Source organism: Oncorhynchus tshawytscha, linkage group LG30 (genome assembly GCF_018296145.1).
Source record: "Oncorhynchus tshawytscha isolate Ot180627B linkage group LG30, Otsh_v2.0, whole genome shotgun sequence".
NCBI lineage: Eukaryota > Metazoa > Chordata > Actinopteri > Salmoniformes > Salmonidae > Oncorhynchus > Oncorhynchus tshawytscha.
Window position 1 is genome coordinate 5,135,358 of NC_056458.1, and position 52,664 is coordinate 5,188,021.

Sequence of the window (52,664 nt, forward strand, 5' to 3'; positions counted from 1 at the left end):
CCATGTATCGCGAGATCTTGGCCAACAACCTCCTCCCCTCAGTAAGAGCATTGAAGATGGGTCGTGGCTGGGTCTTCCAGCATAACACGACCCGAAACACACAGCCAGGGCAACTAAGGAGTGGCTCCGTAAGAAGCATCTCAAGGTCCTGGAGTGGCCTAGCCAGTCTCCAGACCTGAACCCAATAGAAGTTCTTTGGAGGGAGCTGAAAGTCTGTATTGCCCAGCGACAGCCCCAAAACCTGAAGGATCTGGAGAAGGTCTGTATGGAGGAGTGGGCCAAAATCCCTGCTGCAGTGTGTGCAAACCTGGTCAAGAACTACAGGAAACATATGATCTCTAATTGCAAACACAGGTTTCTGTACCAAATATTAAGTTCAATAAAATGCAAATGAATTACTTGATCATACAATGTGATTTTCTGGATTTTTGTTTTAGATTCCGTCTCTCACAGTTGAAGTGTACCTATGATAAAAATGACAGACCTCTACATGCTTTGTAAGTAGGAAAACCTGCAAAATCGGCAGTGTTTCAAACTTGTTCTCCCCACTGTATGTATATGTATGTGTGTGTATATATATTATATATATATATATATATATATATTAGTACACGTACCATATAAAAATACTTGCTTAGCAACCACAAGCTTTGGATGCAGACAAGTCTGCAAATATTCTAGATTTCTGAAGTGTTTTAGTGTTTATTTCAATGACAACCCATGCTATGCACACATTCACAAGCATTTGGAGGTTCTCACACACGTGCGCACACAAACAAAAACACACTTGCAAAAGTAACAGTAACTCACAGAAAAATACTAAAAGCGAAAACAGGTCCACAACACATTTCTGTAAATAAGAATCAATTGATATTACTTTCACCAAACTGACTTAACTTTTTTTTATTTTTATGCACAGAGTAACACCACTGAGGGAAATTCTATCAATATCAATGACCACTGAAATTTGCTTCACATAATACTGCTTGGGAAAAAAAAGTACAACACAGCCACAAGAACAGCTGGAGTTAACCTTGCCAATCCACTGAAAGAAGAGCCAAAGCATATGAACGAGGAAATGCATCTCAAAAAAGGCAAACAAGTTATTTTGTTGCTTGAACCCACCTTAGAAAATAGGAACATGGCAAGCATTCAAATCTATGGCCTCAATCCATTAGCGCTGTCAATCCATGTCATCATGTAACAACTCTCCTTAATCATTGGCTTTTAAGTCCATTGTAGACTGCTCAGCAAGGTTATTATAGTAAAGTGAAATAAATAATTAACAAACATGTTTGAAAAACTAAAACGATATTTGACTATTTGACAGAAATCATCAAATAATGTTCAGTTTGAGTTTTTTTAAATCTAAACTTTGGACAACAATCAAATGAGGGTTTTCAAGCTTCTGAACTTGGCAGGTCAGTAATGCCTGGAGATAGTGAGGTTTCGAATAGGCCTAGCTTGTTTATCACTAACTACCAAGGAAGAAATCTGGTACTTTCTGTCCCTAACACTAAAACTGAAAATAAATATAAAAAATGAAAATATTTTTTATAAAACTCAAACTAAACAAAAACTAGTAAATCTGGTCTGAAAACTAGCAAACTGAACTTCAAACAAAAATAAAAAAACGAATAGAAAAACACAACTATAATAATAACCTTGGTGCCCAGGAAGCATAGAGTGAGGGACCATGTCTGGGTTGGCCTCTAGGTGGCAGTCTTGTTGTAGCCAAACAGCCCCACTGGCAGGTACTTCACATGGGTGGGCCACTGGGCAGCCAGCTGGAAGAACTTCACATCAGTCCACTCCACGCCGTCCACAGACACTGAAAAATATCCAATAGTTTCATGACTCCCATCTACAAACACCTAAAAATAAAATAAAAAGCATGTTGAATCAGGTTCAGTCCCACTGGGCACAAACTGGTTGAATCAACATGGTTTCAAATTCATTTGTCAACGTATTGTGACGTGGAAAATACATTGGATTTGAAAAACTGTTGTTTTGAGGGGGAAATGTCAACTACAAGATTGTCATCATGGTAACCAATTTAACATAAACAAACCTGGGCCGCACCTCCTACTGGAGAGTTGAGCTATCTACAACTTTCCATTTGGCCAACTCACCAAGGGTTTTAAGCATGCCCGGCCCTGCTTAGCGTTGATATTTGTCAAATGACTTCTACCAATGTGCTTTCGTGAGTAGCACCTTAGTACCTGCTGCCCTATATACATAGACTTGAAATCAATGGACACTTTCATAATGGAACACTGGTCACTTTAATAATGTTGCATTACACATCAATTATGTATCTACTGTATCTTAGTCTATGCTGCTTCAACATTGCTCGTCCAACTATTTATATATTCTTAATAACATTCCTTTACTTTAGATTTGTGTGTATTGTTGTGAAATTGCTAGATACTTCTTTGTTGGAGCTAGAAACACAAGCATTTTGCTACACCTGCAACATCTGCTAAACACGTATGTGACCGATTTGATTATTGAGGGATCTTTTAACTAAATAGATTCACTGTTGCTATCCAAGTCATTCCAAAGGGTAGGTTTAAGAGAACAAATGAAATGTTACCATACTTTATAAGTCCTATATCATCAATGATACTATTTAGGCCTACAGTATATCTAGTATTTGCGAAGTCAACAGCTATTGTTTCAATTCAACCCAGGGTTCAACTTAAAATAGACCTTTTTATTTTTTACATTTTATTTCACCTTTATTTAACCAGGTAGGCAAGTTGAGAACAAGTTCTCATTTACAATTGCGACCTGGCCAAGATAAAGCAAAGCAGTTCGACACATACAACAACACACGTTGAGTAAAACAAACATACAGTAGAAAAATAAGTCTATATACAATGTGAGCTAGTGAGGTGAGATAAGGGAGGTAAAGGCAAAAAAAGGCCATGGTGGCAAAGTAAATACAATATAGCAAGTAAAACACTGGAATGGTTGATTTGCAGTAAGAATGTGCAAAGTAGAGATATAAATAATGGGGTGCAAAGGAGCAAAATAAATACAGTAGGGAAAGAGGTAGTTGTTTGGGCTAAATTATAGATGGGCTATGTACAGGTGCAGTAATCTGTGAGCTGCTCTGACAGCTGGTGCTTAAAGCTAGTTAGGGAGATAAGTGTTTCCAGTTTCAGAGGTTTTTGTACTTCGTTCCAGTCATTGGCAGCAGAGAACTGGAAGGAGGGCCAAAGGAAGAATTGGTTTTGGGGGTGACCAGAGAGATATACCTGCTGGAGCACGTGCTACAGGTGGGTGCTGCTATGGTGACCAGCGAGCTGAGATAAGGGGGGACTTTACCTAGCAGTGTCTTGTAGGTGACCTGGAGCCAGTGGGTTTGGCGACGAGTATGAAGCGAGGGCCAGCCAACGAGAGCGTACAGGTCGCAGTGGTGGGTAGTATATGGGGCTTTGGTGACGAAACGGATGGCACTGTGATAGACTACATCCAATTTATTGAGTAGGGTATTGGAGGCTATTTTGTAAATGACATCGCCAAAGTCGAGGATTGGTAGGATGGTCAGTTTTACAAGGATATGTTTGGCAGCATGAGTGAAGGATGCTTTGTTGCAAAATGGGAAGCCAATTCTAGATTTAACTTTGGATTGGAGATGTTTGATGTGAGTCTGGAAGGAGAGTTCACAGTCTAACCAGACACCTAGGTATTTGTAGTTGTCCACACATTCTAAGTCAGAGCCGCCCAGAGTAGTGATGTTGGACAGGCGGGCAGGTGCAGGCAGCGATCATTTGAAGAGCATGCATTTAGTTTTACTTGTATTTAAGAGCAATTGGAGGCCACGGAAGGAGAGTTGTATGGCATTGAAGCTCGCCTGGAGGGTTGTTAACAAAGAAGGGCCAGACGTATACAGAATGGTGTCTGCGTAGAAGTGGACTCACCAGCAGCAAGAGCGACATCATTGATGTATACAGAGAAGAGTCGGTCCAAGAATTGAACCCTGTGGCACCCCCATTGAGACTGCCAGAGGCCCGGACAACAGACCCTCCGATTTGACCCACTGAACTCTATCAGAGAAGTAGTTGGTGAACCAGGCGAGGCAATCATTTGAGAAACCAAGGCTGTCGAGTCTGCCGATGAGGATGTGGTGATTGACAGAGTCGAAAGCCTTGGCCAGGTCAGTGAATACGGCTGCAAAGTATTGTTTCTTATCGATGGCGGTTAAGATATCGTTTAGGACCTTGAGCGTGGCTGAGGTGCACCCATGACCAGCTCTGAAACCAGAGTGCATAGCGGAGAAGGTATGGTGGGATTCGAATGGTGGGATTCGGTAATCTGTTTGTTGACTTGGCTTTCGAAGACCTTAGAAAGGCATGGTAGGATAGATATAGTTCTGTAACAGTTTGGTTCAAGAGCGTCCCCCCCTTTGAAGAGGGGGATGACCGCAGCTGCTTTCCAATCTTTGGGAATCTCAGACGACACGAAAGAGGTTGAACAGGGTAGTAATAGGGGTGGCAACAATTTCGGCAGATCATTTTAGAAAGAAAGGGTCCAGATTGTCTAGCCCGGCTGATTTGTAGGGGTCCAGATTTTGCAGCTCTTTCAGAACATCAGTTGACTGGATTTGGGAGAAGGAGAAATGGGGAAGGCTTGGGCGAGTAGCTGTGGGGGGTACAGAGTGCTGTTGACCGGGGTAAGGGTAGCCAGGTGGAAAGCATGGCCAGCCGCAGAAATATGCTTATTGAAATTCTCAATTATAGTGGATTTATCGGTGGTGACAGTGTTTCCTATCTTCAGTGCAGTGGGCAGCTGGGAGGAGGTGTTCTTATTCTCCATGGACTTTACAGTGTCCCAGAGCTTTTTTGAGTTTGTGTTGCAGGAAGCAAATTTCTGGTTGAAAAAGTTAGCCTTGGCTTTTCTAACTTCCTGTGTATGCTGGTTTCTAGCTTCCCTGAAAAGTTGCATATCACGGGGGCTGTTTGATGCTAATGCAGAACGCCATAGGATGTTTTTGTGTTGGTTAAGGGCAGTCAGGTCTGGAGAGAACCAAGGGCTATATCTGTTCCTGGTTCTAAATTTCTTGAATGGGGCATGCTTATTTAAGATGGTGATGAAGGCATTTAAAAAAAATAACCAGGCATCCTCTACTGAAGCGATGTGATCAATATCCTTCCAGGATACCCCGGCCAGGTCGATTAGAAAGGCCTGCTCACTGAAGTGTTTGACAGTGATGAGTGAAGGTCGTTTGACCGCTGACCCATTACGGATGCAGGCAATGATCGCTGAGATCTTGGTTGAAAACAGCAGAGGTGTTAGAGGGCAAGTTGGTTAGGATGATATCTATGAGGGTGCCCGTGTTTACGGCTTTGGGGTGGTACCTGGTAGGTTTATTGAACAATTGTGTGAGATTGAGGGCATCAAGCTTAGATTGTAGGATGGCTGGGGTGTTAAGCATGTTCCAGCTTAGGTCGCCTAGCAGCACGAGCTCTGAAGATAGATGGGGGAGCAATCAGTTCACATATGGTGTCCAGAGCAGTGTCCAGAGCACAGCTGAGGGCAGAGGGTGGTCTATAGCAGGCGGCAACGGTGAGAGACTTGTTTTTAAGAGGTGGATTTTTAAAAGTAGAAGTTCAAATTGTTTGGGTACAGACCTGGATAGTAGGACAGAACTCTGCAGGCTATCTTTGCAGTAGATTGAAACACCGCCCCCTTTGGCCGTTCTATCTTGTCTGAAAATGTTGTAGTTAGGGATGAAAATTTCAGAATTTTTGGTGTTCTTCCTGAACCAGGATTCAGACACGGCTAGAACATCCGGGTTGGCAGAGTGTGCTAAAGCAGTGAATAAAACAAACTTAGGGAGGAGACTTCTAATGTTAACATGCATGAAACCAAGGCTATTACGGTTACAGAAGTCACCAAAAGAGAGCGCCTGGGGAATAGGAGTGGAGCTAGGCACTGCAGGGCCTGGATTCACCTCTACATCACCAGAGGAACAGAGTAGGATAAGGATAAAGCTAAAAGCTATGAGAATTGGTCATCTAGAACGTCTGGAACAGAGAGTTAAAGGAGGTTTCTGGGGGCTAAAATAGTGTCAAGGTATAATGTATAGACAAAGGTATGGTAGGATGTGAATACAGTGGAGGTAAACCTAGGTATTGAGTGATGATGAGAGCGATATTGTCTCTAGAAACATCATTGAAACCAGGTGATGTCATCGCATGTGTGGGTGGTGGAACTGAAAGGTTGGATAAGGTATCTAGCAAGGCTAGAGGCTCTACAGTGAAATAAGCCAAAAACACTAACCAGAACAGCAATGGACAAGGCATATTGACATTAAGGAGAGGCATGCTTAGTCGAGTGATCATAAGGGTCCAGTGAGTAGTGAGTTTGGTCGCCGGGCCATCAGTAGCAAGCTTGCATAGGATGGAGGTCTGTTTTTAGCCACCCCGTGCGTTTCCGTCTGTAAATTAGTGGGGTTCCGTGTGGTAGAGGGGATCAATCAATTTAGCAAAATAGATATAGTTATAGTGACCCAAGAAAAATGGTCAGATAGGTCTATTCAGATAGCAGCCGATAAGACAGCTAACGATTAGCGGACCGCAGATGGGCGTTCAGGTAATGTCGCGATGGAGGGGCCAGTTGGATAACTCCCTCGGGCAGATAACGTCGGTAGCCCAGTTGTGAAGGCCCGGTGCGGCTCCGCATTGGCAGTAAAACGGGTCCGGATAGGTGATTGTAGCCCAGGAGTGGCTAATGGAACTCTTTAGCTGGCTAGCTCCGGAATAATTGATATTTGCTCCCGGATCGACATAAGCCAATAGTCACACGGATAGCAGCTAGCTAGCTGCGAGATCCAGGTGTAAATGTCCAGAGCTTGCGGTTGAAATCCGGGGATATGGAGAGATGGATATCAATAAAAAATGTAATACACTTTAAATAAAGTTTGATTTGATTTAGTCCTATTCTTGCATTTAAAATTTGATTTGATTTTCATCCTATTCTTTAACTTAGATTTTTGCTTCAGATGGAGACATGAATTCAACATATTAATTATCAATTTGTAGACAAACTGGAATTGAAGCCAGACTAAATCAGTGGCACAAAAGATAAAACTCCTTTAAATGTTGATATTTGATCGTGTCGACAACCAAAACACAATTCAATAACACTTTTGCAATAGAGTAAAAAACCCATCTTTAGAAACTAATGTAACAGTATTTAATCAACCTTAAAATCCATGGCCACATGGAGGCTATTGTAACTATAAATGTATTCTGTAATCGTAGAAAGCGTGCATGGTCAAGATAGCATGCAACGGTCGCAGGTCGGTGGAGATCTTCACAATTGCTATTATAAATCTGCACAGCATCTCTTAACAGCATTGATTACTTGCACTATGCGCTAACAATGTAATCCCAACTGCAATCCAGGTTATGTGGTTGTGCTATTAGACAAAGCACAGTGATAACTCATTAGGTTGAAGAATAAATAAATATCTGACATTGTATTCCCATTTGTGCTTTTAGATTGTTGATAACACAGTTGGGAAATCAACAAACTTCTAGCTCTCTTTTTTGAGTGTGTGAATATAAAAAAATGTTGAAATCTCATTGATCAACAGCTCAACCAAATATGACCCACATGTCCACGTTGAAATGACGTGGTGTACCTTTTAGGCTGGTTTGCTGCTGCTTGGTAGAACAGATGAGTCTGGTGATGCCCTCAACCACCTGGCTTTTAGAGTCCACATCCCTCTCTTTGGGCTTCTTCCCCAGGAATATGGTGGAGACTGTGGACACGCAGGAGATGAGCACACAGAGGGGTGTTCAAACCAAAACACTTAACAGCATGCATCCATTGCATACTTCTTCCTTTCAGTTAGTACATTTACTTAGTTATTATCTACCCCAAATTAGTTGATTGACAAACTGCATGTGCTGGACAGTCCACTATCTTCCCACCCTCCTCCTCACCTTTCTTGTTCTTCTCCTTGGTGACCACAGTCATAGCCATGGTGTTTGCCTGGGGCTGGTTCTCAGTGGAGCCCCCTCCTGGCAGCCTGCTGACCTGCAGGGAACGGAAGGCACTCTTCAGGGTGTTCTTGGAGCCCTTGTCACACCGCTCCCCATCCTTCTTCCGCTCTGAGCATGTCGCTACCCAATAATCCACCGTCAGCCCAATGGTGTCCACCCCATGGGACATATTAGGGCTCCTGGGAGAGAGGTAGAGAGTGTGGCAGACAGTGTACGAAAAACAACTTTTGCTCAACAATGTACTCAAAAACGTGTTTAACTGCAGGGATGGGAATTAACTTCTCATGTTAGACTGTTGTACACTGTGGTTGTCATACCCCAGACCGCTACTCAGGGAGGGAGACGGAGGTGGGGTGACAGCCTCTCTGGTCATCCCTGTGGGAGATCCATGGGCGGGTGGGGAGGTGGAGGGAACAGCCAAGCTAACACTAACAGCCTCCTCAGAGTCTCCACCTGTAGGCCCAAATCAACACGGTCCTTAACACTGCTCAGGGACAGACTGGAGAGAGAAAGGTAAACATTAACAGACAATAGGTACTCCAGAAATATGAACCCACCTGAATACGCCGGATTCGGTTCAATCAACCCTACTTTCACCACCTGTTTCACACACAGGGATCAGTTAATTAGTATCAGCATTACACTCCAGGGTTGTACTTGGGAATCGTTTGGATATCCATCGTCTGTCGGTTTGCATTGAGGCAATAATTATGATAGAGGCATCATTTGCCAAATTGACTGCCTCAATGTTAGTATTGATGGAAACCATCAGTACTGATTTACTTACCCCAACAAAGGGAACAAATTTCTGGTAAGAGTCTTCGTCATATCTGGTAAGGTGGAAATAATGAGTGGCCAATAAAATATTTGTCTTCCTAAAACATACCTGATTAACATCATATAAACTGAGTGTACAAAACATTAAGAGCACACCCCCTTCAATTCGTCGGGGCATGGACTCTACGAGGTGTCAAAAGTGTTCCACAGGGATGCTGGCCCATGTTGATTCCAATGCTTCCCACAGTTGTGTCAAGTTCACTGGATGTCCTTTGGGTGGTGGACCATTATTGATGCACACAGGAAGATATTGAGTATGAAAAACCCAGCAGCGTTGCAATTCTTGACACAAACCGGTGCGCCTGGCACCTACTACCATACCCTGTTCAAAGGCACTTCAATCTTTTGTCTTGTCCATTCACCATCTGAACGGCACAAACACACAATTCATCTCTCAAGGCTTAAAAACCCTTTTTCAACCGGTCTCTTCCCCTTCATCTACATGGATTGGAGTAGGTTTTAACAAGTGACATCAATAAGGGATCATAGCTTCCTGTCGTGTGCTCTTAATGTTTAGTACACGCAGCGTAAATCAGCCACGCAGGCCACTCCACTCACGTCTTGTACTTGCAGGTGAGCATGGCCTCAGCGATAGGCAACTGGTGTGTGACAGAGACACTGCTGATGTACTGGCTGATCCTCCCAGCCACATCCACACCGTCTGCAGCTGGAGCCGCTGGGAGGGAAGGGAACAGACAGTCAGTCTGTAAGGAGCGCCAGGCTGTGACCAGATCTGAACTGACTAACCCTAGTAACTAAGGAAGAGATGGGGCAGCTTGCAGAGAGCGCGTCCTCCAGTCAAATACCATTAATATGCTGATCAAGGCAGATTAAGTTCCCAAAGACACACGCTCGACTGCTTTCCAGCTCAGTGGAACTGTTTGTAAAACAAAGCATATTGATTTATAAACTGAAATGAAATAGTCCTTCAGTCTGTGTTGCTGCTTAATAGCACAAAACGAAAAGCGCCCTTGTGAGCGAGAGAGAGAGAGAGAGCGAGAGAGAGAGAGAGAACGAGAGCAAGAGGGAGAGAGAGGTGTGGTGTTTACTAGAGTGAGGGGGCTCCAGGCGACTGAACAGGTCTCTCCAGGCATTGTCCAGGAACACAGAGCTGTAGCGAGGGTCCAGGGAGGCTAGGTGCTTAGCGACAGGGTGACAGCCTGGAGGCAGAGTAGAGGCAGCCACAATGAGTCACACACCCAACCCACTCAGTACTGCAGCTCTGAGCAGAGCAGCTGTACCATACTGCGCTTCAGCTATATGTGACATAATGACTGGAGCAACTCATTGTCAGGAGGAGGTATCAGAACATGAGAGTGGGTGTTTTTGTAAATCTTTGTTTATGCTACAGCTGAAGAGGCGTATTTATAAATAAATAAATAAATAAATAAATAAATATTTATTTTTATATATATATATATATATATATATATATATATATATATATATATATATATATATATATATATAATAAGCATTACATAACCATGCTAGATATGTACCATACTATCCCACTGGGCACAAACTGGTTGAGTCAAGGTTGTTTCCACGTAGTTTGTCAACATACTGTAATGTGGAATCTACGTGATTTTTGGTTGAGATGGAGACGTGAATATAACGTCTCAATTCTTAATTTTTAGACAAACTGGAATTAACGCCAGACTTAAGTCACAGATTGAACTATCCAAGCAGAAGATTCATCTCCTTCAAATGAGGATATTGGGTTGTGTTGACAACCAACCACAATTCAATAGGACTTTTGTTATCCAGTAAATAGCCTAAAGTCAAGGCTATCTTACAAACTAATGTAACGTTCAACCTTAAAATGAGTAACACATCCATGGCCTTATTTTGAGATGACTGTAAATATAAATGTCTTCTTATGTAATCAGATAATGTGGCATGCATATAGGTGGTCGCAGGTCTGTGGAGATCTTCACAATTGCTGTCATAAATCTGTGCAGAATCTCAAACGGCATTGATCACACCATGTACTTTTAATGTAATCTCAACTGCAATCTTGGTCAATTGGATGTGCTATTAGATGAAGCACAGAGTGGTAACACATTCATCTCTTGTAATAAGCAAACAAAATATCTGACATTGTATTCCCATTTGAACTTGGCTGTGCTTTTAAAAATGGTTGAAAGCGAAGTGAAGGATCTTTGGGTGACAAGTAAACAACAACAAAAAAATCGGACATTGTTTTTTCATTGGAATGTGGTTGTGCTTTTAGATGGTTGAAATCATAGTGATGACACGTTGGAAATTGAACTAACTTTCGGATGTCTTTTTGAGTCGGTGAATATAGGTTGTAATCTCATTGAGCGTCGTCTCAACCAAATATTACCCACTTTTCTACGTTGAAATGACATGGTGTGCCCAGTGGGAAACATCTTACAGCAGTCACATTGTATAATAGTGATCTTTTAGACCCAAGCACTGTGTTAAATGGTATATAACATATTTATATTACTGTCCTCAGGACCTGAACCGGTCTCTCTCTCACCCAGGGGGACCACCAGGAAGCGGATTAGGCTGAGCCAATCAGATGTTTTGTTGGCCAGCTGAGTGACAAAGAAGTGCAGGATGGCCCCCAGGTAGCTCTGTCCCCCTGCCACCACCACCTTGACCGGCGGCGGCGTGGACGAGTTACAGTTACAGCTGCGGGGAGAGGAGGGCGGGTTAGTGGACCACAATATAATAGGTTACCTTCATTACCACACGATACATTGAACCAGCGAGTATTGATTCATTGGCTACTCACAACTTTTGGATGCGTGTGAGAAGGGTGGTGAGGACAGCCTGAATCTCCACCCCACAGCAGGTACACACTAACGGCTGTTTTTGAGCCAGCAGCACCTCGGACACATACTGCACACACGTTTACCAGAGGCGACAAACACATAGACACAGATGAATACACATACGCAAAAGTAAATATGTCCACAGGGGAATGGAGGAGTGAGATAATGGAGGTGAAGATTGAAGTGAAGAATACCTGTCCCTGCCAATCACTGGTGTTGACCAAGACCAGGCTGTCCGGGAGGGTAGTGTCTGAGGAGAAGATCTGATTCAGCTGGTCATACACAGCCTTCCTGGGCACCTGCACCCCCACACACACATACACACACACACACAAAGTCAGATTCAAATACATTGTCAAAAACTGGGCGCACACACACACATGCTTCAATGAAATCCATCAACACAACAGGACAGTGCCTGTATGCAGCTGCAAGCGAGAAGTCAATTGCGGGTCTCAACTTCCTGCTGAGAGTAAGAATCTCAGAACACACAAGGTGAAACTTCAATATTCGGTAGTAGTTGGTAGTAGTTTTCCTCTTGTGATGTCAGTCACTGACAGTCACTCAATTAGCCCATGTCAGCTCACATTTACAGATTGCTAGGTAAGTTAGTCTAGCCAGCTATATAAATGTTGTAGTATGTCATGGCTGAATTACTGACCGGGCACATCAAGGCTCGAGGCCAGTAGCCATGATCTCCTGAGGCCCCCCCCCATTGATTTTGTTAGTCAGTCTCACTCAGAGATTATATGAACCTGTGAAGTAACTGCAAAATGTGTAGAATTGCAACATTTTCTCTGCCCCAAAGCTAAATTTTTATTAACTTTAAAGCTACACATTTGCAACAGGATCACCACCACTCTGGATCACCCTCTGCAAACAAATCCTCAGCTCCATGGTGAGTATGGGTACATACTAGCTCTGGTTAGGGTGAGGGGGGGGGTCACCTGTGGGGTGTGGCTGAGCTCCGGTGACCTTTCACTGTCAGAGCTGTTGGTGCGTTCGCTTAGTGGCTTGGACAGCGCTCGCCTCTCCTTCATTGGTGTCCCACGTCTCTGCCTGGGTGTGTGCCCGCCATCCAACCTGGAAAAAACACACACCTACTCACTGACAGTCAGTACCCACACAGAAAATATGACTACGGCAGAAAGTGAAGGAGCGCACATGTAGCACTGGAAGGTTTTGTGTGTGTGTGTGTGTGTGTGTTAAACTGACCTGGGGGAGGGCATGGTGGTGTAGGGCATGCTGGTGTGGCTCTCACTCTTGCTGCTCCTCAGTTCCCTCATTGGGGTCCTGGGGAGCTGCTCTGGGACAGAGACAGTGATGCAGGGGGTAGTGTCCAGAAACATCTCCGGATCAGTCAGCACCTAAACACACCGACAGACAGCCAGACAGAAACACATCCTAACACCGCACAGGCCTCAAAACACTGAAATACAGAGGCCACCAATGAGAGAGGGGGAAAATAAGAGAGGGAGGGAGGGAGGAGGGAGGTTAGAGGGTCTCACCAGGGTGTCTGTCTCAGAGTCGTCCAAGTTGCGGGAGCGAGAGCGTTTCATCTTGCCTGACGGGGGCTGCTCTCCTTGCTGAAAGTCAGACAGCAGGAAAACAGTGGTAAGAGGGAGTGCCAGGGGACATCTGGACTTAGAAGGCCCAGCCACCCCCATGTACTGTACTCACTGGGCTCAGGGTGTCTCTGGGCAGACTGCACCTGCTGTTCAGACTGCCAAACTCGGTCTGCGAGCTGGACTGGGACATGCCCTCAAAGAAGGGCCTGAACATTCAGAGAGAAGAGAGATTGCCAGAGTTCTGTTAGGTGGATGTTTGTCAGAACATACATTTCCGTTACCTACAGATAAGTCCGACTTCTCATGACCTGAGTTTGGGTTTGGGTGTGCTGAGGACGCTGTCCGTCTCCTCCATCTCTGGCCCGCTGTCATTGGGGTTGTACATCTCCAGACTGTCATAGAGCTCATCCAGGTCCTCCTCCACATCACGGATGTGCTCCTGGGACACGTGCTCCAGGCCAAAGTCCACCTCATCAGACACCTTAAACCTCTTCAACAAGGCCACAAACTTCTGCTTGATGTTGGGCTGCCGGGTTAAAGGAACACGTAGATATCAAACTGGTTGACTAGAACAGCGGCAGGTAGTCCCAACGCCACAGAGACAGGTAGATGAGTAGACTGTGGATGCTTACATGAGCTCTGGTGATGGAGGCTGTAGAGGTGAGTTTGTGTCTGTGCTTCTTCTTCCTCATGTCATCCTCTTCGTCAAACAGATACTGGAGAAAAAAAAGAGGGAGGGTCAACTTCATGCTCAAACCGGACAAACCCTCCATCCACTCTACTTTACGCCGGCTTAAATGCTTGTATTGAAGCAGTGTGGTATTTTTCTGAGTGTCGCTCCCCCCCCTACCTGGCTGTGAGCAGGGTCATCACTCCCGTCCTGCTCTGATGAATAGCTCTCCTCGTCTTCCTCCGAGTAGTTGTCAATGTCAGGTGAGCGGTCTGGTAGTTACAGGGAGCCAGATAGGAGATGTGTTATGTATGGGTGTGGGGTTCCAGTATGATGTGAAAACTATTTAAACCTTGTGTCATATGGACAAGGCAGTGGCTGACTCTCAAAAGACGAACATGGATGATTGCATTTACTGACCATGGTGTGGCACGTACACATTGAACTGTTCAATACACTGACATTCTGGATACTTAGACAACTCCATATAAGCAAATTGCTGAATAGAAATTTAAAAAAATAATTATAAAAATAACGTTAAAAAAATAAAAAATCATTTTACTTTCTGATTCCTTGCTCATGGCCTTATCACCCTCGAGCCTGTCCCCTTTGTCTTTCACTCTGTGTCTCCCTTACCAGACATCTTGGCCTTGGACATCTCATGGTCGATGGGCTGGCTGGAGAGCGAGTAGACCCTCATCTCGGCCACAGGCACAGCCGTGTCCTTCACCGTGGTGTGGAGACCCAACACACGGGCTCCCTCACTGGGGTGCTGCATCACCTGGGGAGGAGAGAGGAAAGGGGGTCAGGGAGAGAAAGAGAGATTTGTGGGGGGTGGGGGGGACAATTGATGGCGTGTTGTACAAACAAAAGCCTGAATGATCGTAGTCATGGCAGTTAACGGCTGCGGTGAGGTGTTGCCCTCTTACCTCTGCCATGTTGATAAGGCCCAGTGCCAGGGTCTTATAGCCCAGAATGGTGCGGTTCTTGTACCTCTTCCTCCTCTGCAGCATGATCTGCAGTCTGTTGGCATCTCGCTTCAGAAAATGTGGATACTGGAGGAAGTAAAGATGAGAGATGGCGAGGTTGACAGAATCAGACATGCACTTAAATCATGCACTGAAAATAGAATCTCTGGGACCTTTTTAAAAAAGTATCTGACTCTCATCCACAATTCATTTGCATACACATAACTGTCTGTGCAAACACCCCACGGTAACTCACTTGCAAGGAGAACGTTAGCTGAAGATCGGTCTCGGTAAGTCCAGGTGATGACAACAGGATTTCATTGGACCGTAAAATGCGCTTTGATCCCTAAGAAGATATACCAAACACGTTATAAAACATCTCCTGCATATATTATCCATGGATTACAGATAAAAGGGTCTTATAAGTCACTAGTGTATTTAAGCAATAAGGCACAAATGGGTGTGGTATATGGCCAATGTACCACGGCTAAGGGCTGTTCTTATGCACAACACATTTTATTGTGAAACAAACAAGAAATAAGAATAAAAAACAGAAAACTCGAGTGTGCATAACTATTCACCCCCCCAAAGTCAATACTTTGTAGAGCCACCTTTTGCAACAATTACAGCTGCAAGTCTCTTGGGGTATGTCTCTATAAGCTTGGCACATCTAGCCACTGGGATTTTTACCCATTATTCAAGGCAAAACTGCTCCAGCTCCTTCAAGTTGGATGGATTCCGCTGGTGAACAGCAATCTTTAAGTCATACCACAGATTCTCAATTGGATTTAGGTCTGGGATTTGACTAGGCCATTCCAAGACATTTAAATATTTCCCCTTAAACCACTCGAATGTTGCTTTAGCAGTATGCTTAGGGTCATTGTCCTGCTGGAAGGTGAACATCCATGCCAGTCTTAAATCTCTGGAAGACTGAAAGAGGTTTCCCCTCAAGAATTTCCCTGTATTTAGTGCCATCCATCATTCCTTCAATTCTGACCAGTTTCCCAGTCTCTGCCGATGAAAAACATCCACACAGCATGATGCTGCAACCACCATGCTTCACGTGGGGATGGTGTTCTCAGGGCGAGGAGAGCTGTTGGCCTTGTGCCAGACATAGCGTTTTCGTTGGATGGCCAAAAAGCTCAATTTATGTCTCATCTGACCAGAGTACCTTCTTCCATATGTTTGGGGAGTCTCCCACATGCCTTTTGGCAAACGCCAAACTTGTTTGCTTATTTTTTTTCTTTAAGCAATGGCTTTTTTCTGGGCACTCCTCCGTAAAGCCCGGCTCTGTGGAGTGTACAGCTTAAAGTGGTCCTATGGACAGATACTCCAACCTCCGCTGTGGAGCTTTACATACAGCTCCTTCAGGGTTATCTTTGGTCTCTTTGTTGCCTCTCTGATTAATGCTCTCCTTGCCTGGTCTGTGAGTTTTGGTGGGCGGCCCTCTCTTGGCAGGTTTGTTGTGGTGCCATATTCTTTCCATTTTATAATAATGGATTTAATGGTGCTCTGTGGGATGTTCAAAGTTTCTGATATTTTTTTTTATAACCCAACCCTGATCTGTACTTCTCCACAACTTTGTCCCTGACCTGTTTGGAGAGCTCCTTGGTCTTCATGGTGCCGCTTGCTTGGGGGTGCTACAGACTCTGGGGCCTTTCAGAACAGGTGTAGCTATACTGAGATCACGTGACAGATCATGTGACACTTAGATTGCACACAGGTGGGCTTTATTTAACTAATTATGCGACTTCTGAAGGTAATTGGTTGCAACAGATCTGATTTAGGGGCTTCACAGCAAAGGGGGTGAATACATATGCACTTTCCATTTATTTATTTATTTTCATTTTACTTCACCAATTTTGACTATTTTGTTACATGAAATCCCCCCCAAAAATCAATTTAAATTACAGGTCGTAATGCAAAATAAGAAAAAACGCCAAGGCGTTTGCAAGGCACGGTATGTACACTTTGTCGAAGGGACGGCGGTGTGTGTGTGAAGAGCGCCACCTGGAGTTTGACTGCGATGACAACAGAGGTTAGGTCTCTATCCAGCTCCTGAAGCATCACCAGCTTCTTCAGAGTAACTGTGAAGAGCCTGGGTTTAAGGAGAGAAAAGGGGATATTCATATTTCTCTGTTTTAGTCTGTGAATTCAGTGAATAGGTACCAACAACATGAGAAAGTGTCAGTCGAGTCTTGACAATAACAAATCTTTAAAAAAAATGTTGGCTGAGAGTGGTAGAGTATCACCCTAGATTTGTAATGCAAATTATAAGCGGGAATGGTTCGGTGAGGATGGTGGCCAACAAAAGCACTTTAGGAATATTAGGCTCCAGACATAAATCACAGATCAATGTATTCCAAAGCAGAGACAGATTGGCTGGCTGGGATTTATCTGTGTAGATGAGAGCTATTCAGACAGAACAGGACACTCAAGGAGAAACTAAAAAAGTGTCATCCTCTCAAGGTAGAAGCCACTATGGGGTCCAAAAGACACAACTAGGTCTACAGCCTCATTGTTGATTCTTAGCCAAACAAACTGAAGCATTGCATCTTGAATAACCTTTAATTCCATTTGGGTCCTAGGTGCAGCACTCGGCCTCACGTCACAAAGATTGGGTAATATCTGCTGTTCCTCCCTAATTAAATGTCAAATTCACTACAAACCTTGGCCTCTCCACTCACTACACCATTAGAGAGAGAGAGACGCTGGAGAGGTCTACCAGAGAACATCTGATTGGGATAGGAGATTAATGGTTAATAATTGATATATTCAATAAAAGCCAAATGCCAAACAGATATGGCACTATAGGCTAAATAGAAATACACTACATTACCAAAAGTATGTGGACACCTGCTCGTCGAACATCTCATTCCAAAATCATGGGCATTAATATGGAGCTGAAACTGGAAAGGGCCTTCCCCAAACTATTGCCACAATGTTGGAAGCACAGTATCGTATAGAATGTCATTGTATGCTGTAGCGATAAGATTTCCCTTCACTGGAACTAAGGGGCCAAGCCCAAACCATGAAAAACAGCCCCAGATCATTATTCCTCCTCCACCAATCTTTACAGTTGGCACTATGCATTGGGGCAGGTAGCGTTCTCCTGGCATCCGCCAAACACAGATTTGTCCGTCAGATTTCCAGTTGGTGAAGCATGATTCATCACTCCAGATACAGCGTTTCCACTGCTCCAGAGTCCAATGGCCGCGAACTTTACACCACTCCAGCCGACGCTTGGCATCGAGCATGGTGATCTTAGGCTTGTGTGCGGCTCCTTAGACATGGAACCCATTTCATGAAGCTCTCAACGAACAGTTCTTGTGCTGACGTTGCTGCCAGAGGCAGTTTGGAACTCGGTAGTGAGTGTTGCAACCGAGGACAGACGATTTTTACGCGCTACTCGCTTCAGAGATCCCATTCTGTGAGCATGTGTAGCCTACCACTTCGCGGCTGAGCTGTTGTTGCCCCTAGACGTTTCCACTTTACAATAACAGCACTTACAGTTGAGTGGGGCAGCTCTAGCAGGGCAACATTTTTACAAACTGACTTGACGGAAAGGTGGCATCCTATGACGGTGCCACGTTGAAAGTCAGGCCATTCTACTGCCAATGTTTGTCTATGGAGGTTGCATGGCTGTATGCTCGATTTTATACACCTGTCAGCAATGGGTGTGGCTGAAATAGCCGAATCCACTAATTTGAAGGGGTGTACACTATACAGTGCATTTGGAAAGTATTCAGACCCCTTGAGTTTTTCCACATTTTGTTACATTACAGACTCATTCAAAAACAGATTGAATATTTTTTTATTCATCAATCTACACACAATACCCCATGAGAAAGCAAAAACAGGTTTTTAGAAATGTATTAAAAATAAAAAACATAAATACCTTATTTACATAAATATGGGACTTGAAATTGAGCTCAGGTGCATCCTTTTTCCATTGATTATCCTTGAGATGTGTCTACAACTTAACTGGAGTTTACCTGTGGTCAATCAAATTGATTGGACATGATTTGGAAAGGCACACACCTGTCTATATAAGGTCCCACAGTTTACAGTGCATGTCAGAGCAAAAACCAAGCCATGACTACAAAGGAATTGTCTGTAGAGCTCCAACACAGGATTGGGTCAAGGCACATTTCTGCAGCATTGAAGTTCCCCAAGAGTGGCCTGCATCATTCTTAAATGGAAGAAGTTTGGAACCACCAAGTCTATCTAGAGCTGGTTGCTTGGCCAAACTGAGCAATCAGGGGAGAAGGGCCTTGGTCAGGGAGGTGAGCAAGAACCTGATGGTCACTGACAGAGCTCCAGATTTCCTCTGTGGCGATGGGAGAACCTTCCAGAACGACAATCTCTGCAGCACTCCACCAATCAGGCCTTTATGGTAGATTGGCCAGACGGAAGCCACTCCTCAATAAAAGTTTTCCAAAAGGCACCCAAGGGACTCTCAGACAATTAGAAACAAGATTCTCTGGTCTGATGAAACGAAGATAGAACTCTTTGGCCTGAATGCCAAGTGTCACATCTGGAGGAAACCTGGCATCATCGCTAAGATGAAGCATGGTGGTGGCAGCATCATGCTGTGGGGATGTTTTTCAGTGGCAGGACCGGGAGACTAGTCTGGATTAAGGGAAAGATGAACGGAGCAAAGTACAGAGAGATCCTTGATGAAAACCTCATCCAGAGTGCTCAGGACCTCAGACTGGGGGAAAAGGTTTGCCTTCCAACAGGACAACGACCCTTATCACACAGCCAAGACAACACAGGAGTGGCTTCGGGACAAGTCTCTGAATGTCCTTGAGCAGCCCAGCCAGAGTCCGGACTTGAACCCGATCGAATATCTCTGGAGAGACCTGAAAAATGCTGTGCACCGACACTCCCCATCTAACCTGAAAGAGCTTGAAAGGATCTGCAGAGAAGAATGGGAGGAACTCCCCAAATACAGGTGTGCCAAGCTTGTAGCATCATACCCAAGAAGACTCAGGGCTGGAATCACTGCCAAAGGTGCTTCAATAAAGTACTGAGTAACGGGTCTGAATACCCATGTAAATGTTATATTTCAGTAAAAGAAAGTTTTATACATTTGCAAAAATGTCTAAAAACCTGTTTTGCTTTTTCTTTATAGGGTATTGTGTGTCGGTTGATGAGGGAAAAAAACTATTGAATCAATTTTAGAATAAGGCCGTAATGTAACAAAATGTGGAAAAATTCAACGGGTCTGAATAGTTCCCGAATGCACTGCATATAAACAGTTGAAGTCGGAAGTTAACATACACCTTAGCCAAATACATTTAAAATCAGATTTTCACAATACCTGACATTTAATCCAAGTAAAAATTCCCTGTCTTAGGTCTGTTAGGATCACCACTTTATTTTAAGAATGTGAAATGTCAGAAAAATAGTAGAGAGAATGTTTTATTTCTTTCATCACATTCCCAGCGGGTCAGAAGTTTACATACACTCAATTAGTGTTTGGTAGCATTTCCTTTCAATTGTTTAACTTGGGTCAAGCATTTTGTGTAGCCTTCCACAAGCTTCCCACAATAAGTTGATGGAATTTTGGCCCATTCCTCCTGACAGACCTGGTGTAACTCAATCAGGTTTGTAGGCCTCCTCTCTCGCACATGCTTTTTCAGTTCTGCCCACAAATGTTCGATAGGATTGAGGTCATGGATTTGTGATGGCCACTCCAATACCTTGACTTTGTTGTTCTTATGCCATTTTGCCACAACTTTAGAAGTATGCTTGGGGTCATTGTCCATTTGGAAGACCCATTTGCGACTAAGCTTTAAGTTGATGTCTTGAAATGTTGCTTCAATATTTCCACATAATTTTCCTGCTTCATGATGCCATCTATTTTTGTGAAGTGCACCAGTCCCTCCTGCAGCAAAGCACCCTCACAACATGATGCTACCACCCCCGTGCTTCACGGTTGGGATGGTGTTCTTCAGCTTGCAAGCCTCCCCCATTTTTCCTCCAAACATAACGATGGTCATTATGGCCAAACAGTTCCATTTTTGTTTCATCAGACCAGAGGACATTTCTCCAAAAAGTACAATCTTTTTCCCCATTTGCAGTTGCAAACCGTAGTCTGGCTTTTTTTTATGGTGGTTTTGGAGCAGTGGCTTCTTCCTTGTTGAGCGGCCTTTCAGGTTATGTCGATATAGGACTCGTTTTACTGTGGACATAGATACTTTTGTACCGGTTTCATCCAGCATCTTCACAAGGTCCTTTGCTGTTGTTCTGGGATTGATTTGCACTTTTCACACCAGAGTATGTTCATCTCTAGGACACAGAACGTATCTCCTTCCTGAGCAGTATGACGACTGCGTAGTCCCATGGTGTTTATACTTGTGTACTATTGTTTGTACAGATGAAAGTGGTATCTTCAGGTGTTTGGAAATTGCTCCCAAGGACCTTGTGGAGGTCTACAATTTTTTTTCCTGAGGTCTTGGCTGATTTATTTTTATTTTCCCATGATGTCAAGTAAAAAGGCACTGAGTTTGAAGGTAGGTCTTGAAATACATCCAATTGACATCCAAGGTACTTGTCAACATACTATTTTCAGAGCTCACCACACAGTGTGTGGACCACTTTAAGAGGAACAAATCATTTTCAACCAGCTCTTCTTCAAATCCACCCACGTCTTCTCTCCATTTTCCCTGCCAGAGAGAGCACCCCCGCAAGCAGCCTTTACCTTATACAGGGGTCCTTCTAGAATCCACACGCAACCCCACTCCTGCCCCCTCTTTTCTATTGCTAGCCTACATCAAACACCTAACAATTCAGAGTTAGACAAAAAGCAGTATCAGAAACATTTTTGAATATTGTTCAAATGTAACATTGTTAGTAATAGTGGAGGAGTATTCCCCGATTAGCAACGGTCCGTAGGCGTATGTATATCGGCATAAAAGTGTTAGCCAATCTCTTGCCTCTAAGTATATACTGTGCTGGACAATTATTTATTCTGACAGCATGTTGTTTTCCTGTGGGGTTTAGGAGCAGCTGTCTATGGCACCCTGTCTGTGTCCCCAACTGCTCAGGGATATGTTGATTTGGAGGCTTTACATCCTGGTCAGTCATGATCTTGCACTTCCTGATGCTGATTCTTCATAACCATGGTCCTCCAAATATAAGTTTTTCACTGTAAAGTTGAATGAGATCTTCCTTTTAAAATGGCAATCATATTATTTGTACTGCATATTGTCCCTTTAAAGACACTCCCTAACCTTCACTACCATTAGCAATAATCTATCACTGCAGGCTAAATGTATCTATGTGAAGAGCACTAACTTAATAACTGACAATTAATTTACAGTTGCAATCACCTGACCTGATGGTCAAAACAGAAACTGCTGTCACACTTGGAGTAATTTGCAGCAGTGCAAAATGTGTATTATTCAAAGGCAAATACAGAAGTATGCTTTTTACTTAAACTTTAATCATATTAAATGTTATTTTCATTAACTCATACATTTTTTACAACTTTTATTCAACCCTCCTACATAACTTCTCTTGAGGGCAAAACAGGTGACTTCTTCTCACTGATTCAAAATCATTCCTAAATCAACACCCGACCACAGAAGCCGATAACCTATATGTGATCTGATACAGACTGGAAATCACGACTGTCAGAACCAGCCATGGAGTTTAGGCGGCCATACCTGGGCACACAGCTTGGAGATGAGCGATCAATTTCCCAGGTCGCATACAGGTTCATTTGAACTGGACGGTTCGGGACGATCGTGACGGTCTTGTACGGCTGCATATGTGGAGATGGTGTGCCCCCAGTCCGCGGGATACCCCCTCTCTCCGACATACTGGAGGTGTTTTGGATGTGGAAGAAAATACCTTCTGTCATTCAGCTTCCAGACTTGTGCATACAGATATTTTCATCATACCCTGAAGCTTCAAATTGCGCTTTCATATCCACATAATTCCATGCCTTCTTGCTTGCATTTCATGCTTTTCTGTTCTGCAGTCCACAGTTGATGTGATATGCTCACAAGTGCGATGTTTTTATTAGCAGGAAGCGGAACTTGCCCTCCAGGGAGCACAAGAGAATAGCTACGCCTCTCGTTAAAGACGCACTCTTTACTTGTACAATCTCTCAACAATAATAATGTCAGAGTCAGAGCGTCACAGCAGGTGCATACGGTATGTTGTGTGCGTGCTCGATCGCTCTCTCCCTCTGTCCCACCCACACAGTGATAGAGTGCTATTATTGTAACGCGAGCCTCTCAGAGCTGCCATCCACACTATAGGGAGAGGAGGCATGGTACCAGCAGAGTGGTCCCTTGGAGCATTAGGGTATCCTACTCATTATTACACTAAACAAAAAATAAAGACAACAATTTCAAAGATTTTACTGAGTTACAGTTCATTTAAGGAAACAAGTCAATTGAAATACATTCATTAGGCCCAAATCTATGGGTTTGACATGACTGGAAATACAGATATGCATCTGTTGGTCACAGATACCTTAAAAAAAGGTAGAGGCGTGGATCAGAAAACCAGTCCGTATCTGGTGTGACCACCATTCGCCTCATGCAGCGCAACATATCTCCTTTGTGTAGAGTTGATCGGGCTGTTTATTGTGGCCTGTGGGATGTTGTCCCACTCCTCTTCAATGGTTGTGCGAAGTTGCTGGATATTGGTAGAAACTGGAACACGTTGTCATACGTGTCGATCCAGAGCATCCCAAACATGCTCAACGGGTGACATGTCTGGTAAGTATGCAGGCCATGGAAGAACTGGGACATTTTCAGCTTCTAGGAATCGTGTACAGATCCTTGCGACATGAGGCCGTGCATTATCATGCTGAAACATGGGGTTATTGTCCCCAGTACAAGGTGCACCTGTGTAATGATCATGCTGTTTAATCAGCTTCTTGATATGCCACACCTGTCAGGTGGCTCGATTATCTTGACAAATGATAAATGCTCAGTAACAGGGATGTAAATACATTAGTTCACAAAATTTGAGCAAAATAAGCTTTTGTGCATATGGAACATTTCTTGGATATTTTATTTTAGCTCATGAAACATCAACACTTTACATTACGTTTATATTTTTTGTTCAGTGTATATCTCTTGCAATGCTCAAAATGACAGTAGATATCTTATTACCTAGAGCTACTATTGAGTTACATGCCATTTGTTCTACTTTGTTACCATTGTGCTTTGGGGTTACATTGTGCAACCTGAGACCGGGAGATGCAAGATAACACACCTGCAGACAATATTCACATGTTGCATTTACATTTTTGTTCAGTGTAGTTATTTACTCTGACCTTAAAGGGAAATTTCAAAATTGCTCTACGTCATATTCATGGTAGATGCAAGATAACACACCTGCAGACAATATTAACTGGAATGACAAACCTGTTGACTCTGGTTCCTGCAGCATTTTTTAAAACTCGAACTTGTAATGGATAAGGTATCTGTTATGGTCTAGAAAGAGATATCTAAATAGATGGTAAAGTAATTGTTAGTTTGACAGGCTGGCTCGAGAGTAAAAAACAAGTGTTGATAAAAAAGTCACCTTGTCAGAGAGTGATTTACACGGTTATCAAAACATCACGTCAGGGTACGCCTCCACGAAACACAGCCCTTATTTTTAAGTGTTTCTAAACTCCTCTATGGGAAAAACGATTAGAACCATTTCCCTGTTTAACCGCTAGATTTAATGGGTATTATGACTCATACAGTGGTACTTTATAGGCTACCTTGAAAATCAGACATTTCCTCTTCAAGGCTATTTGGTCCTTGAAAAGTCCTTGAAGGTGTGGGAGCCCGATTTCTATAATGCTCCAATATACTGTAATTATTCTGTTATTTCATTTCTATTCCATTTGTATGAGAGATGTAACCGCTTTCGTTTGTTTTCCTGCCTTTTCAATTGACAGGGGTTGCGCTGATTTGTTGCGATAAAACCATGGTTTTCCATTCAAAGCGTTCCATTACAAAGGGATCCCGTTTTTTCCTCGATTTCATGTTTTAAAACATGATACAATAACTCCCTGAAATAACTCTTCATCTCAAATGGCGAGACTGACTAGCTGCAGTACCACATTGACAGACTTTATTAGGGAGTTAACACTATTTATAATAAGGGTTACATGGAGGAAATCAGACCTCTGAAATTAAAATGGATGGCCCTCCCTTTAGCAAAATATATTTAATCTAACCCCCAACCCAAATAAGTGACCCTCCCCTATAACCAAAACAATAATTTAAAAAGTGGATAGCTGAGAACACTACTGTCTACGCTTTAGACAGAACCTTTATATATGCAGTTTTATAAATTGTTCTTCATCCTGTCAGCATTACATGGCAACGCAGCAATTTTGATATTGCACAGGGCTGTGGGCCAGAAGGTTGTGGTTTCACAGACCACCGTGGACTATCATCGTGTTTGCAGGTCCGAGAAAAAAAATTGCCTTTCATAAACTTTTCATGCCATGCTACAATTTGACATATTAGTGGAATCTTTAATAGCACACACATTACCGGAATTACAGGCTAAGCATGGACAGAGAGATGGGCCTGTGTGTTCATCTTATCATATTTCTCCAATGCCAAATCAGTTTGTCTTGTTCGCAATGAAACTGACACTGTTTGCAAATAATTAAAATCAGAGACCTCATTAGGAATCTGAGCATGGCACTTTCAAAAGTTAGGCCTACCTTTCCACCCCAGACAAAGTAGGCCTACAGACACAGGAAACTTTACACTTTAACTGCTGGCTACTCTTCTACTCTTCTTCACAAGTATTTCCCTAAAAGCCGTCTGTGTGTAAACATCTTGTATTGTACATAAAGTGAACATCTTAAGGATTAGCCCCTTTTTTTCAATTTGCCGCCTAAAACGACATACCCAAATCTAACTGCCTGTAGCTCTGGCCCTGAAGCAAGTTATGCATATTCTTGGTACCATTTCAAAAGAAACACTTTGCAGTTTATGGAAATGTGAAAGGAATATTGTAGAAAATAACACAATAGATCTGGTAAAAGATTATTTAAAAAAATTTAAAACATTATTTGTATTTTTTTGTACCATCATCTTTGAAATGCAAGAGAAAGGCCATAATGTATTATTCCAGCCCAGGTGCAATTTATATTTTGGCCACTAGATGGCAGCAGTGTATGTGCAAAGTTTTAGACTGATCCAATGAACCATTGCATTTCTGTTCAAAATGTTGTATCAAGACTGCCCAAATGTGCCTCATTTGTTTATTAATAATTTTTCATGGTCAAAATTGTGCACTCTCCTCAAACAATAGAATGGTATTATTTTACTTTAATAGCTACTGTATATTGGACAGTGCAGTTAGATTGACAATAATTTAAGCTTTCTGCCAATAGCCAATATGTTTGTGTCCTGGGAAATGTTCTTCTCACTTACAACCTCATGCTAATCGCATTAGCCTACGTTAGCTCAACGGATAGTGACAGAATTACATTACTTCCCCAAGCAAAGTAAATGTTTTGTCTCCTCAGTTTATATAAGGTTGTAGCTCAGCCTCTGAATTGTCGAAGAAACAAAACAATGATATCTCCATATGCTTCAGAGGCACGTGTCACGACTTCTGCCGAAGTCGTTGCCTCTCCTTGTTCGGGCGGTGCTCGGCGTTCGACGTAACCGGTCTTCCAGCCATCATTGATCCATTTTTCATTTTCCATTGGTTTTGTCTTGTCTTCCCACACACCTGTTTTCAATTCCATTCATTACCTTTTGTGTATTTAACCCTCTGTTTCCCCTCATGTCTTTGTCAGAGATTGTTTATTGTCAGTGTAGTGTTTTTGTTGTATAGGTGCGCGACGAGTCTTCGTACCCATATTTGTTTATGTTCTTTTTCCTGTTTAGTGTTATGGAGCATGTTACTATGACATTATTAAAAGACTCCATTTTACACTCCGTTTGACTCTCCTGCGCCTGACTTCCCTGCCACCTATACACATATGCCTGACAGCACGTCTTTCTCGGGTATGTTATAGCTTGTTTCTAGCATAAAGCTTCACAGAACAAAGCTAAGGGGGTAGTGCCTATGCTTTTTGACATTTTCTTTAATAAAGGGTAGGCCTATGGCATACTCTCAATTCGTGTTTTGGTTTTAACTTAACAGCCCTTCACTGACAAGGCAACCAACCAACACGAAGGTAGTCTATTTAAAGAGTGCACGGTGGGTGGAGGAATTGACTGACAAATCTGTGGATATAGCAGCCAATAGCCTAATTTTGTCTGTTAAACAGGTAGTCCTACCTCTTTTATATAGGAAGAAATAGGCTCCAACACAAAGCCCTCTTGTTGGTTGAAATTAATTATGCCTTCTTGAATTTGCCTAGGCTCGTCTGCCTAGGCTATACTGTAATGAAATTATGCGTGCATCATTGGCTTTCCTGTCAGATCTTGGTCACGTTTTGAACCAAATAATTGATTGAAACACTTTTTCATTGAAGGTCAACAGTAGCCTCAGTAGCATGGTGTAGCACCGTGGTGTAGCCGGAGGACATCTAGCTTCTGTCCTTCTCTGGGTACATTGACTTCAATACAAAACCTGCAGAGATCATCCGTTCACCTACTCTGCATCTCACAAAGACACAGCGGTTGGAACCAAACATTTCTAATTTGGACTCATCAGACCAAAGGACAGATCTAATGACCATGAATGCCTGATTCATGCAGTCTCATCTGAACAGTTGATGTTGAGATGTGTCTGTTACTTGAACTGTATGAACATTTATTTGGGCTGCAATTTCTGAGGCTGTTAAGTCTAATGAACTTATCCTCTGCAGCAGAGGCAACTCTGGGTCTTCCTTTCCTGTGGCCTTCCTCACGAGAGCTAGTTTCATCATAGTGCTTGATGGTTTTTGTGACTGCACTTGAAGAAACTTTCAAAGTTCTTGACATTTTCCAGATTGACTGATCTTCATGTCTTAAATAAATGATGTACTGTTTGTCTTTGCTTATTTGAGCGGTTCTTGCCATAATATGTACTTGGTCTTTTACAAAATAGTGCCATTTTCTGTATACCACCCCTACCTTGTCACAACGCAACTGATTGGCTCAAACGCATTAAGGAGGAAATAAATTACACAAACTTATCTTTAACAAGGCACACCTGTTAATTGAAATGCATTCCAGGTGACGACCTCATGAAGCTGGTTGAGAGAATGCCAAGAGTGTGCAAAGCTGTCAAGGTGGCTACTTTAAAGAATCTCAAATATATTTTGATTTGTGTAACACTTATCTATCATCGTCATAAGGGTTAGGCTTCAGGCTTAGGCTACATTACTTATCAACAGCAGCAGGCTTAGCTATTATTTTTAGGAAACATGACATTTCACAGATAAACAGACACCTAATGAGATACCTAGCTATTTAGTTATCTAGCTAATTATAGCTATTGGGATCATAGCTAGCTACATTTTGCTGGTAAAATAGAGCAATCCTACAGCAGCATTATCTGGCTGGCTAGCTACATATCGAATCACTAGCCAGTTCGTTTTAGCCCAATGACAAATGCTTTTCAATTTTATGTTGTACAGCTTTCAAAGAAAACATAAAGACAAGAGAAGAGCTAAATCAAGCAGGCTAGCTAACTACCTTGTCTCATTTTGGCTAAACCAATTTCTGGTGTTCTATTCATATGTAGTTCTAATAACCAATTTCTATGTTCTTGCAAGTGGCTGACTGTACAAATCACACCTATCAGGAGCTGCAATTTGGCAGGACGCCCAGATGTTGTTTTGAGAACAAACGACCGTGTTTTGAGAACAATCAAAAGATCTCAGTTTCAAGGTCTCAGCTTAGAAAGGAGAAGCCGTGAGGTGTTGGTCTGTCACATGTTATGAAACAACACGGTAATGATACATTAATTATGCTAAATCATGCAAATACAACTTCTGTGTATAACCGTATATAAGACAACTGCTGGGACTGTCCCAGGGGAGCTTCTGACAGACATGTGTACTATGGTGCATTGAGTTGGTTGGAACCTCTCCAGCGCACTGACAATAAACAATGATTCATTTAAGATTGACTTCGAGTGTCCCTGTGTAAGAATATTTCTGCCTGCGGAGCTTTCCAGTTGGGGTCTGCGAGGAAAACCGGAGGCGCATTTTATGAAGCGTGAGGGAAATTCCTGTCCGACCAAAAGAGGACGAGGACCAGTCCAGATCCTTACTGTGAGCTGCCCAGGAGGAGACACATCACCCACGAACAATTGAGGGACGGCAACTGATTTCAGTAAGTCAATTTAAATTAATAAGACGGGGGGGGAAATACAACAAAAAAATCAAGGTGAGTAACACGTACAAAGGTACCCATAGTCTTATAGATTGAAGACTATTCACTAGTTTTAATAGAAGACTAGAGCGAGGGCAACCGTACTATGTAAAGCCCCGCTAACAGCTATCAATAGGTATTTAGAAGATATGTCTATGTGGTATGTAGCCACAAAAAAATATCACAATGAATTTTTGAGTACGGGGTGTGTCAAGAGGTGAGTGTAGCTGGTGCATCGAAGTCAGGCGCAGTAGAGCAGAGATGAGTGGACAAAGCACTTTACCAAGGCAATCATTTGCACAGAACGCAACTGCTTCACAAAACAAATGCCCAACAAACCAGTGAGGCAGCACAAAGTACAAAAACACAGGTACAAAGTACAGGCTGCCCCAAAGCACGGGTAATAAAATAAACCTGGCGCAAACCAGCCGGAAGCGTGCCAACCTAAACAATAAACAATTACACACACACAGACATGGGGGCAACAGAGGATTAAATACATGACAAGTAATGAGGGAATGAATACCAGGTGTGTGGGAAAACAAGACAAAACAAATGGAAAATGAAAGGTGGATCGGCGAAGGCTAGAAGACAGGTGACGTCGACCGCCAAACGCCGCCCGAACAAGGAGAGGGACTGACTTCGGCGGAAGTCGTGACAGGGTGTTATTTATGTGCATAGCAAGTAACAGAGAGATTTGTTGACGATACACGTGGGTAATGAGGAGATTACTGAGTGTGTTTGGGAATAGTACTAAGTGAATGTGAACATTGAAATTGATTGGAATTTGGCTGATTGAAATTTGGATTATAGATGGATTGAAATTATTACTAATAAGATTGGAATTTGGATGGAGATACTAAGTTGAGAAAAATGCGGATAAAAGAAATGTGGACAATAAGAGGTTTGAAATTGAGCTATTGAGTGAATGGGAGCTGTCAGGGGACTAACTTACGTGTGAAAGAGGTGAATGAATGCAACAACCTGTTCTGTGTGAGCTGATTAGCAACATTATCTAGGGTCTGTCCAACACCTCCGTTAGATCTACAGGTAGAGGATAACATGTCTCCGAAATCTCCAGGGATAGCATGTCTCCGAGGATAACAGGTCTCGTTAGTAAGGAGGATAACACGACTTTAGATAACGTCTCATCAGTGGAGTTTGATGTATAACGGTATTATGAATGGAGATATGAAAGAAGAGAACCATTTCCGAATATGCAGTTTAAATAGAACTAGTGTAAATATCTAAACCCCTGTATGAATAGAACACTAGCCTAGAGTAGGAATTTGTGATGTAACAAGTGTATAATGGGTTACTAGAGAAAGTAACATAATATTTGTATAATGGGTTATTAAGATGATCTGATTAAGTAAGAATAGAACAATTATAATAATATACAACTAGCACACCCACATGTAGACATACGTGAGTGGTGACAAACTATTCTGAGGAATGTTCAGAGTGGTCCCTTTATGGATCATTTGTATTGTAAGGTTGTAAGGTTACAGCATTGTACAGGACTTGACTTACCCTTAACCAATAAAAACTATAAATGCTTAGAAGATTTCCTCCACCCTGGTAATGCATTTTGCAATAAGCCCATTGTAACGGTTCTCGTTGCATGATGGATCGGACCAAAGTGCAGCGTGGTAAGGGTTCATGATTTTATTGGATCAAAAAACACTCGAACAAAATAAACCAAGAGGGAAAACCGAAACAGTCCTGTCAGGTGCAGAACACTAAACAGAAAACAACTACCCACAAATTGTGAAAGGAAAAAAGGCTGCCTGAGTATGATTCCCAATCAGAGACAACGATTGACAGCTGTCCCTGTTTGAGAACCATACCCGGCCAAAATGTAGAAACAAACAACATAGAATTTCCCACCTGAGTCACACCCTGACCAACCAAACATAGAGAATAAAAATATTTATTGTAATCCTGATGGATTGATTTTATAACCCAAATGATGAAGTTCTAAACCAATTTGTGAGTAGGCAAAATGGATGCTGCATCTGTTTCCCTGTTATCTCAGGTGCCAGACTTATTATGGACTGAGTGCGACATCTACTGGGGACTGAGACAGTGCAACCCAGTTAATTCATATGGATCTCTCCAAAGCATTACATATCAATCTTAAAATAACAGACATTTTAATAAATATTGAAGTAGAAACTGAATATCCAACAGAGATTGGTAATAAAAATACAGTAACCTTTTGAAGGTATACTAAAATGAAAACAATGCCTTCCAATATGGAGAAAGTTATCATGTTTGTTATGTTTTGTTTTAACCCTTGCAAAAGGGTAAAATGCTAAATGTGGTTTGAGGGTATAAGCAGTAGTGATGGGAACCTGCAGGGTTTTAGTAGAAGCAAACAGATTATGGGAGACTAGTGAAAGTAACAAATAATGATAATTGGCTTTCAGATAGCAATCTAATAATTGAATATATTTTTAATTTGAAGGAGTAAAACAGAGTGATTGAGCATTGGGACTGATATTAAATTAGAGGCTGCTCACTCTTCAAGGCCTGGTCCACTGCTCTTGTGTTTACATCATCTGTTGTTTGGATTAGAGATAACCTTCCTGTGGAACAGTAGATAGCCGCCAGTACACACTGAACTCAAAAAGCTGTGAGAGACACAGTAGGAAAATTAGGGACAGTTTGTACATAATTGTATGTCAATGCAACAGGTCAAAAATATTAAGATTCAGCTATACGGGACACCGTAGCATCTGATATGACTGAGTATAAATGTGTCTGAAGTATATTTCTGTATACGCATGGGTTTATTAAGACTTCCTGCCCAAGATGCAGTAAACTCGATTCAATTAAGGACTTTTAGGACTTATTAAAGTGTAGCATAGTGAAAACTAAGTACATGTTTATTTTCTTTCTTTCAGGACTGATGGAATGTCCGCTAACAAGTGTTTTTTTATGTTTATCAAGGATTCTGTATATCTCCCTTTGAAAGGGCTTCCTGAGGCAGGTGCCTTGGGAGAGCAGTTAAAAGTGCCTGATCCAGCTGTTAAGGAACCTAAAGAATTAAGCAAGGCCTGGCCATTTTGTTTACCCTATGATTTTTGACACTCACATGCCAGCACCCACACACAGCCCACCTGTTAATTAATATTTGTTAGTGGTTAATACTCTGTTTGATTTAGAAGTGTGAGGTTTTTTTGGGGGGGGATTTTCACGGGTTAGAAAGAATGCTGTACACAAATGAACGTTTCTATTGTCAGAGTTTTGGTTGCACACATGTAAATTCTCTTGATTAGAAGAAATGTACTGAATAACCCAATGTAAACCTGATACACAAAATGTTTGAAATATCTTTAAATAATGTCTGAGGTACAGGAAAAATAACACTCACATAATAGGGCTGACTGACCTCTGACCTCAGTTCTGACTTCCTGGTGAGGCCTGATCTCCCTTACTAGGAAGATAGGAGATTTTGTTTTTATGGGCTATGTAAAAACAAATAATTAAGAAGAATTTTATAATTTATCAATAGTCCTTTGTGTGATTCAGACCATCAGAAGGACAGAGGGAGAGAGCTGTCTCTAGTCTATTTTACCATTACCTTATGGGATGCAATTATTTATGGAGTTATCAAGAGACAATACAATTTTATTAATTCTAATTTATATATATTTGATTTAACAGGCAGTGTTGTTTTTTTTGGACGTGTGTCCAAAGGGGGAATTACCGATCCCCTGGGGCCCTTTGGTAGATATGCAAATTGATTTTCTTCACATGCCTGCCTGTAAAAGGGAAAAAAGAGATGTTGGTCATGGATGACAGTCAATCTAAATTAATAGAAATTTTCCCCCACCTCGAGTGATATATGTGTATTGCTGTTGTTGTTTCCTTTTCTTTGTTTTTGTCCTGCTTCAATAGCAAATCTCACCAGATTGGGTCTGCTGGATGGTGGAGTTTTCTCCCTGAGGATTAGCCCTCTGACTCCTTGACCTGTAACTCTTCATTGAGATCGCCGAGATGATAGGGGAGTATAAGCCAATTTGGGGGGGGATGGTTTCAACTGTGTGGTGTTATTCTCTAAGACATTTGTCTTAGAAGTCTGGATTTCCTGAATTACAAATGCCCTAAACTAAACTGTTGTTCTGGTCTGGAGGTAATGGCGGAGATTGTATCTAGATGCATGGAAAATAATTTGGCCGATGAACAGTGTGATCCTCAACACCCCCTTTAACCGGCTGAAATTGGTGAAAATGGTGTCCAGTATGGTCCTTCACCACTTCTACCGTGAGACCTGAGTCCAAGCCAGCAACCTGTACACAGCAGTCGACGCGCTATCAACTGCCTTTTCTCCCATGTTTTTTCTCTCAGGAGCGACATGTGGTGCACGTGAGCATGGAGAGAGATCCAGTCCAAACTTCTCTCATGCTGCTGGTGTACTGGTAGGAAAATGGACAAAGACATAATGAACTGTAAAGGACAGTGGCGGCTCAGGTGAGAGACACTATCAAGGGCCATCCACTTTGAACATGTGCCATTAAAAAGACAAACTGAAACACTATCTGAAGAAGAACATGAAGAAACGTCAGGAAAGGAAGAATGAGTGCCCGTAATTGATTTATAGGCTTGTCCAAAATGGTTTATTTGGGGTATTGGGTGGATTGTGGAGGTTTGCACACTGCAAAATGTTGTGATTTAGACTAACAATGCATTGAAATACCAATCTGTCATTACCACGAGTGATGAGAAAAGTGAGGGTCTTAAATTAAAGTGACAGAACCAACGTGACGCACTAAAGACTGTCATTCTAAATTTGGGTTGGATAATATATCAATAATTATGATTCTGATTTGGAAAGGCAAAACTTCTAGAGACAGAACTGTGCCCTAAAAACGTGAGGAGAGACACTAGATTGTTACAAGGTTAGCCCAAGCTACAATCTCATTCTTAGCAAGGTTGGTGTGAAACTGTTATAATGTGATCTCTTTCTCTTCCCTGTGAAATGTTATTAACATGCGATGTGCCTCTCTGGCTGATAAGATTTCAGCAGCCATCTTGTTTACTACTCCTCCAGAGGATGGTGAAACAGTTAGATGCCAACTCTGGATGAGCCCCCCCATTTCCTCCGGTTCTTTTCCTTTTAGCAAGTTGAGAGTAAGGTCATCTAAACCCTTAACCTATGTGGACACCACACTATGTGGAACACTGAGATGATGAGCAAGTTAAACAACTGGGTTTTATGTTTTGACTAGGTGGATGTCCCAGGGACAGTTAGTGAAAACATAGGTCAATGCAACCCAAGTGTGGAAAGAAATATGGAAACAATGGTTAACATCAAGATATTTATTCACCTCTGAATCTACAGATCCGTTGTGTATTTTGGATACTCACTCCCATTAATAAAGTATAACCTTTATTATGATTATAGTATTACCATACTAAGTGGATTGTACAACGCAGAATGAAGGGTTTGAAATGATGAAGTGTCCGTTTTGTTTTTGTGTTGATTTCCCTTACTTTCATGGAGTATAGAATATTTTGATATAGAAGCTAAAATGTAAATGCTTACATTAAAATTGAATGGTTATCACACAAGAGGTAAGATAAGAGGATAAGAGGATGGAATGTAATGGCAATTTTAATGTTTGCTTTTCTTACAACCAATTTCTGTGTTCTATTCATGTGCTGTTCTCATAACAATTTTCTGTGTTCTTGCAAGTGGCTGACTGACAAATCACACCTATCAGTAGCTGCAATTTGGCAGTACGCCCAAATGTTATTTTGAGATCAATCAACCGTGTTTTGAGAACAAATGAAAGATATCTCAGTTTCAAGATCTCAGCTTAGAGTGGAGAAGCCTCGTGAGGTGTTGGTCTGTCACATGTTATGAAACAGTATTGGTCGGTCACATGAATGAAACAACATGGTAATGATTAATTGATTATGCTAAATCATGCAAATATAACTTGTCTGTGTAGCCGTACAGAAAACTGCTGGGACTGTCCCAGGGGAGCTTCTGACAGACGTGTACTATGGTGCATTGAGTTGGTTGGAACCTTTCCAGAAACGCTGACAATAAACAATGATTCATTTAAGATTGACTTTGAGTGTCCCTGTGTAAGAATTTTCCACAACATTAAGGGTGGCAGGGTGGGCTAGTGGTTAGAGCATTGGACTAGTAACCAGAAAGGTTGGAAGTTCAAATCCCAAATATGTCGTTCTGCCCCTGAACAGGTAGTTAATCCACTGTTCCTAGGCTGCCATTGAAAATAAGAATTTGTTCTTAACTGACATGCCTAGTAAAATTACAATTCCCAACATTTCAGGGCCAGTAGAGGTGAGGTGGCACCATTCACTTTCAGCCCCTCCACCAAAACTCACAATTTGCTTAATCCTGCCAATGACGTATTGGCATCAGTCTTTACTATGACAACTCAAGATGGCACGACCCATACCACTAAAAAACATTTCCTAAAAATAGCGATGTTTCTATGTTAAATGCACATGTTTAGTGGATTGAATACATCTCTTTGCTTAGCTTTAGTTCCTAGTCTTTCCATTCCACTTTTCAGTAACATTCTGTCTTATGTAACCATACCAAACATAATATCATACTAATTTGAGGGTTCCGGATGTACTTTTACTATGTTACGTCTAGTCTATGAGAACAGGCTGACTGATGTCTTGCTTGAGGTAATGTTACAGTTAGCTTAAAGGTTTGAGTTAGCTAACTAGCATAACTTACTGTATTTATCTCGACGTAAGACATGACCAGTACAATATTGCTCAATTAATATTGCAATGATGTCCTATGATGCAATTGTTGTTTTTTACAGCAGTGGTTTTGGCTACAGGAGCAATGGAGAAAACGTGACTATCATAGAGAGTTCTGCTTCAAAGGTCCCCTTTGTGCTAGGCTGAAGATGTTATCTTCAACCTCTGTAATGTTTTCATCTTTGACATTTACATAATAATGGTGGCATATACAGTACCCACGGATTCACAAAGAATATCACAAAAAATGTATCATGAGTTTGGTTGAACTGTCTATCCCATCATATAACCCAGAATATAAGATTGCCTTCAAAAGACGGAAGTCTGACATGTCTTTAATTAAACTTGTCTGAGTATGACTTCTCCTCTACTTTTGGAAACACGATGATTTCTCTGTATAAACAAAAAAATAAAAATAAACATGCCAACCCCCCCTGACCTGGGAAGTCCTATAAGGAAACTTCTGACCTGGAAAACTACTAACCATAATCTAAAGCGGACCCTAACCTTAACCAAGCCCTTAAACTTGACACTAACCTTAATCCTAACACTCATTTTAACACATTTTTAAACTAAATACCATTTTACCACATAATCACATGATCATGAAACTTTGTTAAAAACACACACCTTCATCGCTGTCTCTATTTGTCTAAAAACTGAAGTGGTGCATAATCTTGTGTGTCATCCCCCAGATGCTTCTTCAGAAATGGCACAACTTTAAAAAGGTTGATGTGGAAATCTCTGGAGTCATCGCCAGACTCCTGTTGGACGTCGTTGTTACCATCAGGGCACAGATTTTTGGTGCCCCAGCTGATCAATCCAACCTTTGAAGAATGGAAGCGGTGTCAGTACTAATTCATGTACATCAACTGTAGATTACAGGAGACCCCAGAGGTTAACAAATACATTTTGCATAAATAAATATGTAAAATCCCATGTACACAAAAGGATAGAGCAAAAAGTATGAGGCAAATGCACAGAAAGTTGCCACTTTCTTACTGCTCGCCTCTGTAGGTGGTGTCTAGTGCCGATGTATCTGCTGTAAATAAGTGTCTCTAACCTGGATTGTGCGATAATCATCATAGTTCTTAAACAGAGCACCACCGGAGTCACCTGTGTACACACACACACACACACACACACACACAAACACACACACAATGAAGTGGTAACGTAAGACGAAGTAATGGGAACCTTTTCTTTTAGAAAATTACAACACTACTGTTTTAAAACTAGAGATTTTCTCAATCCATTGATTTTTAAAATATTTTTTACAAACTTAGACCGTGAGTGCATCACACAATGTTCCATTATGTATTAAACATACCTTTGCAGGCAACATGATCTCTAGTAGGTTGACGACCACCCGAGCACAGGAAGTTTTCAGTGACAACATCCTTCAGATTATCTGACGTTATGCCATCTACCTTAGTAGCCAATTCAATACAATTCGCCCTCTGCACGAGAGAGAAAAATGAGAGAGAGAGGGACACATACACTGCCGTTCAAGAGTTTGGGGTCACAGAGATGTCCTTGTTTTTTAAAGAAAAAATAATAATAATTCCCATTTGCCATTGGAACACAGGAGTGATGGTTGCTGATAATGGGCCTCTGTACGCCTATGTAGATATTCCATTGAAAAATCAGCCGTTTCCAGCTACAATAGTCATTTACAACATTAACAATGTTTATACTGTATTTCTGATCAATTTTATGTTATTTTAATGGACCAAAAATGTGCTTTTCTTCCAAAAACAGGAACATTTTTAAGTGACCCGTTGGTGGGTCTGTCTGTGTGGTCAGACATCATACAAGCACTCACCTGATCCAGGAGCTTAAGTTTGGCATCGCTCCGCTGATCATTATTGTTTTCCCTGTCCTTATCATGTGACATGAAACTGACTTCTTCAAATGGATTTTTTAACAAGAGCTCTTCTGCAAGGAGAGAAATACATGAGACGAGGTAACATACGGTGCCTAATTGAACCTTTCTATATCAGGCTGTGTGCATCTTGATGGATAGGCTGTGTGCTGTAATTGCACCTTGTTGCTTGCAGGTGATTTCCTCTCCCGACAATCTTAAAGCACCACTTGTTTCCTTGGTGCAAGGTATGCAAATCGGTCTGAGGAAGACAGTAAAGTAAGAATTCATGAAAGAAACTGTGTTTCACACATTACTCCAAACAGCTGGATTACTTAGATTAAGATACATTAAAAAAAAACTTCATCACTGTGTTCATTCTTGTTCCTTTTGCATCATAACACATAGAGGTCAAATGATTGTCTCCCTTGGTAAAGATGAGCAAAAAAAGACTATAAAATAAATTATACCAATTCTGAGCTATATTGTATGCAATTTGTGTGAACATCATAGTATTTTCTACTAATACATTTGCTCAGAGAAATAGATTTTGTTCAACAAGTAAATCTCAAAAAGATAACCAAGTTGGTCTAAGATTCCTCCCAATGTACCCCCAATCTCATTAAACATTTTAGAAAAAGGCCCAGTGTCGTTATCCTCACAAGAGGAGGGTGCTGGAGTATTGTAAACAGGGGTGCCAATAATTTATACCCCCATCGTTAAAAAAACAAACAAACATATATATTACTTATTTTCCAACAAAATCTCTTTCTCTGAGCAATTGTTTTAGTAAAAAATAATTTCCCAATGTATTTTAGCATGCAATATAGCTCAGTATTTGTAGGATTTATTTCAGTCTTTTTTGCTCGTCTTTATCAAGGGTGCCAATCATTTTTGCACCTGACCGTATGTGTCTTACCTCATGTTGATAGAGATATCCACATCATTCTTCAGTTTGATGAGAGCTACGTCATAATCATAGAACTCCTTTACCCCCTCTTTCTCTTTGGCTTTGATATCATAATTAGGGTGTAATATTAGGCGTGATCCTGTTAGAACTTTTAGGGGACAGGACCGGAGTATAAATTAGCAAACCTATTTCCTAGAATAGCACCAGTTGTGGCATCCTGACATATATTCTGGCAATGACGATAAACACATGAAAAAACAAGTTGTACTAGTTTAAAAAAAACTTTGGGTGTAAGTAGAAATGTTTTTGGAGGAGTGGCTGGTTGCACCTGGATTTTTGCCAATCGTAATCTTGATTTTATCTGCTGTGTCTGTGAACTTGAAGCAGTGAGCAGCAGTCAAGATGAAGCGGGGAGTGACCAGAGACCCCATGCATTTACCATAACTTCCATCCTCATGCTGATGGGATCAGGAGAGAGAGGTTGAACATAAATACTGTCAATGACAACATGCAAGCATTTGCATCAATATCTACTTAAAAAGGTCAACAATATGTCAATCTTGGTGTGCACTGGGATGGGACAGGATACAGTCTGGGAGGTTTGTCAGCCATAATGTTGTTTATCACTCTCCCAAAGCACAAACAACCTGAGAAATTGCATTGCAGAAACACACCACGAGTGATGATTGAATTCCAGCCTAAAATGAAAGGCGAGATCTGCTGGCTAGTTATCCAATTAATTTCTAATTGGAATTCAAACTAATTTAGTACAGCTGTCATGTATTGCATTGGTAATGATACCTTAACACAGTGCACTGCACACTAAATCAAATATGATCATGAAGAAAGGCCACTGGTGCATTGATGAATAATCAAGCATTACAAATAGTTTCCATTTAGATAAATGAGGCATGAGTAATTACCGGGATGCCAATCCTTGCCATCCAGGGATATCTTACACGTATGGTGTCTGCGGTGTCATGATCGTAGTTTCTATGGAGCCCGCATAGACCCACAACCTTGCTCTCATCTACATAGAGGAGAGAGGTGGCTCAACACACTGACACAAAGACACTCAAATATAGCACTCTCTGAGGGAACAAAGTCCATGCAGAGACACACTGCCATATTTGCTGGTCAAATTAGAAGGACTCACCAATTATTTGATCAAAGGTTTCTTCCAATTCTGTACCATCCTTTAGTTTAAAGTAGTGGTCCTCATTATCCCGTTTTGTCACAAGTGGCTGGATATCTTCATCAAAGATTTCACTTCCAACACCAAAAACATAGATATCTAAAAAAACAAAAACAAGAGGAAGTACCCAAAACATTAAGCATTAGATGAATCAAGAACATTCACATACTTAGGTAATAGACCTAGGAGTTCTGGTTCTGTTGGCATATTGAAACGTGTGGCTTTCTTTTGCAAAATAACTATGAATTAAGATTGCCATGCACGCAGAAGAAATATCAGCCCACAGAGAGAAGCACGAGATTGAACTTCACTCAACTTTCTAAAGCAGTGGTCACCAACCGGTCGTCGCAATGGACTGGTTGATCTCCAAGGCATTCTTGGTTGGTCACCAAACATTTTAGTAAAACAAACAACGATAAAGCCTTGTGTTCCTATTTGTTTAAAAAAAAATCTCAGGCTGTTGGTGGTAGGTGCACCCGATTCAGCTGCACTGTATTCTGGGTAGGGGAACTTGTGCCATTTTGAACTATTTCATGTGTCTGAAGGTACAAAATCTGCTGGCCCAGAGAGCAAATCAAATGCACTATAGTCCTACAGCTGGCCAATCGGATGGCTCAGATTACAATGCATGCAGTAAAGTAGCAGGCATAAAAGAAAGCTAGAGCAAAGTTGATAATGTGAGATCTCAAAATGTTTAAAACCAAGACTAGAGAGAGAGACTGTCAACGAATACAGCAAAGAGATGCTGTTTTTATGAGTGAGTTCATGTTTAAGTTCTTACTAGGCACTGTCAACACTTTTTATTCAACACTTATATAATACATAAAATGTTCATTCTTCCTATTTCCACTCGGCGCAACAACAAGCACTGCATCAGTAAGGAATGAGAAGGAAAGTGTATCTATAAGCTTACGTTGTTGTTATTATTAGCGCCTTGGGTATTTCTTAGTATTGAGGAAAATGTCACTTTCTCTGTTCATAGGAGCAACATGAATTTGCACTGAGGCAGAAATAATGCAGTGCCACTCGAGTTTCGGCATCCGCTGGAGGACGGTGTCCCTTTTTGGTCAGTGGAGGAAAGGGAGAGAAGAGGGATGTTGAGAGGCTTTTTGGTCAGTGGAGGAAATGGAGAGAAGAGGGATGTTGAGAGGCTTTTTGGTCAGTGGAGGAAATGGAGAGAAGAGGGATGTTGAGAGGCTTTTTGGTCAGTGGAGGAAAGGGAGAGAAGAGGGATGTTGAGAGGCTTTTTGGTCAGTGGAGGAAAGGGAGAGAAGAGGGATGTTGAGAGGCTTTTTGGTCAGTGGAGGAAATGGAGAGAAGAGGGATGTTGAGAGGCTTTTTGGTCAGTGGAGGAAATGGAGAGAAGAGGGATGTTGAGAGGCTTTTTGGTCAGTGGAGGAAAGGGAGAGAAGAGGGATGTTGAGAGGCAGACCCTCAGTCTGCAGCTCTCTCCCTCCACTGAGACTGACTGTCAGATGGAGGCACCATCAGCCCAGAAAAATACAAATAAAAAGCTTATTATTTAAATGTAAGCTCACTCACCTGTGCCTCACAAGTAATACAACAACGTATCTATTACCGGTGTGATCAAATAGCCTACCTCAAATGTTTTAAATCTATAAAATAAAAAAAGGAATGGTGCTGGAATAGCGGAGGCAGTGCTCCTGTCGTCTTTGTGCTGCCTTGCTGCAACTCCATGGTTCTAAATCAGTCGTTATTTATTTAGTAAACTGTCGAAAACATGAACTTGCTTGACCATGCTGCAATATTTGCTTTGTGGACTTCACCGGACAGATGTTGATGAAACAAACATACGTGCAGTTGAAATTATTCCGCCACTGTGTGACAGTTGTCTTTTTCTTGTCACGGTCTTATTGTATAACACGGTGGTGTATATGAACGAAGAGGTTCTAGAGCAATTATACAACATATGTTGTAATATGGCTTTTTTTACTTCAAAGAATTTGGAAATGCTGTTAACCGTGTTAGAGCGTTCTCAAGAAACCCTCTTTTCAGACCAGGTAGCTACTACTCTTTCTAAAGTCAAGACAGAACATCATTTACTGATAAGACAGAGCAGAATTTGTCATCCATTGAGTAAGACTCGACCATTTCTTCCATGGTAATCGTCCCAGTCGTTTACCGGCCAACAAGCTATGCAGTAATGATCAATTAACTGATAAAGCAACTATTAAATCTGAAACAGGGGAATTACTATAAGATTGCTCCAAGATTCTCTCACTTCTATAAAGAACTGTACACTTCTGATTGTAAATCTACACCAAGCCAGACTAAGTACTTTCTAAAAAGGAAGCCACCTCGCCGGGAGCCCAAATCTCTCTCAATGAACTCCAAAAGGCATTGGATAGTATGAATAAAGGCACATTTCCTGAACGGGATGGTATTCCTCCTTAGGTCTATTTAACATTTTGGAATCAATTAGGTCGACTATTGCGCTAAATGATTAATACAGCTATTCACAAAAGTTAATTTGGGAGAAATGTGAACACAACACAAATTTAGCTTCTATTAAAAAAAGGTAGGGATTCCCCAGTGTTCTCACTACTCACTACCCCCCATCTTTGATAAACACAAATATTAAACTGTTTTCTAAAATGTTGCCATCCCGTCTCGAGACTTACTTACCTAAATAGGTCCACTTGGACGAAAGCGGTTCGTTTATAAAGCGTTCATCCTCAGATAACCTCCTTCGACTATTACATATCTAAGATACTCCATCAGAAACAACAGCTCCTTGGGCTGTAATTATCTCTCCATGCAGAAAAAGCTTTTGATAGACTAGAATGGTTAGCATGGGAGGCCGAGTGTTGGATTGGCTAACTTTTTTAAGTATTCCAAGTATCAATTTAAAAAAATTTTTTTTTAAAAGAACTAACTTTATTGACTTGGTGGTTGGTGCCCTTTGAAATCCTGGAATGTCCAAGCGCCGAGAAGACGATCAAACTTGACTATCTAGAGAAAGTAAAAGTCGTAACAAGGTTTCCGTAGGTGAAAAGGAAGGCCTGGCCTGTCTTGAAACGGAAATCGTCTCCAATTGATGATTCAAATATGCCAATCCCTCAATGGGTTGGGGTTATCTTTGGAAGCCTTTTCTTTGATGTACTATTTTTTGTACCTGTAACCCCCCCCTTCATACACACATTTTTTTTCTTCTACAAAACGAAATAATAAGTTGCTCCCCAAAAAAAAGAACATTTATATACTTGAGATGGTAGCCGGCTCGAATGGATTTGAATATTGTACAGTGCCACAAACCATTGATGTTTGGATCATCCTTCTCGAGCCAACTGTTGTGTGCATGATGTAGACCTGGGTCAGTCTATAGTTAGAAAGACAACCTGTATACAGGGAATGAATAGTTAAGACTAGAAGGTCAAGTTGTCGTTGAATGCGGTTCTGTCCTTCGGCTGTTCTCGTCTATTAATGTTCTCTATTATGTCATGCTTCACGCTTTGTGTGGACCCCCAGGAAGAGTAGCTGCTGCTTTAGGAACAGCTAATGGGGGGATCCTAATAAAATACCAATGTCATGACAACACAAATGACTTTGACCTCACCAAGATATTGATCCCTTTCTTCCTTTTGATTCATGTAGACCATTTCCCTGACTTTGGCCACTGTGTCTTCGGGCCTACCCCCCATGTTGAAAGCACCTGCAAGAAAAGACAGTCAAGAGATTATTACTGAGCTGACCAAACGCTGAACAGAAGCTTTAAAGAAGGATTAACAAAAATAAGCTGCAATCAATAATGCAAGTCAAATACTTTCCTAACAAATATACATAGACAAGTAGTACTATAGTACAGTACCATCTGTGAAAAATATGAGGACGTGGTGGACCTCTTTGAATAAAGTTTCATTCCGTTGTTTTTGGATAGCCATGCGTTCCAGGATGGTTTTAAAAGCAAGGTTGAGATTGGTCCCAACATTTTGTCTCTCTGTGAAAAAGTACACACACACACACACGCGTGCACGCAAGCACGCACACACATGCGCGCACACACGTACGTACGTACACGCACACACACACACACACACACACGCACACACACACACACACACACACACACACACACACACACACACACACACACACACACACACACACACACACACACACACACACACACACACACACACACACACACACACACACACACTATTTGTCAAGTTTATGGATAACTGGTTGAGTGTATAGTTTGGGCAATGATGATGATGTAAATACATGCAAGGTCAATCTTTGCTCACCTCCATAATTAAAGTTGTCCAAGTCAGCCAAGACTTCTTCAAGTTTTTTTCTTTTTTCTCCCAAAAAATCCAATATGTTGACAACTTCGAATACGTCGGATGCGAAGAAAAGGATTTCGTAATTTGGGCTGACTGCGAAGGAGCTGACCTGTGAAAGCACAAGGTGCAGGACAGAATTACATTTAGACGTGTGTCAAAGAATGTGAGTGGAAAACTGTGGTGAACAATAACTGAAAGCATAGTGTCAGTCATTTTTGTGTTATGTGCCTACATTAAGGGTTAAGAAGACATGCTCTGGAACTTTTGCGAATACTGAGTATGATTTAAACCTCCCACTTTGGGCTGGATGTGTCAATGTGTAGTTCATAAATACATCATCTATGAGCAGAATTACTGTTTCACCTCAAATTCGCCACAAAATAACTGTTTTTCTGGAAGCTGTGCTGTGCCATTTTGCCTACATCTTCCTCACGTGGGCCAGCCCAATTCGAGTTCAAACAATAAGCCAAGACTCTTCCTAGAGCTGGCCGCCTTGCCAAACTGAGCTGAACAAGAACCCAAATGGTCACTCTGACAGAGCTCCAGTGTCACGTTCGTGAGGAGAGACGGACCAGGGCGCAGCGAATGTTTTGTTTCAAACAAAACAAAACAATAAATTAAATAAACTAACAACGAAACGTGAATACGTTGGTGCACGTGCACAAAACACAAAATAATATCCCACAAAACAGGTGAGAACAGGGAACCCTTAAGTATGATCCCCAATTAGAGACAACGATAATCAGCTGCCTCTAATTGGGAACCATACTCAATCCCAAAACATAGAAACAAAATAACTAGAACACCCCCCTAGTCACGCTCTGAACTAAACCAAGGGCTCTCTATGGTCAGGGCGTGACATCAAGAGGTCCTCTGTGGAGATGGGAGAACCTTCCAGAAGGACAACCATCTCTGCAATACTCCACTAATCAGGCCTTTATCGTAGAGTGGCCAGACGAAAGCCACTCCTCAGTAACAGACACCTAAAGGTTGCTTGGAGTTTGACAAAAGGCACCTAAAGGCTCTCAGACCATGAGAAACAAGATTCTCTGGTCTGATGAAACCAAGATTGAACCCTTTGGCCTGAATGCCAAATGTCACGTCTGGAAGAAACCTGGCACCATCCCTATGGTGAAGCATGGTGGTGGCGGCATCATGCTGTGGGGATGTTTTTCAGTTGCAGGGACTGGGAGACTAGTCAGGATCGAGGGAAAGATGAACAGAGCAAAGTAAAGAGAGATCCTTAATGAAAACCTGCTCCAGAGTGCTCAGGACCTCAGACTGGGGTGAAGGTTTATACCTTCCAACAGGACACAACCCTAAGCACACAGCCAAGACAACGCAGGAGTCTCTGAATGTCCTGGAGTGGCCCAGACAAAGCCCAGACTTGAACCCGATCCAATACCTCTGGGGAGACCTGAAAATGGCTGTGCAGCGACATTCCCTATCCAACCTGACAGAGCTTGAGAGGATGTGCAGAGACGAATGGGAGAACCACTCCAAGTTTGTAGCGTCAGGTGTGCCAAGCTTGTAGCGTCATACCCAAGAAGACTCGAGGATGTAATCACTGCCAACTGTGCTTCAACATAGTACTGAGTAAAGGGTCTGAATACCTATGTAAATGTGATATTTCAGATTTGATTTTTAATAGATTTACAAAAAGTCTTTAATTTTTTTTTTTTTACATTTGCTTTATCATTATGTGGTATTGTGTGTATATTGATGAGAAAAGTGACAGCTAGCAAGTGTACACACAGCAGAGCGAGAAAAAGAGAGAAAGCAATGACATGGTGCACATATCTGCACATATGTGACGTAGTACACATTTTTCGGGGACCACATTTGGCTTGTGAGAGCTACTTTCAGAACCACTGGCTAAAAAGTATACAAAAGTACCAGGGAATCTCTTTAAGGGATCCCCTGCTACGACCTAATTTATTTAGCAACCACATAACATACACTACATGACCAAAGATATGTAGGCACATGCTCATTGAACAAATCTCAATCCAAAATTATGGGCATTAATATGGAGTTGGTCCCCCCCCCCGTTGCTGCTATATTAGCCTCCACTCTTCTGGGAAGGCTTTACACTATCTTGTAACATTGCTGCGGGGACTTGCTTCCATTCAGCCACAAGAACATTAGTGAGGTCTGGCACTAATGTTGGGTGATTAGGCCTGGCTCGCAGTTGTCATTCCAATTCATTCCAAAGGTGTTCGATGGGCTCTGTGCAGGCCAGTCAAGTTCTTCCACACCAATCTCAACAAACCATTATTCCTTCTCCACCAAATGTAACAGTTGGCACTGTGCATTGGGGTAGGTAGCGTTCTCCTGGCATCCGCCAAACCCAGATTTGTCTGTCGGACTGCCAGATGGCGAAGAGTGATTCATCACTCCAAAGAACGCGTTTCCACTGCTCCAGAGTCCAGTGGCAGTGAGCTTTACACCACTCCAGTCGATGCTTGGCATTGCGCATGGTGATCTTAGGCTTGTGTGCGGCTGCTCAGCCATGGAAACCCATTTCATGAAGCTTCCGATGAACAGTTATTGTGCTGACGCTGCTTCCAGAGGCAGTTTTTAACTCGTAGTGAGCGTTGCAACTGAGGACAGAACATTTTTACACACTATGCACTTCAGCAGTCAGCGGTCCGGTTCTGTGAGCTTGTATTGCCTACCACTTCGCGGCTGAGCTGTTGCTCCTAGACATTTCCACTTCACAATAACAGCACTTGCAGTTGAACGGGGCAGCTCTAGCAGGACAGAAATTTGACGAACTGACTTGTTGGAAAGGTGGCATACCTATGACAGTGCCACGTTGAAATTCATTGAGCTCTTCAGTAAGGCCCTTCTACTGCCAATGATTGTCTATGGAGATTGCATGGCTGTGTGCTCGATTTTATACACCTTTCAGCAACAAGTGATGGCTGAAATAGCCGAATGCATTTATATATAGTTGTACCTTGTGAGTACCTGTGAACATACCTTTGTGATAAGTTTCTTGACAGCATTTCTTGCTTTGTTAAACTGATCCTCCTCAATGCTGTCAGAGATGTCCATAGCAATGTATATGTTAAGCTTTCCAGCTTTATCAACCGTGATCTTCTTTCCTTCCTGATCTGTGTAATCTGAAAGGCACCGGCAGGATATCTTACTTTGACAATCACCGGTGGAAGAGGATGTGTGTGAGGAATGGTGCCGCAAGGAAAATACGTGAAAGGTTTGGCAAATATGTCACACACTTATGGTGATATTGACAACAGAATAAAGACTTGATAAACATCACATATTGGTTGTGACAGAGAGACCTACCGATGGGCGCTGCCAACTGAAGGCTCTCTCTGATTGCACTGCCGAATGCCTCCGTGACCTCCAGTGCAGTGTCATACGTGTGCTTGTCTGCAACCAGAACAAAAGAACCCACAGGGTTAAATCTCTCTTTCTCGCAGTCTATGAAATTGGACTGTACGTGACAATCTTTAGGTATATTTGAGCCGCTTGCAAAGGTGTCATTGTCTAGGGCATCTTAATGGGTCCTTACAGTAACATTTAGGCTCAGTCCCAGTCCATTGGCCATTCTCTTGACATACACGCTCCTTTGACCCCAGCAAATGTAAGCCATCGTCACAGCGGTATGTCACTTTGTCTCCTATGCCAAAACTTGACCCAGACCTCCTAGCACCGGCCGGAATCCCAGGGTCAGCACAACGCTCTCCACCTCCTGCTGCAAGACAATGTGGGAGAATGTCAGCGGGAAACAGAGGGAGGGTGTGTAGAGAGGCAGAAAGGTCATAGCGTGACGTACTGTGCGTAAGCTGTGAGGCTGAGCGTCATTTCTAACGGGTCAGTGCGACCAACAAAAAAGAGCGTCCTAAGGAGGAAGAGAGATGATATAGTTTGTTACTCACAGTCATGTCTGCAAATGGGTGTTCCCCCACTCCACTTCCCATTGGGTTGGCACACACGGGAGGATGAGCCACGTAATGTGTATCCAGCGTAGCACTCATATGTGGTCTCATTGTTGACAAAATATTGCATTTGTAAAGGAAAGACAGAACCACTTTCCAAAACCAAAGGGTTTGGGCATTCAACAACTAAAGGGGGAAAATATGGAGTAAGCAGTGTTTAGCTTATTTAAAATATTGTTTTTATTAAAAATACCAGTGCAAGGACTTGTTACTCACTCTTGCACTTTTGTACAGGCCTTTTATGGGGAGTTGGTGACCAAGTTCCACTTTTCTGACACAAGCGAGTTAAAGCTGGATAGGGATAGTACCCTTCTGGACAGTGGTATATCAGCATACTGCCATACTCAAGCTTCTTGGTAAGAATGTAATGACCTCCTTCCATGCCCACATTCTCCTCTTTACAGAAGTCTTCACACAGAACACTGACACCTGTGAGGTCAGTGCAGGAAGATGTTCATGTATTTTACACATAGGCATGACTGGGCCCATGTTGGGAAACTGGCTACAATACCAGAAAACGTCAGAGTTTTGTCAAATCAAAATTCTTCATAGTATACAGAAGCCTAATGGATGAGGTTCAAGGTCAAAGCTGAAGATGTTTTTGTGTGTGTGTGTGTAAGTATTTGGATTATAATACCCCAATAATCATTGATGTTGTTCGTTATGACATCCAATCATTTTTTATATAATCACCCCAAACATAAAATCCCACTTTGAATATTACCCAGTCAAAACGTATTGGAGGGTAAATTTCGATCAAATACAACACGTGGTTAAAAAAAATCCCTCTTGAATATATTCATTTTGAGTACATGTATTTCCTTTTTCCAGCCCCCTGTTATATCATCCAGAATACAGGACAATTTGGAAAAATGTGCAACAAATGTTTCTAAAAGGTAACTGAAGACAACCGCAGTTTGAACGTAAGAGCCATGTCAGGGCACTTACCCATATAAAGAGGACATATCAGCAGCGCTGCACACAAACTCCAGCAATCAGAAAGAATCATGGTGAATCACAGGTCCAAAAGGTAATACAATCTGCAAAAGGGTGTGTATTTATACACAGATGGTAGGAAGGATAAGGGGGGAAGGCATGACTAAAAAAAAAAAAAAGCACACTGTCACTGGTTAACCTCAAGTCAAATAAAAGATCAACGACCCACTCAACAAGAGACATACACTCACAAAAAATGTTTTATATTGAGCCTGCGACTAACTAACAGAATTGTCTATTAAATTAAACATTATTTGTATTTTCATAAGAAACTCATCGTCGGGACTGCTTTTCTCACGACAGTGTGCACTCAAGTAAATAAAGCTAGCCTTGGCTCTGGATCTGTGTGTGAGTAATTCCTGTAACGATTTCAGGATTGTTCATTATCTCTAAATTCTGTCTGTCTGAGATACAGTTGAGGAAGTTCTCTCTTCCTCAAACTTCTGACACAACTGTGGCTAGAGGACAGTCAATAGTTATTATGTTGGAAAGATTGACCAGACTATTGAAGGTTACTGTGGGTTACAGTGTTGCAACAGCCAAGACGGGGAACTGCCTTCACCCCTCAACATATATTATTACAAGGGCTTTCGCTGGATGATGTCACACAGAGTTGACATCTGCACATAGCACACCCCTATTCGATGTCAGGACAGCTCTCGGTCCCTATTACACTGGACAAAAAATATAAACGCAACAATGCAACAATTTCAAAGATGTTTACTGAGTTACAGTTCCTCTCAGGAAATCATCAACTGAAATAAATTCATTAGGCCCTCCTCTATGGATTTCACGACTGGAGATGAAAAGCAACTGGCCTCAGGATCTCGTCACGGTATTTCTGTGCATTAAAATTGCCATCGATAAAATGCAATTGTGTTCGTTGTCTGTAGCTTATGCCTGCCCATACCATAACCCCACCGCCACCATGGGGCACTCTGTTCACAACGTTGACATCAGCAAACCGCTCGCCCATATGACGCCATACAAGTGGTCTGTGGTTGTAAGGCCATGGTAGAAAGCAGTTCTGGTGGACATTCCTGCAATCAGCAATGCCAATTCCACACTCCTTCAAAACTTGAGACATCTGTGGCATCATGTTGTGTGACAAAACTGCACATTTTAGAGTGGCCTTTTATTGTCCCCAGCACAAGGTGCACCTGTGTAATAATCATGATGTTTAATCAGCTTTTTGATATGCCACACCTGTCAGGTGGATGGATTTTCTTGGCAAAGGAGACATGCTCACTAACAGGGTTTTAAACACATTTGTACACAACATTTGAGAGAAATAAGCTTTTTGTGCATATGAAACATTTCTGGGATCTTTTATTTCAGCCCATGAAACATGTGACCAACACTTTACATGTTGCGTTTATATTTTTTGTTCAGTGTATATCGTCTTACATTATCATAGGCTATAAGTCATCCTGCCATGTCAAAACAACATAGATGATTACTCATGTAAGTAACTTATCTTCGGCGTTCCCCTTTAAGGCAAACAAGAAGTCATGTCCAGTAAATTGACAGACAAGGCTAGTGTAAACAAGTCAGAGTAAACAAAGAATGTGATTTCCCAAAACTCATCCAATAAGTAATGATTGAATAACGATTTGCATTTATGGAGTGCTTTTTTTCTTCTCAGATGCAGAGTAAAGACCCCAATCCCCACCAATAGGCCCACCAGTACGTGACTATCGGATCAATAATCCCACAGTAAACGGCAGTTACATTCGTACAGATAACCGACAGATACAGTATGCACTTTAACCTCATAGTCATTGTACCACTTCAAATCCAAAGTGCTGGAGTCCAGCCCCAAACAACAAAACATGTGTTACTGTCTCAATACTTTCGGAGCCCACTATTTATCAGATGTTTCTTTGTTTTGGAGCATGGTCACTTTTGAAGTGTTTTTGTCACAGGCCAGTTCACTCTGTGAACCATCTCCATCTTGATTAATTGGTATCAACATATACAGTGCCTACCAGTAAGATGCCAGTAAATAAGGAGAGATTGCTAGCTAGAAAATTATATTTTCAATAATGCAGAATAAGACTAAATAATTTCATGGGAAATGACATGCTATAAATACACACAGATTCTTGGGCCTTTCTTTCTTTCTCTTGAAAACTGTAGCCTATCTGCCATGTAGGCCTACTGTGAGATGTGTAATGTTATTTAATGCTTTACCTGGAACACCACACGGCAGTCCCCACTGGAAAAAAATAAAGCTATGCTATACTATTTTATTCTATTCTATCACAACATTACGAGCAGAAGTGGAAAAAGTGTTCAATTGTCATACTTGAGTAAAAGTAAAGATACCTTAATATAAAATGACTCAAGTAAAAGTGAAATTAACCCAGTAAAATAGTACTTGAGTAAAAGTCTAAAAGTATCAGATTTTGAATGTACTTAAGTACAGTGGTGGAAAAAGTACTCAAATATCATACTTGAGTAAAAGTACAAAGTAAAAGTAAATGCTACACATCAAATTCCTTATATTTAGCAAACCAGACGGCACAATTTCCTTTTTTATTACTTTTTTTGACAGCCAAGGGCACGCTGCAACATTCAGACATAATTTACAAAGGAAGCATTTATGTTTAGTGAGTCTAACTGATCAGAGGCAGTAAGGATGACCAGGGACGTTCTCTTGATGAGTGTGCGAATTGGACCTTTTTCCTTTACTTTTAAGCATTCAAATTGTAACGAGTACTTTTGGGTGTCAGGGAAAACGTATAGAGTAAAAAGTAACACATTTTCTTTAGGAATGTAGTGAAGTAAAAGTAAAAGTAGTCAAAAATATAAATAGTAATGTAAAGTACAGATACTCCCAAAAATGACTTAAGCAGTACTTTAAAGTATTTTTAATTAAGTACTTTACACCACTGATTACGAGGGCTTGGGACTATAAGGTTCTATCAAAAATGTTGTTATTGACATAGTTCTGTTCAATGCTCTCTACCTGTATAGTACTCTAAATACCCCAATGCATGTTGTAAGTTCAACAGAATTAGTAGAAAGGCCTCTTTAGTGTCCTAAGTATTCATAACTGCGACCTTAATTTCCTACCATCTGTAAGCTGTTAGTGTCTTCAAATCAAATCAAATTTTATTTGTCACATACACATGGTTAGCAGATGTTAATGCGAGTGTAGCGAAATGCTTGTGCTTCTAGTTCCGACAATGCAGTAATAACCAACAAGTAATCTAACTAACAATTCCAAAACTACTGTCTTATACACAGTGTAAGGGGATAAAGAATATGTACATAAGGATATATGAATGAGTGATGGTACAGAGCGACCGTTCCACAGGTGCATGTTCATTAATTGTTTATGGTTCATTGAACAAGCATGGTAAACAGTGTTTAAACCCTTTACATTGAGGATCTGTGAAGTTATTTGGATTTTTACAAATTATCTTTGAAAGACAGGGTCCTAAAAAAGGGAAGTTACTTTTTTTGCTGAGTTTATATGGGTCTTTCTA

The 52,664-nt window shown here is 41.7% G+C and overlaps 2 protein-coding genes and 1 long non-coding RNA gene across 4 annotated transcripts; 1 reads left to right on the forward strand and 2 right to left on the reverse strand.

The window, feature by feature from the left end:
- Positions 1 to 686: 686 nt before the first annotated feature.
- On the reverse strand, positions 687 to 23,042 carry LOC112228937 (phosphofurin acidic cluster sorting protein 1). Of its 2 annotated transcripts, none has more exons than XM_024394743.2 (23): positions 22,548 to 23,042; positions 16,840 to 16,969; positions 15,128 to 15,217; positions 14,833 to 14,958; positions 14,540 to 14,684; positions 14,084 to 14,175; positions 13,866 to 13,949; positions 13,542 to 13,759; positions 13,346 to 13,439; positions 13,174 to 13,251; positions 12,881 to 13,032; positions 12,613 to 12,748; positions 11,860 to 11,964; positions 11,626 to 11,732; positions 11,368 to 11,522; positions 9,908 to 10,018; positions 9,417 to 9,534; positions 8,809 to 8,851; positions 8,579 to 8,621; positions 8,339 to 8,474; positions 7,962 to 8,200; positions 7,658 to 7,777; positions 687 to 1,831 (listed from the first exon to the last, which is right to left on the reverse strand). In XM_024394743.2, the coding sequence occupies exons 1-23, from the start codon at positions 22,742 to 22,744 to the stop codon at positions 1,713 to 1,715; spliced, it is 2,838 nt and encodes a 945-aa protein (XP_024250511.1). In that variant the 5' UTR covers positions 22,745 to 23,042; the 3' UTR covers positions 687 to 1,712. The 2 variants fall into 2 exon arrangements, with proteins under 2 accessions (XP_024250511.1, XP_024250512.1); XM_024394744.2 differs by having other exon boundaries at positions 16,882 to 16,969; positions 22,548 to 23,040.
- Positions 23,043 to 27,902: 4,860 nt separating this feature from the next.
- LOC112228967 lies at positions 27,903 to 35,257 on the forward strand. The gene is made up of 2 exons (XR_006080450.1): positions 27,903 to 29,132; positions 33,078 to 35,257. It is a non-coding gene; the product is annotated as an uncharacterized LOC112228967 (long non-coding RNA).
- A 992-nt stretch (positions 35,258 to 36,249) lies between these two features.
- LOC112228943 (complement factor B) lies at positions 36,250 to 49,236 on the reverse strand. The gene is made up of 18 exons (XM_024394754.2): positions 49,123 to 49,236; positions 48,391 to 48,603; positions 48,115 to 48,300; positions 47,748 to 47,930; positions 47,519 to 47,605; positions 47,192 to 47,334; positions 44,168 to 44,315; positions 43,729 to 43,857; positions 43,477 to 43,572; positions 39,861 to 39,998; positions 39,628 to 39,734; positions 39,033 to 39,162; positions 38,714 to 38,852; positions 37,977 to 38,056; positions 37,756 to 37,868; positions 37,261 to 37,390; positions 36,994 to 37,046; positions 36,250 to 36,757 (listed from the first exon to the last, which is right to left on the reverse strand). The coding sequence occupies exons 1-18, from the start codon at positions 49,181 to 49,183 to the stop codon at positions 36,575 to 36,577; spliced, it is 2,319 nt and encodes a 772-aa protein (XP_024250522.1). The 5' UTR covers positions 49,184 to 49,236; the 3' UTR covers positions 36,250 to 36,574.
- Between the last annotated feature and the right edge of the window lie 3,428 nt (positions 49,237 to 52,664).

Excerpts from the sequence above, each read along its gene's own strand:
- LOC112228937 (XM_024394743.2), bottom strand. The coding sequence starts at position 22,744 with ATGACAGAAGGTATTTTCTTCCACATCCAAAACACCTCCAGTATGTCG. Across the intron at positions 14,959-15,127 it reads AGCTAACGTTCTCCTTGCAA|TATCCACATTTTCTGAAGCG; the intron begins GTGAGTTACCGT and ends TACTTCCTCCAG. Across the intron at positions 8,852-9,416 it reads CTCACCTGCAAGTACAAGAC|ATATGACGAAGACTCTTACC; the intron begins GTGAGTGGAGTG and ends CCACCTTACCAG.
- LOC112228943 (XM_024394754.2), bottom strand. The coding sequence starts at position 49,183 with ATGATTCTTTCTGATTGCTGGAGTTTGTGTGCAGCGCTGCTGATATGT. Across the intron at positions 38,057-38,713 it reads GATATCTCTATCAACATGAG|ACCGATTTGCATACCTTGCA; the intron begins GTAAGACACATA and ends TGTCTTCCTCAG. Across the intron at positions 37,869-37,976 it reads AATCACCTGCAAGCAACAAG|AAGAGCTCTTGTTAAAAAAT; the intron begins GTGCAATTACAG and ends CTCTCCTTGCAG.